Here is a 72,089-nt window from a genome sequence, read left to right as displayed (position 1 = left end):
GCAAATTTTTAATGGAGGCCAGAAATGGCAGTATTTTCTGAAAAAGTATATGTGATCCGTGTGAAGCAGAAACACAGTTTTAAATACCTGGCCTGTAGGTAACTATTTTGAACATCAATCTGGTGTCACTTGCTTCACTGACACACTGAATTACATTTTTAATGAAAGCCAGAAATGGCAGTATTTTCAGCGCATTTATATGTGATCCATGTGACGGACAAACCACAGTTTTAAATAGATGGATTTTTTGTGCTGTAATATGAAAAGGAATTGGCTGTATTCTGCAGTGCCAACAAGCAAATGGCGCAGAACATCGTGTTCTCTGGATTGCTTTTTAAGCAAATAATGAGGATTAAGATCCAAAAAAAGTATTCCTGGCCCCTGAGACCTGAGCCTTTGTATTGAAATATCTAACAGCAGCAGAAGCTGAATTGGAATGGAGCCTCTTGTGCTATATAAACTGCCTGTCTGATATCTCTGCAGATGGATTAGTACTCAGAAGGACTGTTTGTTGGGATGTATATGTTTCTCTAATATACCTACACTAACTAGAAGCAAGCAAATCTCTCCCTAGCTCAGCAGCAGCTCTCCCTACACTGTCTGATTCCGGAGTGACTGTGACGAGCATGGCGGCGCCAGGTTTGATATACACCTGATGACTCTGTGCGGACAGCCAATCACTGTAATGCCACAACCAACAAGGCTACGGCATTTTAGTGAGTGGCAGGCAATCCCTGCATGTTCATTGGCACTCTAAAGAGCTTCAAACATGCAGGGAGGAGACTTGAGCTCCTGCCGAGCATCCTCAGAAATACTCGGTGAGCGCCAAGCAGTAAGATGCTCAGGCAAGCAATGAGCAGTAGCAAACATGCTCACTCATGACTATTTTCATAGCAATTTGAAGAATTGCTTCAGATTCCAGAGCTCCAGAGTCCAGAGTCAGAATATAAGAGATCTCCCCATCAGGGAATCAAACCCCGGTCTCCTGCGTGACAGGCGGGGATACTCAATACTATACTAACTAGGAATGGCTGTGCTGTGAACGCTGACACCACAAGACTAGAAAGTAAACACGAGGCATGTGAGTGATGATGTGAACCACAGTGGGCCCTGCTCAATTTTCATTTTTGCACTTTCATTTGTGCAAAAAGCCATAACCTTTTTTAATTTTTCTATAGATGTAGCAGCATGAGGGTTTGCTTTCTACAGGACAAGTTGCAGTTTTGAATGACACTAGCCATTTTACCATATCATGTACTGAAAAATGGAAAAAATATTACATGTGGCGTGAGATTGTAATGAATTTTGCATTCACTCGGCAGAGTATGAGAGATTGGGCCAGATTAAGTCATTCAACCTTTTTGATATCACCTTTGGTGCTCGGTTTGATGCCCCTCATTGTGCCACTAGTATATTTTTCTGTAGCAGCTTTCCAGTGTGTTCACCTCAGGGGACCTGACAGCATTGTCATTTATATTTGTGAATTTTTTTCTCTCTTTATTAAACTAGTAAAATCAGAAAAGAAAATGTTGCAACAAAGAAACTGCTGAATAAGAAGAAAACAACTTCAGTGTCGACCTACCTGTGACCCAACTAGGGAAGGTGACCGATGTAATGCTGTTCCTGGTGTAATGCAGTGGCTTGCGGCATTACTGTAATGGTCCAGGGTGTGTTTTGGCCGACCATGTACCTCCCCCAGGTGACTGGTCACATGACTGTGACATCGCACAGGTCCTGTGCACACAGAAGGTCTGATCACATGACTGTGATATCAGCACAGGTCCTGTGTGTGCACTACAGGATATATAAACCCTGGTAGTTTTGAGACAGGGTGTGTAAGGCGTGAGGCCTGTTCCCGTGTGGGACACTGTTAGCCTGGAGAGGCTTAGTGAGGCCTATAGAGGCCTGGTGAAGCCTGGTGAAGCCTGAAAGGCAGAGGCTGGATAAGTATGTGTAAGGGATTCCAGTAGCCTTGGAGGGCCAGATGCTTGGAAGGCAAGAGTCCTGGAAGGCAGAGCCTGGATGTGAGGTGAGACAACATACCAGTAGCCTTTGAAGGAACGATGGCTGGAGACCCCCATCTGGGAAGCCGTAAAGCCACAGTGGTGGCAGAACAAAACTGACTGAAGCAGCTAAAACCCGGCAAAGGTAAAACACTGCATTATATGGACGCTGCTATAAGTGACTTTGCTGGAGGCTGCAACTGGAGGCAAGTGGGCCTGTCTGCCACTTAAAAGGCTCCTGGAAATTATATGTAATATGTCGGCGAGCCACTGAGTTGGACTCGGTTATAGTAGTTATGAAGTAAAATAAACTGCTGGATTGTGAAATACTGGAAAACGTGGCTGGCATTCTTTAATTGACCCTGTGCAGCGAGTGTCCCCCAGCATGTTGACAAGCGCTGCCTTACACTGGCCAGTACACGGATCAAATCCATGACCTTGGCGTTATTAGCACCACGCTCTAACCAACTGAGCTAACTGGCCATGCGTGCGGGGTTCACCCCTACAGGAAGAACTGGAAATATGTGCGAGCGCAATCATTCTTTATTTGTGGGATGGATTTATCCCACATGCGGTGATTATTGGTGGCATATGCCCCTGTTGTGATTGACAGTCAAACACTATTTCTTAGGCATTCCTCACATGAATTAAAGCTGTCAAAATAATGCAAATCATGCGCACGGCGTGACTAAAACATAACACCCGAGCACGCTGAAGATACTCGGCGAGCACCCTAGCATGCTCGCCGAAAGGGTAATCAGAACATACTCGCTTATCACTACTAGCTACTAGTGTTGAGCGAGCACTAACATGCTCGGGTGCTCGAAGCTCGGTCTGAGCTCGCCGTGATACTCGGGTGCTCGACCCGAGCAACGAGCCTAATGTTAGTCTATGGGAGACCCGAGCATTTTTGCGGCGGTCTTTTAAAAGCCTAACAAGTGCCCAAAACGATAGTGACAGTGACAGTGCTCAAATGACATGGAGACAGCATGGGGATTGCCCTAGGAAGCATTTCTGACCCCCAGATCACTGCTGTCAACAACATGGTCAGAGGTTCAAAAACAAAACTGAAACTGCTTTCCTGTGAAATATGTTAAGGAAGTTCCTTTCCAGGGTTAAGACTTGTGTATAAGGTAAAATAAATAACCAAAGAAAAAAATACTCCTCCACACCTTGGGCTATGTTCACAAGTAGCCTTTTTTATGCGTTTTTGCACTTTTGTATTGCTTTCAACCGTGACAAATGCATTCACCGAGAAATGTCATTTTAACATTTTACAACCTTATCTGGCCATGTGCTGGGTGACACATGCATACAGTGCAAAAAGACATGGGAACAGCATGGGGAAGACCCCTGGAAGCATCTCTGACACCCAGGTCACTGCCTAAAAGTGTGCCCATAAGAAGTGATCCTTGCCGCATCAGAAGATGCAGACTTGCAACTATCCTCGTGCAAGTCCTTGTCCCAGGGCAGTGTTCAATTGTACCTCCCCCATTCCTTGCAATGCAAGCGCAAATATGCAGCCAACCACCCACCCACCCCCAGGCTGTAATACCATACTGCTTGCTTGCACTTGAAATTGGGCCTTTTAGGCATGTGGAGGCGGAATCTGGCCACCACATCATGGCTGCATTGGCGGCCTGGTATCCATACTCAGTCCCCAACCGCCCAGCGGCCGGGTATCCAAAATTCTTGGAGAACAGGAGAAGTCCCAGAAGACTGGAGAAGAGCAAATGTTGTTCCTATCTTCAAAAAGGGGAAGAAGGTGGACCCAGGGAACTATAGGCCGGTGAGTCTGACTTCTATACCAGGAAAGATCTTTGAAAAAATTTTTAAACAACATGTATGTAAGTACCTGGATAAGAATGAAGTGATTAACCAGAGTCAGCATGGGTTTATAACTAACAAGTCATGTCAGACTAACTTAATTTCCTTCTATGACAGAATCACTGACTGGGTGGATCAGGGAAATGCTGTAGATATAGTATATCTTGACTTCAGCAAAGCATTTGACAAAGTATCTCACACCATCCTTATTGAAAAAATGACCAAGTATGCAATGGACCAGGCAACTGTTAGGTGGATTCATAACTGGCTTAGTGATCGGACTCAAAGGGTGATTGTAAATGGCTTCACATCCAGCTGGATGAATGTCTCAAGTGGGGTACCACAGGGCTCCGTCCTTGGACCTGTATTGTTCAACATCTTTATCAATGATTTAGATGAAGGAATTGAGGGTAAACTGATTAAATTTGCTGATGACACAAAGCTAGGAGGGATAGCTAATACTAGAGAAGAGAGAGAGAGGATTCAAAAAGACCTAAATAAACTGGAGCAGTGGGCAGCAACCAACAGAATGGTTTTTAACAGGGAAAAATGCAAAGTACTACATCTGGGCAATAAAAATGAAAAAAGCATATACAGAATGGGAGGAATAGAGCTAAGCAACAGTACATGTGAAAAAGACTTAGGTATACTAATAGATCATAGACTGAACATGAGTCAACAGTGTGATGCAGCAGCAAAAAAGGCAAATACAATTCTGGGATGTATTAACAGAAGCATACAGTCTAGATCACGTGAAGTCATTATCGGTCTTTACTCCTCTTTGGTCAGACCTCATCTGGAATACTGTGTACAGTTTTGGGCACCACATTTTAAAAAAGACATAGACAAACTGGAGCAAGTTCAGAGAAGAGCGACCAGAATGGTGACTGGTCTGCAAACCATGTCCTATGAGGAACGGTTGCAGGATTTGGGAATGTTTAGCTTGCAAAAAAGAAGACTGAGAGGAGACTTAATAGCTGTCTACAAATATGTCAAGGGCTGTCACATTGTAGAAGGATCATCTTTATTCTCATTTGCACAAGGAAAGACTAGAAGCAATGGAATGAAACTAAATGGGAGGAGACACAGATTAGATATTAGAAAAAACTTTTTGACAGTTAGGGTGATTAATGAGTGGAACAGGCTGCCACGAGAGGTGGTGAGTTCCCCTTCAATGGACGTCTTCAAACAGAGGCTGGACAGACATCTGTCTGAGATGATCTAGTGAATCCTGCTTTCAGCAGGGGGTTGGACCAGATGACCCAGGAGGTCCCTTCCAACTCTACCATTCTATGATTCTATGATTCTATGATTCTATGATCCACACTCAATCCCCAGCCACCACTGGGCGGCTGGGTGTCCATACTCGGTACCCAGCCACCCCGCGGCTGGGTATCCACACACGGTCCCCAGCCACTTGTGGGCAGCCGGATGTCCATAAACGGTCCCCAGCCACCCCTATTTCTCCGTGGAAAATCCCCCCACACACTTTTCTTAGCCCGGCCTTCTTTAAGGCAGCATTGGCTGAGCCCACCAGAGAACCAGACTCCACACTCGGTCCCCAGCCGCCAGGGGGCGGCCGGGTGTCCATACTCGGTCCCCAGCCTCCCCGCGGCCGGGTGTCCACGCATGGTCCCCAGCTGCCTGGGGACAGCCGGGTGTCCATAAATGGTCCCAAGCCACCCCTATTTCTCCTGTCAACTTCCCCCCACACACTTTTCTTAGCCTGGCCTGCTTTAGGGCAGCATTGGACGAGCCCACAAGAGAACCAGACTCCTCCGGTGGGTCCTGGCTTCTCCATCAGGGGAGTTGAGAGTGCCAAGGCGAGGACCATGATGATGATAATACAAGTTAGCATCTGCTTTGTTTTCTAGGAATGCAAGCGTAAGTGTGCAGCCTGCCACCCACCCACCCCCAGGCTGCAATACCATACTGCTTGCTTGCTTGCACTTGAAATTGGGCCTTTTAGGCATGTGGAGATGCAATCTGGCCACCAGGTCATGGCTGCGTTGGTGGCCTGGAATCCATACTCAGTACCCAGCCAACCGACGGCCGGGTGTCCACACTCGGTCCCCAGCCGCCAGGGGGCGGCCGGGTGTCCATACTCGGTCCCCAGCTGTCCCGCGGCCGGGGGATCACACATGGTCCCCAGCTGCCTGGGGGCAGCCGGGTGTCCATAAACGGTCCCCAGCCGCCCCTATTTCACCTGTCAACTTTCCCCCACACACTTTTCTTAGCCTGGCCTGCTTTAGGGCAGCATTGGACGAGCCCACCAGAGAACCAGACTCCTCCGGTGGGCCCTGGCTTCTCCATCAGGGGAGTTGAGAGTGCAAAGGTGAGGACCATGATGATAATGAAACAAGTTAGCATTTGCTTTGTTTTCTTGGAATGCAAGAGTAAGTGTGCAGCCTGCCACCCACTCCCAGGCTGCAATACCATACTGCTTGCTTGCTTGCACTTGAAATTGGGCCTTTTAGGCAAATGGAGGCGGAATCTGGCCACCACGGCATGGCTGCGTTGGCGGCCTGGAATCCATACTCAGTCCCCAGCCGCCCGACGGCCGGGTGTCCACACTCGGTCCCCAGCCACCAGGGGGCGGTCGGGAGTCCATACTCGGTCCCCAGCCGTCCCGCGGCCTGGTGTCCACACACGGTCGCCAGCCACCTGGGGGCAGCCGGGTGTCCATAAAGGGTCCTCAGCCGCCCCTATTTCTCCTGTCAACTTCCCCCCCACACACTTTTCTTAGCCTGGCCTGCTTTAGGCAGCATTGGACGAGCCCACCAGAGAACCAGACTCCTCCGGTGGGCCCTGGCTTCTGCATCAGGGGAGTTGAGAGTGCAAAGGTGAGGAACATGATGATGATGATACAAGTTAGCATCTGCTTTGTTTTCTTGGAATTCAAGCGTAAGTGTGCAGCCTGCCACTCACCCACCCCCAGGCTGCAATGCCATACTGCTAGCTTGCACTTGAAATGGGCCCTTTTAGTTTGGAGGAGGCTGAAGCTGGCCACTACCTCATGGCTGCTTCGGTAGCGAGGTATCCATACTCAGTCCCCAGCTGCCCCTATTTGTCCCGGTGTGCCTTATACATAAGATTAAGCGCGCATACCAAAACATTACCTGTGCATTTAGTGGGAAGGACAGCCTATTCCGCTGTAATGTGTGCACGCCAAACCCCTGTTCATGGTACATGCGAAGATGCCTCCCACCCTGCACCTGTCATTGCAGACATGCAACTATCCCAGTTAAAGTCCTTGTCCCAGTGCAGTGTTCAGTTGTACCCCTCCCATTCCTTGCAATGCAAGAGCAAGTATGCATCAACTAGGTCCTCTGTACAATGTTGGCCTAAGCAGTGAATGAAAGGCTTTCCAAAAATTGTGAGGAACAGCAATGCCCCTTGAAACAGACATGGATTACAGCATACTAAAAACCTTCTACCCATTATTGGGGAGAGGGTCTCTCTTAGTTTTCGCCTTTGCATTGAAAAGCAAAAGCTGACTAAAGTTAGGATTAAATGCAATGACCGTTGGAAGAGTTGTGGAGGATAGAGGTAATTAAAAACAACATTTCAATGCCCCTTTGAAGAGCTGTGGAGTTCAGAGTGGCTTAAGAAGACGCTTGTAATGCCCCTTTGAAGAGATGTGGAGGTCACAGTAGCTTAACAAGATGGTTTGAATGCCCCTTGGAAGAGACGTGGAGGTCACAGTAGCGTAACAAGATGCTTTTAATGCCCCTTCCAAGAGCCATACAGTACAGCATATTACAAACATTATTCTCATTATTGGGTTGTGTGTCTCCCATAGTCTTTGCTTATGCCTTCCAAGGAAAAGCTGCCAAAAATTAGGATGGAGGAACTTGCAATGCCCCATACAAGAGCCATGCGATACAGCATATTACAAACATTATTCCCATTATTGGGGAGTGGGTCTCCCATAGTATTTGCTCATGCCTTCCAAGCAAAAGCTGCCAAAAATTAGGAGGAAATCCAATGCCCGTTCGAAGAGTCATGGATGTTAGAGTTAATTTAAAACAACATTTCAATGCCCCCTGGAAGAGCTGGTGAGGTCAGAGTGGTTTAACAAGACGCTTTTAATGCCCCTTGGAAAAGTGGTAGAGGTCGCAGTAGCTTAACAAGAAGCTTTTAATGCCCCATCCAAGAGCCATACAGTACAGCATCTTAAAAATATTATTCCCATTATTGGGGAGTGGGTCTCACACAGTCCTTGCTTATGCCTTCCAAGCAAAAGATAACAAAAATAAGGACAGAGGAACTTTTAATAATGGCAACAAGGACCACGGTCACCCTGTTGGTATAGTGGTGGTGGAGGCTGAGGATAAGGAGAAGAGCAAAAAACAGCCGAAATGAGGAAGCGTATACCCATGTGTGGGTGTGAAGCGGTGCATGTGAATACACCTCCCGAAATAACACAGTGGATTTGACTTTATGATACTCTGATGTCATTTGGTGGTGATGAGAAGTCTGTCCCAATTGAGCCCTTGTTCATTTTGATAAGGGTCAGCTTATCAGCATTGTCAGTTGACAGGCGAGTGCGCTTATCAGTTATAATTCCCCCAGCGGCACTAAAAACACACTCCGATAACACGCTAGCAGCAGGGCAGGCCAGGATCTCCAAGGCGTACGAAGCGAGTTCATTCCTAGTGTACAGCTTTGATACCCAATAATTAAAAGGCACAGAGGAATCAAGGAGGATGCTGGTACGGTCGGCAAGATACTCCCTAACCATCTTTTGAAACTTTCCACTCCTTGTGAGAGTATCCCGCGCCTCAGGGTCTGTCCGAAGGGAGGGACTGAGAAAACTGTCCCAGAACGTTGACAGTGTTCCCCTGCCTCTGCTGGATTGGAGTTGCCTTTCTTTCGCTTGTACGCCTTGGTTGGTCAACGAACTGTGACCTCTGCTGCTATCGTGTTCAGATTGGAATTTTTTTAACAGTTCTGCAGCAAGGGGATTCTGCTACTGCCCCTTTTTGGTAGACCTCTCCACCTCAGGAATAAGAGAGTGAAAGTTCTCATTGTAGTGGGGGTCTAAAATTGTCACCAACCAGTAACGACTGTTACCCAACATTTTGACAACGCGAGGGTCACGGTTAAGGCAGCGTAACATAAAGTCAGCCATGCGTGCCAAACTGGTAACGGGCAAGACTTCCGTGTCCTCACCAAGAGGACGACTGACCATGCTCTCCTCCTCCTCCTTCTCCTCCTCCCCCCTGTCCTCAGGCCACCCACGCTGAACCGACGGTATGACAGTTGTACAGGTACTACCGTCTACAGCGCATGATACAAGCTCCTGTTCTTCTTCCTCCTCCTCCTCCACCTCTCCCTCTTTGTCCCCCAATGCACATTGGGATGAGATGAGGCTGGGCTGTGTGTAATCGACCGCTATGGCTTCTTGATCCATCTCATCATACTCTGGCTGCAATGCCTCCTCTTTAATTCTCTGCAGAGAGCGTTGAAAAAGACAGACAAGTGTAATGCTGATGCTAATGATGGCGTCATCGCCACTCACCATCTTGGTTGACCCCTCAAAGTTTGTCAAGATGGTACATATGTCAGACATCCAGGTCCACTCCTGAGGTCTTATGTGTGCAGTCTGACCTGAATATCGATGGCCTTGTTGCAGCTGGTACTCCACAACTGCTCTCTTCTGCTCACAAATCCTTTGCAACATGTGGAGGGTAGAGTTCCAACGTGTGGGGACATCACACACCAGTCGGTGTGCCAGAAGCTGCAAACTCTGTTGCAACACAGCAAGGGTGGCGGAAGCAGTAGCCGACTTGCGAAAATGAGCTGACAGGCGGCGTACTTTGATGAGCAGATCAGGCAACATGGGGTACGAGTTAAGAAACTGCTGAACCACGAGGTTAAGCAAATGAGCAAGGCATGGTACGTGTGTGATCTCGCCTCGCCTCAGAGCCGCCACCAGGTTACGGCCATTGTCACACATGACCATGCCTGGATGTAGGTTCAGCAGTCTCAGCCACAGATCTGCCTGCTCTTTCACAGCTGTGCACAACTCACAAGCAGTGTGAGGTTTATCACCTAAGCTTATGAGTTTAAGCACAGCCTGTTGCCGCTTGGCGGAGGCAGTACTGCAGTGTTTCCAGCTTGTAACTGATGTGGTGATATCTGAGATGGAGGCTGAACATGAGGAGGATTAGGAGGATGATGTGCAGGAGCTGTACACTCTGGTGGCAACTCTGACTGACATAGGGCCCTCAATCCTCGGTGTGGGGAGGATGTGTTCCGTCCCAAGGTCCGACTGGGTCCAGGCATCCACTATGTTTACCCAGTGTGCCTTCAGGGAGATGTACCGTCCCTGGCCACAAGCACTTGTCCACATGTCCGTTGTCAGGTGGACTCTCCCAGTTACTGCGTTGTTGAGGGCACGGCAGATGTTTTGGGACACGTGCTTGTGTAGTGCGGGGATATCACACCGGGCAAAATAGTGTCGGCCGGGGACCGAGTACCGAGGGATGGCCACCGCCATAAGGTTGCGGAAGGATTCGGTCTCCACCAGCCTAAAAGGCAACATTTCCAACGCAAGCAGTCGTGAAATGTGCGAATTTAGGACTGTGGCCTGTGGGGCGTTAGCTGCAAATTTCCACTTTCGTTCAAAGGTCTGGGATATGAACAATTGAATGCTGCTGTGGGAAGGGACGTAGACGTTGGTGCTGTTTCTGGAGAAACTGCAATAGCAAGTGAAGACTGAGAGGAGTGGGCATCTTTGCAAGCAGTATGGACAGGGGATTGCCTAGCAAACACAATAGGGGGTTCTATTGCATGCACAACATCGGAAGAAGCAGTGGTGACACCCGCTGACACTGGTCGTGGACCCTGGGGTTCGCCCCACAAAGTCTCGTGCTTTCCTGCCATGTGCCTGATCATGCTGGTGGTGGTCAGGCTGGTAGTTATGTCACCCCTGTTGATGCAGGCATGGCAGGTGGTGCAAATGTTTTTTTGGGGTTATCAGCAGAGTATTTAAAAAAATTCCAGACTCTGGAAGACCAACAGGTTGTACTGGCAACGTCCGTCGTGTTGGTGTTACGGGGAACTGTTGCCCGCCTGCTGTGTGCGGCCACCACACTGCTTCTTCCTGCCTGTTGGGGTACTCTGCCTCCCTCACCCTGTGTGCTACTGGCCTCGCTCTACATATCCTCCGGCCATGTTGAGTCAGTTACTAGATCATCCACCTCCTCCTCCTCTTCCACATGCACACCACGATCCTCCTCCTCACTTCCTGGCAATTGTGACTCGTCATCGTCCACCTCTTGTGACAAATTGCCAGCGTCGACTTCCTGTGGCTGTTCAAATATTTGGGCATCGCTACATGGGATCTCCTCTTCCACCACTTCAAGTGGAGCAGGCGAGGGGCACAAATCTGGAAATGGACCAGTGAACAGCTCTTCAGAGTGTCCAAGTGTGGGATCAGTTGCTGTCTGACGACACTCGGCATGGTGGGAGGAAGGAGCATCAGGGTGAGGAGGAGTATGCGGTCGAGACTCATGGCTACTAAGAGTTGACCGTGTGGAAGACAGACCAGAGGTGGTGGTGCCCAGGTAACTGGAAGTATTATCTGCTATCCAATTAATAACCTGTTCACACTGATCAGTTCGCAATACCGTTGTTGTTCTGTGCTTCCCTAGTAATTCGGTCAAGAAGTGGGAGCGAGAAGATGTGGCTGTTGGTTGTGGCACATTTTCACCTTGGCCACAGCCCCGTCCTCTGCACGCACCATCACCAGAACCTCCAGTTCCACGTCCCTTGCCACGCGCCTTGCCCATTGTAAAGGAAGTAAAATAGCTTACACTTGCACTATCAATGGAAAAAGGGTAATAAAAAGTAGATTAGAACCGTGGAAGAGGAAAACCACAGTTCTATTTCTCTGGCCTACACCCGACTCTTTAAAACAATCTGAACAATCAGGTAAAAACTATTACTGTTTTTCTTTACGGAAAAATAGGAAAAGCTGAATAATAGAGATTTTTTACCGTGGAATGGCAAAACCACAGTTATTGTTTACTGGGGTATACCAGAAAATTTTAAATAGATAAATTTGCGGCTGAACAGTGAGTGACACACTGAAACTGTTTTTTTTTTTTGGATAAAAATGGCCCAAAAGTGGATAATACAGAGATTTGACCCAGTCTAGTGGAACTGTCCCACTAGACTGGCGCCAAGAAAATATGGTACCAATATTCAAAAAGGGGTCTAAAAGTGACCCTGGGAACTATAGACCAGTCAGCTTAACGTCTGTTGTGGATAAATTGTTTAAAGGATTTCTTAGAGATGCTATTGTAGAATATCTTAATGATAACAACTGTCTAACTCCATATCAACATGGATTCATGAGGGATCGCTCCTGCCAAACAAACCTGATGGCCTTCTACGAGGAGGAGAGCTCACAGCTGGACCGGGGAGAGTCAGTGGATGTTGTATACCTTGACTTCTCCAAAGCGTTTGATACCGTGCCACACAAAAGGTTGGTATATAAAATGAGAATGCTTGGTCTGGGGGATAATGTGTGCAAGTGGGTAAATAGCTGGCTGAGTGATAGAAAGCAGAGGGTGGTTATCAATGGAGTAAGCTCAGGGTGTGTCATGGTTACTAGCGGGGTGCCTCAAGGGTCTGTCTTGGGCCCTATATTATTTAATATATATATTAATGATCTAGTGGAAGGGTTGCATAGTAAAATAGCAATATTTGCAGATGATACTAAACTTTGTAAAGTAGTAAATACAGATGAGGATAGGGCACAGCTACAGGAGGATTTAGATAAATTGGGGAGTTGGGCCAAAAAATGGCAAATGGGGTTCAATGCCGATAAATGTAAGGTCATGCACATGGGAAAGAAAAACAGCAGCCACCCATACATATTAAATGGGAAACCGTTGGGGAAATCAGACATGGAGAAGGACCTGGGCGTCTTGGTTAATAGCAAATTAAATTGCAGTGCCCAGTGTCAGGCAGCAGCTGCGAAGGCAAATAGAGTCATGGCATGCATCAGAAGAGGAATAGGGGCATTTGATGAGAACATTGTTCTTCCTCTGTATAAAGCGCTGGTAAGGCCGCACTTAGAATATTGTGCACAGTTCTGGGCTCCGGTGCTCAGGAAAGACATATTGGAGCTAGAGAGGGTACAAAGGAGGGCGACTAAGGTAATAAAAGGAATGGAGGGACTAGAATACCCAGAGAGGTTGTCAAAATTAGGCCTATTTATGTTGGAAAAGAGAAGGCTTAGGGGAGACCTCATAAACATGTATAAATACATCAGGGGGCAGTACAGAGATCTCTCCCATGACCTGTTTATACCAAGGATGGTGACAAAGGCGAGGGGGCACACTATGCATCTGGAGGAAAGGAGGTTCCTGCACCAGCATAGAAGGGGATTCTTTACGGTCAGAGCCGTGAGACTCTGGAACTCTCTGGGAGAGGAAATGGTGATGTCCAACTCACTTAATGAGTTCAAGAGAGGCCTGGACTCCTTTCTTGAGAACAATAAAATTACATCTTATGCTTAGGATAGTTAATTAATCCAGGGATTTAATCTGACTGCCAGATTGGTGTCGGGAAGTGAATTTTTCCTCAATGATGTAAATTGGCCTATACCGCATGTTTTTTTTTTTTTGCCTTCCCCTGGATCAACGCTGCGGAATAGCTGCAGAGTACAAGAAATAGGCTGAACTGGATGGGCGCTTGTCTTTTTTCGGCCTTATAAATAGTGTTGAGCCACCCCCGCAGTGTTCGGGTTCGGTTCGGTTCGTCGAACACCGGGATGTTCGAGGAACTGTTCGTCGAACTGTTCGTCGAACACCTTAGAACACCGTCGAACACCGTTAAATCCAATGGCAGGCAAACAAAAACACATAGAAACACATAGAAAACACCTGCAAAGGTGTCCAAAAGCTGACAAACTGCTCAGAAGACACTCTCTTTAAAAAAGCCGGCCGGCAAATTCAGCAACGGCATACACCGGTACCCGACAATTTAGACAAGAAGGAATAGAGCATCACACATAGATTAGATAGATAGAAACATGTCAGTCACACATATAAGAAGCACAGTGACAGTGTTGGTTACTGCACTTGTCATTTAGTGTAAAGGATTTATTAAAAAAAATATTAGTGTTTTCATGCACCGTCTCTTTAAAAAAGCCGGCCGGCAATTCAGCATCTGTACCCGACAATTTAGAACAGAAAGAATAGAGCTTCACACATAGATTAGATAGATAGAAACATGTCAGTCACATATATAATAAGTACAGTGATAGTGTTGCTTACTGTACTTGTCATTTAGTGTAAAGGATTTATTTAAAAAAATAATAGTGTTTTCATGCACTGTCTCTTTAAAAAAGCCGGCCGGCAATTCCGCAGCGGTACCCGACAATTTAGAACAGAAAGATAGAGCATCACACATAGATTAGATAGATAGAAACATGTCAGTCACATATATATGAAGTACAGTGATAGTGTTGGTTACTGTACTTGTCATTTAGTATTAAAATAAAGGATTTATTATTAAAAAAATTGGCGTGGGGTTCCCCTTAATTTTAGGCTCTAGCGGAGGTTAAGCAGACGGCTGGGGCAGATGTTTGAAGCCTGGGAAGGGGGTAATACCCACGGAGCTTCCCAGGCTACTAATATCAGCCCCCAGCTGAATACATAGCCTTTACTAGCTATTAAAATGGGGGACCCCCCCCAAAAAATGACGTGGGGTCCCCCCTAATTTAATAGCTAGCAAAGGCTAGGCAGACAGATGGGGGCTGATATTAATAGCCCAGGAAGGGAGCCATGAATATTGGCCCCCTCCCAGGCTAGAAACACCAGCCGTCAGCCGCCCCAGAAATGGCGCATTCATAGGATGCGCCAATTCTGGCACTTAGCCTCGCTCTTCCACGCTGCCCTGGTGCGGTGGCAGGGGGTAATAGGGTTGGGGTTGATGTCAGCTTATAATGCCAGCTGACATCAAGCCCAGGTTAGTAATGGAGAGGCGTCTATAAGACACCCCCATTACTAACCCCATAGTCAAAGTTAAAAAAAACACAAACACCCAGAATAAAGTCCTTAAATTGAAATAAAGACACAATCCTTTATTGTTCTAAATTAAACCTTACTTACCATCACGCCCATTCCAGCTGAAGCCAACGATCTCCTGCAATAAAAGAAAAATAATAAAGCAACCTCATCCTTACCTTTACATGGTTCCCACGACAGCTTCAGCTCTGCTACATCGAGATGACAGGCTGGACCGCAGCAGAACGCTGCCATCCAGCCTGTCATCCCGCAGACACTGAGAAGCGCTGGCTTGCTTGCGCTGCTCAGCGTCTCTCTGTGACGACATCCAGATGAGCCGAGTTCATGTCCAATGAACTCGGCTCACCTCATGCACGTCACTGACAGCGTGGGAAAATTCTCACGCTGAAGCGCTGATTGCAGGAGAATTTTCCCACGCTGTCAGTGATGTGCAGGAGGTGAGCTGAGTTCATTGGACATGAGCTCACCTCATGCACATCACTGACAGCGTGGGAGAATTCTCCTGCACTCAGCACTTCAGCGTGAGAATTTTCCCACGCTGTCAGTGACGTGCATGAGGTGAGCCGAGTTCATTGGACATGACCTCGGCTCATCTGGTTGCCGTCACAGCGAGACAGTGAGGAGCGCAAGCATGCCTGCGCTTCTCAGTGTCTGCGGGATGACAGACTGGATGGCAGCGTTCTGCTGCGGTCCAGCCAGTCATCTCGATGTAGCAGAGCTGAAGCTGTCGTGGGAACCATGGAAAGGTAACGATGAGGTTGGTTTATTATTTTTCTTTTATTGCAGGAGATCGTTGGCTTCAGCTGGAATGGGTGTGATGGTAAGTATGGTTTAATTTAGAACAATAAAGAATTGTGTCTTTATTTCAATTAAAGGACTTTATTCTGGGTGTTGTGTTTTTTTTAAATACTTTACTAGAAATTCATGGCGGTCATGTCTAATACTGGCGTGACCCCATGAATTTTGGGCTTGGGGCCAGCTGATAATACCAAGCTGGCCCTAACCCCTTTATTACCCAGTGAGCCACCGCACCCGGGCCCTGGATGAGTTGGGTACAGCGCCAGAAGATGGCGCTTCTATGAACGCGCCATTTTCCGGGGTGGCTGCGGACTGCAATTTGTAGCGGGGGGGGGGGCCCAGAAAGCTTGGGCCTCCCTGCGCTGCAGATTCCAGCCCCCAGCTGCCTAGTTGTACCTCGCTGGACACAAAAATAGGGCGAAGCCCCTTTACTTTTTTTTAAATTATTTCATGAAATTCATGAAATAATTAAGAAAAAAAGGCCTTCCCTATATTGTTGTGTCCGGCCAGGTACAAATAGGCAGCTGGTGGTTGGGGGCAGCCCGTTCCTGCCTGCTGTACCTGGCTGGACACAAATATAGTGCGAAGCCCCACTTCAATTTTTTTTAATTATTTCATGAAATTCATGAAATAATTAAGAAAAAAAGGGCTTCCCTATATTGTTGTGTCCGGCCAGGTACAAATAGGCAGCTGGTGGATGGGGGCAGCCCGTTCCTGCCTGCTGTACCTGGCTGGACACAAATATAGTGCGAAGCCCCAGTTCAATTTTTTTTAATTATTTCATGAAATTCATGAAATAATTAAGAAAAAAAGGGCTTCCCTATATTGTTGTGTCCGGCCAGGTACAAATAGGCAGCTGGTGGATGGGGGCAGCCCGTTCCTGCCTGCTGTACCTGGCTGGACATAAATATAGTGCGAAGCCCCACTTCAATTTTTTTAAATTATTTCAGGAAATTCATGAAATAATTTAAAAAAAATTGACGTGGGGCTTCGCACTATATTTGTGTCCAGCCAGGTACAGCAGGCAGGAACGGGCTGCCCCCAACCACCAGCTGCCTATTTGTACCTGGCCGGACACAACAATATAGGGAAGCCCTTTTTTTCTTAATTATTTCATGAAATAATTTAAAGAAAATTGACGTGGGGCTTCGCCCTGTTTTTGTGTCCAGCCAGGTACAACTAGGCAGCTGGGGGCTGGAATCCGCAGCGCAGGGAGGCCCAAGCTTTCTGGGCCACCCCCGCTGCAAATTGCAGTCCGCAGCCACCCCGGAAAATGGCGCGTTCATAGAAGCGCCATCTTCTGGCGCTGTACCCAACTCATCCAGGGCCCGGATGCGGTGGCTCACTGGGTAATAAAGGGGTTAGGGCCAGCTTGGCATTATCAGCTGGCCCTAAGCCCGAAATTCATGGGGTCACGCCAATATTAGACATGACCACCATGAATTTCTAGTAAAGAATTTAAAAAAAACACAACACCCAGAAAAAAGTCCTTTAATTGAAATAAACACACAATTCTTTATTGTTCTAAATTAAACCATACTTACCATCACGCCCATTCCAGCTGAAGCCAACGAACTCCTGAAATAAAAGAAAAATAATAAAGCAACATCATCCTTACCTTTCCATGGTTCCCATGACAGCTTCAGCTCTGCTACATCGAGATGACAGGCTGGACCGCAGCAGAACGCTGCCATCCAGCCTGTCATCCCGCAGACACTGAGAAGCGCAGGCTTGCTTGCGCTCCACAGTGTCTCTCTGTGAGGGCATCCAGATGAGCCGAGTTAATGTCCAATGAACTCGGCTCACCTCATGCACGTCACTGACAGCGTGGGAAAATTCTCCTGCACTTAGCGCTTCAGCGTGGGAGAATTCTCACACTGAAGCGCTGAGTGCAGGAGAATTCTCCCACGCTGTCAGTGACGTGCAGGAGGTGAGCTGAGTTCATTGGACATGAGCTCACCTTATGCACGTCACTGACAGCGTGGGAAAATTCTCCTGCACTCAGCGCTTCAGCGGGAGAATTCTCACGCTGAAGCGCTGAGTGCAGGAGAATTCTCCCACGCTGTCAGTGACGTGCAGGAGGTGAGCTGAGTTCATTGGACATGAGCTCACCTTATGCACGTCACTGACAGCGTGGGAGAATTCTCCTGCACTCACCGCTTCAGCTTGAGAATTTTCCCACGCTGTCAGTGACGTGCATGAGGTGAGCCGAGTTCATTGGACATGAACTCGGCTCATCTGGATGTCGTCACAGAGAGACGCTGAGCAGCGCAAGCAAGCCTGCGCTTCTCAGTGTCTGCGGGATGAGAGGCTGGATGGCAGCGTTCTGCTGCGGTCCAGCCTGTCATCTCGATGTAGCAGAGCTGAAGCTGTCGTGGGAACCATGGAAAGGTAAGGATGAGGTTGCTTTATTATTTTTCTTTTATTGCAGGAGATCGTTGGCTTCAGCTGGAATGGGCGTGATGGTAAGTATGGTTTAATTTAGAACAATAAAGGATTGTGTCTTTATTTCAATTAAAGGACTTTATTCTGGGTGTTTGTGTTTTTTTTAACTTTGACTATGGGGTTAGTAATGGGGGTGTCTTATAGACGCCTCTCCATTACTAACCTGGGCTTGATGTCAGCTGGCATTATAAGCTGACATCAACCCCAACCCTATTACCCCCTGCCACCGCACCAGGGCAGCGTGGAAGAGCGAGGCTAAGTGCCAGAATTGGCACATCCTATGAATGCGCCATTTCTGGGGCGGCTGACGGCTGGTGTTTCTAGCCTGGGAGGGGGCCAATATTCATGGCTCCCTTCCTGGGCTATTAATATCAGCCCCCAGCTGTCTGCCTAGCCTTTGCTAGCTATTAAATTAGGGGGGGCCCCACGTCATTTTTTTGGGGGGGTCCCACATTTTAATAGCTAGTAAAGGCTATGTATTCAGCTGGGGGCTGATATTAGTAGCCTGGGAAGCTCCGTGGGTATTACCCCCTTCCCAGGCTTCAAACATCTGCCCCAGCCGTCTGCTTAACCTCCGCTAGAGCCTAAAATTACGGGGATCCCCACGCCAATTTTTTTAATAATAAATCCTTTATTTTAATACTAAATGACAAGTACAGTAACCAACACTATCACTGTACTTCATATATATGTGACTGACATGTTTCTATCTATCTAATCTATGTGTGAAGCTCTATTCTGTCTGTTATAAATTGTCGGGTACCGCTGCTGAATTGCCGGCCGGCTTTTTTAAAGAGACGGTGCATGAAAACACTATTATTTTTTTTGATAAATCCTTTACACTAAATGACAAGTACAGTAAGCAGCACTTTCACTGTACTTCGTATATATGTGGCTGACATGTTTATATCTATCTAATCTATGTGTGAAGCTCTATTCTTTCGGTTCTAATTTGTCGGGTACCGGTGTATGCCGCTGCTGAATTGCCGGCTTTTCATGTTTCACTGTTGGCACTGTTCCCATCGATTTGGGCAATCACTGTAATGCCACAACCACCATGGCTGTGGCATTACAGTGAGTGGCAGACAATCCCTGCATGATTGGTGCTCTAAATAGCGCCAGACATGCAGGACACGCTTTTGGTGCACGAACAGTTATCGAACATAACCTCGAACAGCCGAATTTTTTGCAAATCGTTCGGGTTCGTCGAACAACTCGAACACCGCCCAAAACAGCTCGAATTTGAGATTGGCGAACAGTTCAAGTCGAACACCGCTCATCTCTACTTATAAACTATGTAACTATGTAACTATGTTACTATGTACTGTTTTTCTTTACGGCAAAACCGTGGAACTATTTTCAACAGATATATTTGTGTCTGAAAAATCAGGGAGACACTATTATTTTTTTTTTACGGCAAAAAATGCCAAAACCAGGATAATAGAGATTTTTTACCGTGGAACAGCAAAACCACAGTTATAATTTACTTTTGCATACCAGACTATTTTCAACAGATATATTTGTGTCTGAACAATCAGGAGACACTACCACTGTTTTGCTTTACGGCAAAAAATGGCAAAAGCAGGTAATAGAGATTTTTTAACGTGGAACAGCAAAACCACAGTTATAATTTACTGGTGTATACCAGACTATTTTCCACATATATATTTGTCTGAACAATCAGGAGACACTACTGTTTTCCTTTACAGCAAAAAATGCAAAAAAGCAGGATAATACAGAGATTTGCCCCGTGGAACTGCAAAACCAAACTTGTATTTCTCGGGCCTACACCAGACTATTTGCAGCAGATATATTTGTGTTTGAACAATCAGGAGACACTACTGTTTTTCTTTACAGCAAAAAATGCAAAAAAACAGGATAATACAGAGATTTGCCCCGTGGAACTTCAAAATCACACTTGTATTTCTCGGGCCTACACCAGACTAATTTCAACAGATATATTTGTGTTTGAATAATAAGGAGATACTACTGGTTTTCTTTACAGCAAAAAATGCAAAAAAGCAGTATAATACAGAGATTTGACCTGTGGAACTGCAAAACCACACTTGTATTTCTCGGGCCTACACCAGACTAGTTTCAACAGATATATTTGTGTCTGAACAATCAGGAGACACTACTGTTTTTCTTTACAGCAAAAAATGTAAAAAAGCAGGATAATACAGAGATTTGACCCGTGGAACTGCAAAACCACACTTGTATTTCTCCGGCCTACACCAGACTATTTTCAACAGATATATTTGTGTCTGAACAATCAGGAGACACTACTGTTTTTCTTTACGGCAAAAAACGCCAAAGGCAGGATAATTGAAATTTTTTACCGTGGAACAGCAAAACCACAGTTATAATTTACTGGTCTATACCAGACTATTTTCAACAGATATATTTGTGTCTGAACAATCAGGAGACACTATTATTTTTTCTTTGCGGCAAAAAATGCCAAAAGCAGGATAATAGAGATTTTTTACCGTGGAACAGCAAAACCACAGTTAGAATTTACTGGTGTATACCAGACTAATTTCAACAGATATATTTGGGTCTGAACAATCAGGAGACATTGCTGTTTTTCTTTACAGCAAAAAATGCAAAAAAGCAGGATAAAACAGAGATTTGACCCGTGGAACTGCAAAACCACACTTCTATTTCTCGGGCCTACACCACACTATTTTCAGCAGATTTATTTGTGTCTGAAAAATCAGGGAGACACTATTAGGTTTTTTTTTCGGCAAAAAATACCAAAAGCAGGATAATAGAGATTTTTTACCGTGGAACAGCAAATCCACAGTTATAATTTACTGGTGTATAACAGACTTTTTTAAATATATATATTTGCGGCTGAACAGTGAGAGACACACTCAAACTGTTATTTTTAGATACAAATGGCCCAAAACTGGATAATACAGAGGTTTGAACCGTGGAACTGCAAAACCACACTTCTATTTCTCTAGCCTACACCAGACTGTTTTCGACAGATATATTTGTGTCTGAAAAATCAGGGACACACTTTTTTTTTTTGGGGGGGGGGGGTACACCAATGGATTAATAAGACGGGTATTTGTACATTGTGAAGGAGGAAAAAAAAAAGGATTTTTGCTGGCCCCCGGGACCTGGAGCTAAGTCCAGCAATTTCAGCAACAGGAGCACACAGGACTGTAATGCAGCGTTTGCTGGTATAACCACTGCATCTCCTCAGAGCCTGCCTGCCTGCCTGATATCTGGGAAGGATATTAGTCTTGAGAAGGACTGTTTGTTTGATCTGGCAGCCTTTACAGACCCTACACTAACTATTTTGCTGGATATATCTCTCCCTAAATCAGCAGCGCTGTCCCTACACTGTCTGATCCAGAGAGACTGTGTCCAAGATGGCGGCGCCTGGTTTTAAATACACGTGGTGACACTGTGCGGCCAGCCAATTACTGTAATGCCCACAAACAACATGGCTGTGGCATTACAGTGACTGGCTGGCAATCCCTGCATGTTCCTTAGCTCTGTAAAGAATGCCAAACATGCAGGACGGAGACCCGAGCTCCCGCCCGAGTAACCCGGAAATCCTCGGTGCTCGCCGAACATCCCGAGTAGCGTGATGCTCGGGCGAGCACCGAGCAGTGTCGAGCATGCTCGCTCAACACTACTAGCTACCACTCTACTTTAGGTGTAGAATAAGCAGAAATTTTTGAAAACAAAAGTAATCATAGCTATAGGAGGTGCAAAAGTAGCAATCATATTTTGATGCTTGAAGTTTGAGTGAGGTCAATCGCTATTTTCCCCTATAAAAAAACACTTGTGAAGGTGTCTATACTCTCTATTACAGCTAAAATCGACAACTGATGCAGTTTGACTATTCAGTAGCCCTGTTTTAGTCCTCGGCCAGTCCAAAAGCTTTGAGGATATAGGAGTGTTAGTTCCTGCTGTCAGAACTGGAAGGGGCTGCTTGCTATTTAAACCCTGGACAGTCAGTTCCCACTGCCAGTTATAGCCTAACTGGCTCTTGTGTGAATCTCAGTTCCTGTGTAGTGTTGAGCCACCCCCGTAGTGTTCGAGTTCGGTTCGGTTCGTCGAACACTCGTATGTTCGCCGAACTGTTCGTCGAACTGTTCGTCGAACACCGTTGAACACCGTTAAAACCAATGGCAGGCAAACAAAAACACATAGAAACACATAGAAAACACCTTGAAAGGTGTCCAAAAGCTGACAAACTGCTCAGAAGACACAACTAACACATGGAAAAGTGACAAGTACATATAGTCATGCGAAAAGAAAAGAGGTGGAGGAGTAAAAGGAGGGGGAGACACAGATATAGGCATGTCATGCCCTTCTAAAACCAAAAAAGTGCGAAGCCAACACGGCCAGTCCGTTCCTGCCCATGCGACCTCCGTGTCGCCGGGTTTGTGCCAGAGCCTCGGTGGACCCTGACGGCCAGCCCCCCTCTCCCAATACTGGTTCCTGTCCACTGGTGGGTCAAGCGAGCCCCCCTGCGGTGGAGACAGGTCTAATCCATTGAATTTAAATTGTCTCTCTAATTTGAATGAGTACACTTTAAATCCTTTTACAAGGATCTATTGAAGGGCAAGTCTCATGCCAGCAGCCGCGGTAATTCCAGCTCCAGTAGCGTCCACTAAAGCTGCTGCAGTCAAAAAGCTTTTACAAGGATCGAGCTTGGCGGTCCACCGCAAGGCGTCCTACCGCCAGTCCCAGCCCCTGTGCCTTGGGGTGCCTCCCCGATGCTCTTCACTGAGTGTCCCGGGGGCCCGAACCATTTCCTTTGAAAAATTAAGTGTCCAAACTACAGGTGGTGTAGCTTGCTTAACAGCTGGGATAATCCGCTGACTAGCAGACACTGCTACTAGGCACAAAGTATTTCCTGGGCTAGATGCAGTTAAAAATTTGTAATTAGATACTCTCGTTGGATGCTGAGAAAGCATTCCATAGAGTCTCCTGGCACACCATATATTATTCTCTTAAAAAGCTTGGGGTCGGGGACTAGGGGACCCATTTATAGGCAAAATCACAGCCCTATATCGCAATACGTCACCTAGGCTGAAGATAAATGGAACATTTTCATCACCTTTCATAATCACCAATGGGACAAGGCAGGGATTTCCTCTGTCCCCTCTCTTATACATCCTAGTGACGGAGCACCTGCTCTGATCAATTCGCCATAACCCCAATATTAGGTGGATTGAGGTGGGAGGCACCGAGTACAAGTGCTCTGCATTTGCTGATGATGTTCTAGTATATATCACTCGATCACATATATCCAGCCCTGCTGTTATGTCTGAAATAGATCACTTTGTTACATAGTCAAATTTTAAAATCAATGCAGCGAAGTCTTAGGCCCTCGATGTCTCCCTCCCCAAATCCATACAGGATTCAATCCAGTCCAACTTTCCCTTTGCCTGGCCGTCACAGGGTATCAAATACTTAGGAATTCGTATTCATAGAGAACTCTCCCGTCTATGTTATCTTAATTTTGGGCCCTTTATTGAACAACTCCATACAGGCCACCATTGGCAAGTTAGAACTGTTAGATTCAATACGTGAACCACTGGTGTTTTGTGGAAAAGCACATGTACACTGTGTTCCAAATTATTATGCAAAAAGTCTTTAGGAGTGATAAGGTAAGAATTTTTTTGTTCGTCAGTTAAACTCATTGATGGTGATGTGTGTCAGGGCTCTTTATATCACTGTAAGCAATTGCAGACACCTGTGCTAATTAGTTTTGCAGGTGTGTCCAATGAATGGCAAGACTACTTAAGAAGGCTGTCCCACATTATTAAGCAGCCTACATTTTCTGCCAAAACGGGAAAGAAAAAGGATGTGTCGGCTGCTGAGAAGCAACAAATTGTGGAGTGTTTAGGTCAAGGCATGACTACAATCAACATTGCCAAGACACTTCATCCTGATCATCGCACAATCAAGAAGTATGTAGCTGATTCACAGTACACACGTGTGCGTGCTGATAAGGGAAAATTGAGGACTCTTTCCTACAGGCAATTATGTCAGCTTAAAAGAGCAGCAGCAAAAAAGCCTTGCCATAGCCGCAGACAAGTTTTTGAAGCTGCTGGTGCCTCTAACGTCCCCGAACAACAAGATGCAGGGTCCTTCAGAGGTTTGAAGCTGTGTGTAAGCCATCCTGTCAACCTCCTCTATCCACTGTATGCAAGCAGAAACGGCTCCAGTGGGCCAAACAATACATGAAGACTGACTTTTGTTCACCGATGAGTGATGTGCAACGCTCGATGGTCCAGATAGATGGAGTGGAGGATGGCTGGTTGATGGACACCCCATGCAAACACGGCTATGGTGCCAACAAGGAGGAGGTGGAGTAATGTTTTGGGCTGCAATCATGGGGAGAGAAATTGTCGGCCCCTTTAGGATCCCTGAATGGGTAAAGATGAACTCCATATTGTATGTGGAGTTTCTCAAACAGCACTTCCTGCCATGGTTCAAGAAGAAGAACCATGTATTCCGCAGAAAGATCATTTTAATGCATGATAATGCACAGTCTCATGCTGCACATAACACATCTGCATCCCTGGCTAATATGATCTTAAAAGGGGACAAACTTATGGTGTGACCCCCATGCTCCCCTGACCTCAACCCCTTTGAGAACCTCTGGAGCATCATCAAAAGGAGTGTCTATGATGGCAGGAGGCAGTTCACATCTAAGCAACAGCTCTGGGAGGGTATTTTGTCCTCATGCAAAACAATTGAAGCAGAGACCATCCAAAACCTGACAAATTCAATGGACGAGAGAGTTCAGAAGCTCCTTTCGAACAAGGGGTCCTATTTGCAAATGTAACATCACCTAGAATAAAGTTTTGAGTTGAAAACTGTTTGATTTCAGTTTCTAACAACCTGCTAATGCTTATAATTTCAAAAATGACCAATTTTTTTGCTCTTTATTAAAATGAAAAGGATGATCGAAGAGTATGGGGGATCTAAGAGTGTGTTAACTCAGTAGTCAGGATTATTTCGAATTCTAACAATCTGAGGGTCATGTTGCAGGTAGTGCAGCAAGAAGGCACTCATGTGTCTTGCGCATTTAGAAGCCCCAAAATTATTTTCCGGGCTAGATGCAGCTAAAAATGATTATTAATTTGAAATCTGGTGGAGCTTAGTATAGATGGCCTAATAGAATCAGTACTGCAAACTGCTACAAGGCCCAAATTATTTTCCAGCCAAGATACAGATAAACATGATTAGTATTTTTAAATCTGGTGGAGTTTAGTATAGATGGCCTAATAGAATCAGTACTGCACTCTGCTACAAGGCCCAAACTATTTTCCAGCCAAGATACAGATAAACATGATTAATAATTTGAAGCTTAAAATGGTTGGTGAGGTGATTTTAACAAATCATCAAGCTTTTACTCTCCCCAGGATGACACAGGGGTAGAAAAGTCGTTTCGGATCCATGATTTGTTCATCTTTATGAACGTGAGTCTGTCTACATTATCATTGGAGAGCCATGTGTTCTTATGTGTCAGCACACCACCAGCAGCGCTGAACACACTTTCAGACTGAACTCTGGCTGTGGGGTATGACAAGATCTCCAAGGCGTAAGTGGCGAGCTCCGGCCATTTATCCTGATTGGAAGCCCAAAAAGAGCAAGGGTCCAGTGACACAGTCATGGCTTCAATGTTTACTTGGAGATACTCCGGTACCATCGCCTCTGGGCGTTGACTATGTGTCAGACTTCTTGTCTCCTGTGGCATTGCAAAGGATGGGCTTAAAAAGTGGTGAAATGATTCCACAAAATTGATGTTACCAGCAGATACTGTGTTTCTGTTATATTTGAGTGCTGAACACTTGACGGTCCCACTGTTGGCAAGTTGGAACTGTGAGATTCACTACGTGCACCACTAGTGTTTTGTGGAAAAGCACATGTAAGATTCTGCAACAGTCTCTGCTGATATTCCTGCATGCGTGCATCTCTTTCTATGGCAGGAATAATTTCTGTAAATTTACTTTAGTTCCCGGGATCTAACAATGTGGCAACCCAGTAGTCAGGATTATTTCTAATTCTCACAATTCGAGGGTCATGTTGCAAGTAGTGCAGCAAGAAGGCACTCATGTGTCTTGCGCATCCAGGAGCACCAAGTCCCTGTTGTGTTGGTGGCGTGGTAAGAATCCTGCTTCCTTATTCTGCCCTCTCCGCCAAACCTCGCACAAGAGAAATGTGATCAAGGTCTCCCTCATCTGATGAGTTTTCCATCAGTTCATCCTCCACTTCTTCCTGGGCTCCTGCACGTTCCTCACTAGTTTGACTGCTACCATGCGGCCTGGTAAAACCATCTCCCCACCCTCACATGCCTGCCGCCTTGGTGCTGCCGACCGTTTGGACCTTGCAGATGTTAGCCCTTCCGCATACATCTCCTCCTCCTCTACTTCCTCCACCTCCTCTTGTGCCACCACCGGACTCCGAATTCTGTTTAACATGTGCTCCGGCATGTAAATCACTGGAATAGTCATGCTGATAATGGCATCGTCAGTACTAAACCTCTTCGTCACCATTTCAAAACTGTGCCGAAGGGTTTAAAGGTCCCTGATCTGAGACCACTCCTCCAGCGTGATTTGCCCCACCTCTGGATCTCGTTGGCCCAGGTTATACGTCAGAACATATTGCACCAGGGCTTGTCGGTGCTGCCACAGTCGCTGCAACATGTGCAGAGTTGTATTCCACCGGGTAAGCAAATCGCATTTTAGCCGGTGAAGTGGCAGGCCTAACGACTTCTGTAGAGATGTAAGTCGCTGAGCTGCTGGATGCGAACGGCAGAAGTGAGCACACAACGACCGTGCCCTCTGCAGAAGGCCATCTAGTCTTGGATAGTGGGCTTAAAATTAGATGGACATCCAGGTTCAACACGTGAGCCATACAAGGCACGTGTGTGACATTGCCCCGGCGAAGCGCCGCACCCAGGTTTGCAGCACTGTCGCACACGGCCTTCCCTGGTTTCAGGTCCAGTGGAGACAACCTTTCATGAAACTGGTTCTCCAGAGCTGACCACAACTCCTCAGCTGTGTGACTCACATTTCCCCGACATTTCAAAGTAATAACTGCCTGATGACGTTGAGCCCTGCCGACAGCATAGCAAGGAGGAGTACTGGATCACTTCTGCACAGTTAGAAAGCTTGTGGAATGACCAGACAGGCTTTGGGTGCAGGTGGAGAACCGAGAGGGGGTTGAGGAGGCAGAAGCAGTGGAGGAACTTCGAGATAAAGAGGATTGACGCACAACTCGTGGGGACGGCAAGACTTGGACAGCAGCCCCTTGTCCTGCTGTCACCATAGTTACCCAGTGCCCAGTCAGCGACATGTAACGCCCCTGTCCATGCCTACTTGTCCAAGTGTCTGTGTTGAAATGCACCCTGTCACACACAGAGTTTCTCAAAGAAGCGGTGATGTTGTGTGCGACATGCTGGTGGAGCGCAGGAACACCTTTCTTTGAGAAGTAGTGCCGACTGGGCATCTGGTACTGCGGCACTGCGATGGACATAAGGTCTCGAAAATCCTCTGTGTCCACCAGGTGGAAAGGCAGCATTTCTGTAGCCAAGAGCTTGCAGATGGTGAAATTCAACCTCTTAGCTTTCTCATGGCTAGGAAGAAATGTTTTTTTACTTGTCCACATCTGAGGGACCGAGGGCTGGCTGTTGTGCTTAGACTGGGTTGAGAAGGGTGTCCACGGCAAACTGCCGGTCTGTGAGGAAGATGCAGGCGGACATGTTAGGTTGCCTTAATCCAAAGGTGGTGCTATCGATGTCGGACAGCGCTGAACACCAGCTGATATTTCCACCTCCAAAGAAAATGATGACCTGCCAATCACGCTGGCTGTTGCGGGTAAAGAGGTGGAAGGTCTGAGTCCCAAAACAGGTGTGATTTCTGTCCCCCCGGTCACAGAGGATGAAGAGGCCGCGGATGCACAAAATGTGGCAGACGGTGGTTGGCCCGGCCGACTAGGCCGCATTGTAGCACAGTGAGCTTCCCACTGCAACTTATGCTTCATATCCATGTGCCGGTTAATGCATGAAGTACTCAAACTATGTATTTTTTGGCCTCTTCTTAGCTTTTCCTGACAAATGTTACAGATAACACTAGTTGGGTCATCTTTATCGATCTGAAAAAATGCCCAGGCTATGCAAGGCTTATCACCCATGCAACCTGAAGAGCCACCACAACTTGTGGTCAGAGGCAGAGTTGTCTTTGAGGATGCAGTTGTTGACGTGGTTCCAGTACTACGTCTCTGTCCAGGAAGGCGCAACCTGACCTCGTCGTCACTAGCATTCTCCTCCACCTCCTCTGCTGACCTCATCGACTGGCTGACTTTGGGTTGACAGTAAGTGGGTTCTCCAACCTCGTCATCATCACCCTGTGTGTTATCACACCCGTCATCCTCAGAGCCAACCTCTTCCTGCCCTGACAAAAAACTAAAGTTGTCATTCCAATCAGGTATTTGAGTCTCATCATCGTCTTCCTCATTGTCTCCACCAACAGGAGTTCCAGCTTGGGAACTTGGGTCGACATTATGGTCAGAACCTTCTGCGTCTGGTCCTGGATCCGACTCATAAAGATTCTGGGCATCAGTGCAGATCATTTCCTCGTCTGGATTCACAGAAGCTCTGGAGCTGACCACTGATTCCCAGGCGATAGTATGAGTAAACAGCTCTGCAGACTCAACCATATTTTCTACCCCATACTCAGACAGGCAGCTGGAGACTTGGGAGCAGTGAGGAAGCAAATGTGATTGGGGTGACACCTCTGAGGACTGGAGTATTTGTGATGTTGAAGTTGAGGTGGAGGAGAGCCCACTTAAAGGAACACTTGATATCCGTTGAAGCACCTTGCTGATTTTGTGCTTCATTGGGAATTTGTAGCGATTGGCATCGCCATAAGAAAGGGTTCTTATCACAATGTCCGCTAAAAGAAGTAGACATCTTGGTTTGGCTGGAAGATGGTCACTCTTCTGCAGATGTTACTGTTGCTTTACCATCTACCCCACGGACACAACCTTCTTTTCCATTCCCAACATGCCTATTCCCCTTTCCACCAGCAGCCAGCCTTTTTCCACTCATTTTGGTGGTTAACTAATTCACAACTCTGGAGTTGTTTGCACAAAAAACAATGGATGGGAACCGAGCAGAGCTGAGTGGCCAAACTGTGGTATTTGCCCAAAAGTATTGGCTGGGTTAGATGCAGATAAAAATTATTTTGAATTTGCAACCTGGTGGAGGTTAGTATAGATGGACAAATAGAAAAAGTCCCACACACTGCTACAAGCCGAAATAGTTTTTCAGAGCTAGATGCAGAAAAAAAATATATTGAATTTGCAACCTGGTGGAGGTTAGTATTGATGGATTAGTAGAACAAGTCCCACACACTGCTACAAGCCGAAATATTTTTTCAGAGCTAGATACAGATAAAAATTATTTTGAATTTGCAACATGGTGGAGGTTAGTATAGATGGGCTAATAGAACAAGTCCCACACACTGCTACAAGCCAAAGCCGAAATATTTTTCAGAGCTAGATGCGGATAAAAATTATATTGAATTTGCAACCTGGTGGAGGTTAGTATAGATGGACTAATAGAACAAGTCCCACACATTGCTGCAAGCCAAAAAAAATTTTCAGAGCTAGATGCAGAAAAAAATTATATTAAATTTGCAACCTGCTGGAGGTTAGTAAAGATGGACTAATAGAACAAGTCCCACACAATGCTACAAGCCGAAATATTTTTTCAGAGCTAGATTCAGATAAAAATTATTTTGAATTTGCAACCTGGTACAGGTTAGTATGGATGGGCTAATAGAACAAGTCCGACACACTGCTACAAGCCGAAGCCGATATATTTTTTCAGAGCTCAATGCAGAAAAAAATTATATTGAGTTTGCAACCTGGTGGAGGTTAGTATAGATGGACTAATAGAACAAGTCCCACACTCTGCTACTAGCCGAAATATTTTTTCAGAACTTGATGCGGAAAAATATTATAATGAATTTGCAACCTGGTGGAGGTTAGTATAGATGGACTAATAGACCAAGTCCCACACAGTGCTACAAGCCGAAATATTTTTTCAGCGCTTAATGCAGAAAAAAATTATATTGAATTTGCAACCTGGTGGAGGTTAGTACAGATGGACTAATAGAACAAGTCCCACACACTGCTATAATCCAAAATATTTTTTCAGAGCTAGATGCACAAAAAAATTATTTTGAATTTGCAACCTGGTGGAGATTAGTATAGATTGACTAATAGAACAAGTCCCACACACTGCTCCAAGCCGAAGCACAAATATTTTTTCAGAACTAGATGCAGATAAAAATTATATTGAATTTGCAACCTGGTGGAGGTTATTATAGATGTACTAATAGAGCAAGTCCCACAAACTGCTACAAGCCGAAATATTTTTTCAGAGCTAGATGCAGAAAAAAATTATATTGAATTTGCAACCTGGTGGAGGTTAGTATAGATGGACTAATAGAACTAGTCCCACACACTGCTACAAGCCCAAATATTTTTTCAGAGCTGGATGCAGATAAAAATTATTTTGAATTTGCAACCTGGTGGAGGTTAGTATAGATGGACTAATAGAACAAGTCCCACACACTGCTACAAGCCCAAATATTTTTTCAGAGCTAGATGCAGATAAAAATTATTTTGAATTTGCAACCTGGTGGAGGTTAATATAGATGGACTAATAGAACAAGTCCCTACTAACCTCCACCAGTTTGCAAACTGAAAATAATTTTTATCTGCATCTAGCTCTGAAAAAAAATTTGGGCTTGTAGCAGTGTGTGGAACTTGCTCTATTAGTACATCTATACTAACCTCCACCAGGTTGCAAATTCAAAATAAGTTTTATCTGCATCTTGCTCTGAAAAAATATTTGGCCTTGTAGCAGTGTGTGGTACTCTTTGTATTAGGCCATCTATACCAATATACACCAGCTTTGAAATTAATAATAATTTTTAGCTGCATCTAGCCCGGAAAATAATTTTTCTTCCCAATAGTGGTAGCAATAGAAATATGGGGCCCGCGCCTGGGTTTCAAAAATATACGCTTCATAACAAAATACACCAGCCTAGTGCACTGCATTAATAAGATGGCATCATCTTCTCTCCCAGTGCTAGGCCTACTACTCCGGCTAGCATTCCTGTGCCTAAAACACAATGTATGGGTCCGCGCTAACCACGATGCTGAGGGGTCTAACGCTGCTGCTAATGCTTTATCACAATTCAATTGGCAGATTTTCACAGAGCTCCTCCCCAACGCCCACCCATCGTGCAACAGTTGCCCACCCTCCCTATGGGATCTAGTGGCGAATAGTTGATGCCATTAATCAGAACGTCAGTTGCCCCGTCGACGTGGCAAGCATACGGTAAGGCATGGGAAGAGTGGACACGACTATTAGCAGGCAGACGGGTTGACCAAGCCAGATTACAAGTCACCATTGAGTTTCTCCTCCAGCTAATGATGAGGGGCATATCAGGGACATCAGCACAGCGGTGTCTGACCGGAGTAGCATTTCACTTCCATCTACTGAATTGGGGAGATGTGACAAAGAGATTCATCATCAGACAATCCATAAAAGGGTGGAAAAGGGGTCAGCCAAGTCAGGAGTGTAGACGTCCCGTCCTGTGTCACTAAAACTGATTTCTCACATCATATCCCTAACACCATTAATAAGACACTCACAATTTGAAGCAACACTACTGTCTACTGCATATGCGATCGCCTTCTTCGGGGCGCAATGCATAAGCGAATAAGTCCTTCAATCCAAAATTACCACCAGTGGAGGCTTAATATACCAGGACGTAGTTATAGCCAACAATGCAATACGTCTACGCATAAGCCAATCGAAAACGGTTCCAGCGGGCAGGGGCACTTGGGTACTTCTACAACCCACAAACGGTACACTGAGTCGGGTAACAATAGTAAAAACATATATAACCATCAGATCACAAAGTAATTTCTTCCTATCACACATTGATGGAACGCCATTATCAAGATACCAGTACCAAGCTATATTTAATAAATGCCTAACATCAGCAGGGAACCACCCCAAAGAATTCGGGACACATTCATTCCGCATTGGTGCGGCCACGGAAGCAGCAAGAGCAGAACTGTCAGAAACGGAAGTTCAGATGATAGGGAGATGGCGATCCACGTGTTTGGCGAGATACATAAGACCGGACTTGTTATCCTAACATGGTTTGTTTCTTTTACAGGTGACATTAAGCCAACAGTGTGGGTGATAGGCCACTCGTATATATATTGGGCAGAAAAAAGGGCGAAAGTCTGCTCAGGCGGGAGGAAATTGTAGTTTCATAACACATATTTCAACTGGAGGGGTATTAGCTGCCTGCTATGGCCACAGGTACTAATGGACGTAAACAGAGTAGGGAGAGAGGCAAGAGGTCCGGTCTTCTTAGTTATACAGGCCGTGGGAAACGACCTAGGTCATCATAAGAGCGCTTAACTAATGGCAATAATGAAACTAGACACTTAGCGCTTCAGAGAATTTTTCACAAAACTAACTATAATATGGTCAGAGATTGTGCCGATAGCGTTATGGCAAGGTGCGCGAGACATCACGGCCATCGAACGGACAAGCCATGTAATAAATATTCGGATGGCAAAATTTAGAAGAGACAGAGGCGGTGTAGTGATACAACACCGACAAATGGAAGGAGATAAATCAGGCCTCATACGACCCGACGGTGTTCACTTAATGGATATTGGACTGGACATATTACTGTCAGGACTCGAGGATGGAGTGGAAGAAGCGTTAAGAGTGATGGATGTGGGTCAGAGTCCTGCATACGAGTACGCAGGATCCTCCGTGGCCTGGAAATAGAAAGGACATGTTGGAGAGTTACACTTGTTGGCCAACTTGCCGGTGTGGAGACTTAGGGCATGCTGCAACAAGCTGAATTATTTTAGAAATAAAATGCCTTTCTAATGGAATGAGTGTAAAGAGTTAATAAAGCTGTGACCGATCCTCACCCATCCAGTTGTAAGAGTTACATTATTGTATTGTCAAGGAAAGGTAGGCGGTAGTGGGGCTGAGCGTCTGGGTTTGGTTTGGGGTCCCCACAGTCTGCCTAGGCTAGATGCATTTAAAAATTCTTATTAGATACACAGGCGGTGCAGCTTGCTTCGCAGCAAGGCTACTAAGCCCAAAATTTAGTCTAAGCTAGATGCAGTTAAATATTCTACGCTGACTAGCAGACACTGAAGCTTTGGATCAGACCTCTGAGTAAACAGCTCTTCAGACTCAACCATCTGTGTTACCCCAAGCCATAGTGTATGTAGTTTCTTACAGTTAAAAGGGCGGGGGCCACAAAACCCAACTTGAGTTGACGATGCCAATGTCACGTAAAACACAGCAAGGGGACTCCAAAATGAGTCTCCATTTTTTTGAAAAATTGTGGCACAGACACCACTTAAGTGGCATCAATTGCCCCAGAGTTGCTTAAAACGGTTGGTGAGGTGATTTTACCAAATCCTCAAGCTTTTAGTCTCCCCAGGATGACACAGGGGTAGAAAAGTCCTTGCGGATCCATGATTTGTTCATCTTTATGAACGTGAGTCTGTCTACATTGTCAGTGGACAGCCGCGTGCGCTTATCTGACAGCAAACCACCAGCAGCGCTGAACACACATTCAGAGAGAATGCTGGCTGCAGGGCATGACAAGATCTGCAAGGCGTGAGTGGCGAGCTCCGTACATTTTTCGTGATTAGAATCCCAAAATGAGCAAGGGTGCAGTGACACAGTCATGGCTTCGATGTTCACTTGGAGATACTCCTGTACCATCCTCTCTAGGCATTGAACTATGTGTCAGACTTCTTGTCTCCTGTGGCCTTACAAAGGATGGTCTAAAAAAGTGGTGAAACGATTCCACAAAATTGCTGTTACCAGCAGATACTGTGTTTCTGTTATGGTTTGAGTGATGAAGACTCGACAGTCCCACGGTTTGCAAGTTAGAACTGTGAGATTCACTACGTGCACCACTGGTGTTTTGTGGAAAAGCACATGTAAGAATCTGCAACAGCCTCTGCTGATACTCCTGCATGCGTGAATCCCTTTCTATGGCAGGAATTATTTCAGCAAATTTACTTTTAAACCGGGGATCTAAGAGTGTGGCAACCCAGTAGGCGGGATTGCTTCGATTTCTGACAATCCAAGTGTCATGTTGCAGGTAGTGCAGCAAGAAGGCACTCATGTGTTTTGCGCATCCAGGAGGACCAAGTCCTTGTTGTGTTGGTAGCGAGGTAAGAATCATGCTTCCTTCCTCTGCCCTCTCCCCCCATCCTCACACAGCAGAAATGTGATCAAGGTCTCCCTCATCTGATGAGTCTTACATGCCCATCGCCAGTTCGTCCTCCACTTTTTCCTCGGCTCCTGCACCTTCCTCAACAGTTTGGCTGCTACCATGCGCCCTGGTTAATCCCTCTCCCCCACCCTCCCATGCCTGCTGCCTTGGTGCTGCCGACTGTCTGGACCTTGGAGATGATATCCCTTCCGCATACGACTCCTCCTCTTCTTCCTCCACCTCCTCTTGTCCTACCACCTGACTCTGAATTCTGTTTAACGTGTGCTCCAGCATGTACATCACCAGAATAGTCATGCTGATAATGGCATCGGCGTCAGCACTAAACATCTTTGTCGCCATTTCACAACTGTGCAGAAGGGTGTGTGGCGCCCCTGAGGGTTCAGTCACCACAGAGGTGCTGCATCTCACTCAGAGGTGTGGTATCTCACCCTCATGTAAGGAAGGAGTATGGCTCGTGACTCTAACACCTGCATCCAACACATACCTGCAGTGGGGGTAGAGCGAAATTGCTCCTAAGGGAGAGCACAGTCCCAGGTCCATAGATGGCAGGAGGGTCCTATGTAGTGGGTGTGGGTGGAGAAAGCAGCTTAGGGGAGCACATGACAGGGAGAGTATAAATAGGAAGTCATCTTAGAAATAGCAAGCCAGTCAGAGGAGGAGAAGTAACAGGAGCAGAGGCTCTGCATGAGCTCTGCTCCAGAGGCGGGCCTAGCCTGGGAGGCCGAGGACTGAAGGAGAGAAGAGAGGAGTGGGAGCAGGAAGGCTCAAGGAACCGAAGGAACCCTAGGGGTACGGGCCGTGCAGAATGCCACCCGTATGCCCCCTCCTACCAGGAGGTAGTGGGGTCAGCCCAGATAATGGGAACCGGTCCCTCAACTAGCGGAGAAACAGCAAGGCTCAACTAGAAACCAGAGGCTGCAGCATTTCATGTACTGCAGGCCAAAGTCCACACCAGTCTCACTAAAAAGGTAGCCACATGGGACCCAGGGAACGGAACACACTTTGCCCGCCAAGGCCCGAGGATACCGGATAGAAGTGTCACTGGGTGTGAGGTGCAGGGAGAAGGTCAGAGAAAGGAGAGACAGAAGGGGTTCCTGCTAAGAACTCAAGAGCTATCTGGTGGTGGACTGAGCCCCTCACTGAGTATGCACAGCACGACGGGGGAGACTGCTCTGGTACCTGTAGTCTGGACTGCAACAACTGTGAGTAAAGATCTTGGGACTGCATAACACGGACTCTGTGTTCATTACTGACTCCCTGCACTACAACCACCATCATCCACCCACACTGCCCTGAAGCTACACTCTTCCTCTGGGGAGTAATAATACCATTGCTGCAAAACCACCAGCATCAGAGGACTGTTCCGCAGCAGCGGCCCTTTTAGCCGCACTCCACAGGTGGCGTAGTCGGACATTATAAAACCCATATATACAAATTACCCTTGGATTGACCACCCAGGGTCACGGACCGGGTCACCGCCACAGTGACTACAACCCCCAGCGTCTACCGGCCCGGCTCTGGGTACCCCTCGGCCCAGGCGGCGCGTCAACTTCATAGGTCACTGATCTGAGATTACTCCTGCAGCGTGATTTGCCCCACCTCTGGATCACATTGGCCCAGGCTATAAGTCAGAACGTATTGCACCAGGGCTTGTCGGTGCTGCCACAGTCACTGCAACATGTGCAGAGTTGAATTCCACCATGTCGGCACATCGCATTTCAGCCGGTGAACTGGCAGGCCCAACAACTACTGTAGAGATGTAAGTCGTTGAGCTGCGGGATGCGAACGGCGGAGGTGAGCACACAACTGCACACCTCTGCAGAAGGCCATCTAGTCCGGGATAGTGGGCTAAAAGTTGCTGGACAACCAGGTTCAACACGTGAGCCATAAAAGGCACATGTGTGACATTGCCCCGGCTAAGGGCCGCTCCCAGGTTTGCAGCATTGTCTCACACGGCCTTCCCTGGTTGCAGGTCCAGTGGAACCAGCCATTCATGAAACTGGGTCTCCAGAGCTGACCACAACTTCTCAGCTGTGTGACTCACATTTCCCAGACATTTCAAAGTAAACACCGCCTGAGGCCATTGAGCCCTGTTGCCAGCATAGTAAGGAGGTGTGCAGGATTCCTTCTGCGCAGTTAGAAAGCGGGTTGCATTACCAGACAGGCTTTGGGTGCAGGTGGAGAACCAAGAGGAGGTTGAGGAGGCAGAAGCAGTGGAGGAACTTCTAGATAAAGAGGATTGACGTACAACTTGTGGGGACGGCAAGACTTGGACAGCAGCCCCTTCTCCTGCTGTCACCATAGTCAGCCAGTGCCCAGTCAGTGACATGTAACGCCCCTGTCCATGCCTACTCGCCCAAGTGTCTGTGGTGAAATGCACCCTGTCACACACAGAGTTTCTCAAAGAAGCGGTGATGTTGTGTGCGACATGCTGGTGGAGCGCAGGCACACCTTTCTTTGAGAAGTAGTGCCGACTGGGCATCTGGTACTGGGGCACTGCGACGGACATAAGGTCTCGAAAATCCTCTGTGTCCACCAGGCGGAAAGGCAGCATTTCTGTAGCCAACAGCTTGCAGATGGTGAAATTCAACCTCTTAGCTTTGTCATGGCTAGGAGGAAATGGGACCGAGGGCTGGCTGTTGTGCTTAGACGGGGTTGAGTAGGGTGTCCCCGGCAAATTTGCCGGTCTGTGAGGAAGATGCAGGCAGAAAAGTTAGTTTGCCTTGATCCAAAGGTTGTGCTCTCAATGTCGGAGAGCGCTTAACACCAGCTGTTGTTTCCACTTGAAAATGAAATGATGACCTGCCAATCACACTGGCTGTTGCGGGTAAAGAGGTGGCAGGTCTGCGTCCAAAAACATGTGTGACTGCTGTCCCCCCAGTCACAGAGGATGAAGAGGCCGTGGATGCACAAGATGGGGCAGACGGTGGTTGGCCCGGCCCGCTAGGCTGCATTGTAGCACACTGAGCTTCCCACTGCAACTTATGCTTCATTTCCATGTGATGGTTCATGCATGAAGTACTCAAACTATGGATTTTTTGGCCTCTACTTAGCTTTTGGTGACAAATATTACAGATAACACGAGTTGGGTCATCCTTATTGATCTGAAAAAATGCCCAGGCTATGCAAGTCTAAGAGCCCATGCAACCTGAAGAGCCACTACGACTTGTGGTCAGAGGCAGAGTTGTGTTTGAGGATGCAGTTGTTGACATGCTTCTAGTACTCCGTCTCTGTCCAGGAAGGCGCAACCTAACCTCGTCGTCAATAGCATCTGTGACGCCCAGCTGCGCTTGGCATCACAGATCCTACAAGAGTGCATTGATGAAATCCTCCACAAGAGGCCCCCATAAACAATCACACATCTCCACCTTTCACCTCCGACCAGCAGATGGAGCCCGTTAGGGATATAAAACGGGAAGGTGGAGCTAGGCAGTTCAGTTCCTCTGAAGAGTTCCTGCAGTAGAGAAGCCAAAGAAAGGTCAGTCTGCAGTGGAGCTCAGTCTAGTCTAGGGAACTCAGTTAATAGTTCAGCAGTGGAGCACAAGGCTCCTGTTAGCTAGATTCAGTGAGCCCAATTAGAGCTTAAGGTGTGCCGGCACCATAAGATCGGTGAAGCGTGGCAAGCTGCCGTTAGTGTGTATAGCCTAGTGATGGCCCGAGTAACCCGAAGGCGAGTAGAGAGTTAGGACATAGGGGGCAGAGGAGCTTAACCAGCTCACCCCGAAGCAATTACCGGACACCGGATCCGAGCTTACCGGGATCTCTATGACGCAGTAAGGCATAACCGGAATTCCTGGAGAACTACAAGTCCCAGGATCGCTAAGGTGCTGATATGTAACAGAGCCAGGAGACGCTTAGGCCCCGCATACTGGAAACGTGAACTCCAAGATAAGGCCCTACAACAAGGTCAGCCAGTGCAGGACAGAGACAAAGTTAGGCCTAGCTCCAGGCAGGTCAGAAACTTACTACGCAGAGGCAAGAAACAGGAGGTCCTACACCCGCTCATTGGGGAGGATCCTGATATGCACCCTTCACCCTACAGTGCTCCGGGATGTGCCTGAATTTCCACCAGTAAAAAGTACTGAAGTGACTACTGTGCCCGTTCCCATTCTTTCTCTGACCCAGCTGGGTCTCGCCGGTCCTGCATTCCCCCTGCATACGCTTTTCTGAGGCCTAGCTCCACCTGTGGGGAGCTATACCATCGAGCTAACGTATCACTGGCCTCAGTGGACTGCTGCAGCACTGATGCTTCTCACCATATACCACAGGTGGCGTCAAGAACTCTTATAAAATTAACAATTATCCCCCCTTTCAAAGAGTGACCTCAGGGTACGGACCCAGGGAGCCGACCACCGCGACATCCCGAAGGCCAGGCAAAGGCCCGGGTACCGAGTCATCCCCATCCCCTGGGCTAGTCACATCCTCCTCCACCTCCTCTGCTGACCTCATCGACTGGCTGACTGTGGGTTGACAGTAAGTGGGATCTCCAACCTCGTCATCATCACCCTGTGTGTTCTCACACCCGACGTCCTCAGAGCCAACGTCTTCCTGCCCTGACCAAAAAGTCAAGTTGTCGCTCCAATCAGGTATTTGAGTCTCATCATCATCATCATCATTGTCTCAACCAACAGGAGTTACAGTTTGGGAACGAGGGTCTACATTATGCTCAGAACCTTCTTCATCTGGTCCTGGATCCGACTCATAAAGATTCTGGGCATCAGTGCAGATCATTTCCTCGTCTGGATTAACAGAAGCTCTGGAGCAGACCTCCGCTTCCCAGGCTATAGTATGAGTAAACAGCTGTGCAGACTCAAACATCTGTGTTACCCTATTCTCAGATGGGCAGCTGGAGACTTGGGAGATTTGAGGAAGCAAGTGCGATTGGGGTGACACCTCTGAGGACTGGAGTATTTGTGATGTTGAAGTAGAGGTGGAGGAGAGCCCACTTGAAGGAGCACTTGATATCCGTTGAAGCACCTGCTGTTTTTGTGCCTCATCTGGTATTTGTAGCGATGGGCGTGTCCGTTAGAAAGGGATCGTATCACATTGTCCACGAAAAGAAGTAGACATCTTAGTTTGGCTGGAAGATGGTCTTCTTCTGCAGATTTTACCCCCCCCACCGCAGGGGGGCTCGACCCACCAGCGGACAGGCACCAGTATTGGGAGAGGGGGGCTGGCCATCAGGGTCCACTGTGGCTCTGGCACAAACTCGGTGACACGGAGGTCGCACGGGCAGGAACGGACTGGACGTGTAGGCTTGGCACTCCAGCGAAGTCCCTCTGCCCGCTCACGCCCGTAACCTCAAAGGGATGCGCAAGCGGCTTTTCTTCCCAGGGCTGTTCCCCGCCCAGCAGGAACATGGGGGAGCTCAGGTCGGCCTTCCACTGTACTCCCTTACCTCCCTCGCCCTCTTTCCTTCATCCATTCTCCATCTAACCCCTCAGCTCTCTCCTTCTCACAGGTGGACTACCGCGTGTATTCACACTGTGGCAAATCTTTCGGGCCCAGGCATAAGAAGTTGTCGAGGTAATGGATAATATGTGCCCACTTAGAAACGTCCATTACAACCCATTCGAGGAAGAAACTTAACGCCTCAAATAGTGAGCAGAATCTGGAGCACCCAATGGGCAAACAGCAATCAATACAGTATGATCCTTCCCAGAAGCAGCCCAATAGGTGGACACTATTCGGAGGCACAGGTAGTAAGTAACCGAAACACCGCATCAATGTCTGTTTTGGCCATTAGTGTGACCCTTCCCAACTTCTTGATGCGCCTGATTGCTTTGTCAAAGGATGTACAGTATATACTACTGTACTTGGTTCCGCGTCGATGTTGTCGTTTACGGACCTACCCCTTGGATATGACAAATCGTGGATTAGTTCGAATGTATTGGGTTCCGTGTTTGGCACAACTCACAACGGGGATACCACTACGTCTTGTAAGGAAAGTGTTCTGAATGGAACCGCCATTCTACCTAAAGATATATATATATATTTTTTTTCTTTTCACGACGTCTGAGTGTTGGTAGGCTGATTTTAGATTTTTACTCCAGCCTTTCTTGATTTTAGAAGGGCATGACATGCCTATATCTGTGTCTCCCCCTCCTTTTACTCCTCCACTTCTTTTCTTTTCGCATGACTATATGTACTTGTCACTTTTCCATGTGTTAGTTGTGTCTTCTGAGCAATTTGTCAGCTTTTGGACACCTTTGAAGTGTTTTCTATGTGTTTTCTATGTGTTCCTATGTGTTTTTGTTTGCCTGCCATTGGTTTTAATGGTGTTCGAAGGTGTTCGACGAACAGTTTGACGAACAGTTCGGCAAACATACGGGTGTTCGACGAACTGAACCGAACTCGAACACTACGGGGGTGTCTCAACACTAATGTTTAGTCCCCCTTTAAGATAAAAGACTGTGGGGGAAACTTATTATATTTAGTATTTAATATGCCAGTCTTAAACATACAGTGGTGAAAATAAGTATTTGATTCACTGCCAATTTTGTAAGTGTTCCTACCTACAAAGAATGGAGAGGTCTGTAATTTCTATCATAAACTTCAATTGTGAGAGACAAAATATAAAAATAAAAACGAGAAAATCACATTATATGTTTCTTACATAATTAAATTGCATGTTATTGCATTAATTAAGTATTTGATCACCTTCCAACCAGCAAGAATTCTGGCTCTCACAGACCTGTTAGTTTATCTTTAAGAAGCTCTCCTACTCTGAACTCATTACTTGTATTAATTACTAGAGATGAGCGTTGTTCTACTCGAACTGTTCGCCAATCTCAAATTCGAGCTGTTTTGGGCGGTGTTCGAGCCTTTCGGCGAACACGAACAATTTGAGAAAAATTCGGCTGTTCGAGGTTATGTTCGATAACTGTTCATGCACCAAAATCATAACTGGATTTTTTCTCAGTAATGATGAAAATTAATGTTAATACGCAGTTTGAGTGTACAGCGGGGTGGGGGGAGGGGCAGGGGATGGATCTCTGCGGGAACAATGAAGATCTCCATTTTTTTTTCTCTTTCCCGCATTTGCAGTGGGGAGGTGCAATCTGTCAGCCTATCAGCAGCGCACACACGGAGCGAAGTGCTTTTTTTCACACAAGCAAGGGCATGTGTCATTGGCAGTGTATGTCACATGTCCTTGCCCTATAAGACCAAGCCATTTTCCCCGTCGCCACCATTTTCTCACTGCTGCAGCTGCGTGTTAGACGGCACCGCAGTTGCTGTGTGCGCTATACCTTGTTAATTTCAAGCCAATTTTCGCACAAATCTACAGATAGCTTGGGAGTAGGGAATAGTTGTGATTGCAGTCCTTTTAAGGACTAGGTTACAGCATTTCCTACGACTTTTATCAGGCAGGTCTGTGCTCTTAAATAGATAGATTGTGGGAGTAAAGGCTAATTGTAATTGGAGTCCTTTTCAGGACTAGGTTACATCAGTTCCTATCAGTTTTTGCCAGGCAGGTCTGTGCCAGTGCTGTGCAAGTTTTTTTCACAGCATTTGGCTGAATCTAGCAAAGCTAATCCTTTTTGGCCTATTGCAGAGTGTATTAGTCAGTGGAGTAGCCTATCTGTGTTGCAAGATATACCACCTGTGTATAGAATACCAATTTTATTACTGCACCTAGTGAAGTAAAATCTTTTGGGCATAGCATCATTCTATTAGTCCATCTATACTGACCTCCATCAGGTTGCAAATTGAATATAATTTTTTTCTGCATCTAGCTCTGAAAAAATATTGGGCTTCTAGCTGTGTGTGGGACTTTTTGTATTAGTCCATCTATACTGACCTCCATCAGGTTGCAAACTGAATATATTTTTTTCTGCATCTACCTCTGAAAAAATATTGGGCTTCTAGCTGTGTGTGGGACTTGTTCTATTAATCCATCTATACAGACCTCCATCAGGTTGCAAACTGAATATATTTTTTTCTGCATCTACCTCTGAAAAAATATTGGGCTTCTAGCTGTGTGTGGGACTTGTTGTATTAATCCATCTATACAGACCTCCATCAGGTTGCAAACTGAATATATTTTTTTCTGCATCTACCTCTGAAAAAATATTTTGCCTTCTAGCAGTGTGTGGGACTTTCTCTATTAGTCCATCTATACTGACCTCCATCAGGTTGCAAATTAAAAATAATTTTTATCTGCATCTAGCTCTGAAAAAATATTTGGCCTTCTAGCAGTGTGTGGGACTTTCTCTATTAGTCCATCTATACTGACCTCCATCAGGTTGCAAATTAAAAATAATTTTTATCTGCATCTAGCTCTGAAAAAATATTTGGCCTTCTAGCAGTGTGTGGGACTTTCTCTATTAGTCCATCTATACTGACCTCCATCAGGTTGCAAATTAAAAATAATTTTTATCTGCATCTAGCTCTGAAAAAATATTTGGCCTTCTAGCAGTGTGTGGGACTTTCTCTATTAGTCCATCTATACTGACCTCCATCAGGTTGCAAATTAAAAATAATTTTTATCTGCATCTAGCTCTGAAAAAATATTTGGCCTTCTAGCAGTGTGTGGGACTTTCTCTATTAGTCCATCTATACTGACCTCCATCAGGTTGCAAATTGAATATAATATTTTTCTGCATCTAACCCAGGTAATAGTTTTGGCCTAATACCACAGTTTGGCCACTCAGCTCTGCTCGGTTCCCATCCATTGTTTTTTTGTGCAAACAACTTCAGAGTTGTGAATTAGTTAACCACCAAAATGAGTGGAAAAAGGCCTGCTGCTGGTGGAAAGGGGAATAGGCGTGTTGGGAAGGGGAAAAAAGGATGTGTCCGTGGGGTAGGTGTTAAAGCAACAGTAACATCTGCAGAAGAAAGACCATCTTCCAGCCAAACTAAAATGTCTACTTCTTTTAGCGGACAATGTGATAAGATTCCTTTCTTACGGCCACGCCAATCGCTACAAATTCCAGATGAGGCACAAAAACAGCAGGTGCTTCAACGGATATCAAGTGCTCCTTTAAGTGGGCTCTCCTCCACATCAACTTCAACATCACAAATACTCCAGTCCTCAAAGGTGTCACCCCAATCGCACTTGCTTCCTCACAGCTCCCAAATCTCCAGCTGCCCGTCTGAGTATGAGGTAGAACAGATGGTTGAGTCTGCAGAGCTGTTTACTCATACTATAGCCTGGGAATCAGAGGTCGACTCCAGCGCTTCTGTGAATCCAGACGAGGAAATGATCTGCACTGATGCCCAGAATCTTTATGAGTCGGATCCAGGACCAGACGCAGTAGGTTCTGACCATAATGTAGACCCGCATTCCCAAACTGTAACTCCTGTTGGTGGAGACAATGAGGAAGACGACGATAAGACTCAAATACCTGATTGGAGCGACAACTTTAGTTTTTTGTCAGGGCAGGAACAGGTTGGCTCTGAGGACGACGGGTGTGATAACGCACAGGGTGATGATGATGAGGTTGGAGATCCCACTTACTGTCAACACACAGTCAGCCAAGAGATGAGGTCAGCAGAGGAGGTGGAGGAAGATGCTAGTGACGACGAGGTCAGGTTGCGCCTTCCTGGACAGAGACGTAGTACTGGAAGCACGTCAACAACTGCATCCTCAAACAAATCTCTGCCTCTCACCACAAGTCGTGGTGGCTCTTCAGGTCGCATGGGTGCTAAGCCTTGCATAGTCTGGGCATTTTTTCAGATCGATAAAGATGACCCAACTCGTGTTATCTGTAACATTTGTCAGCAAAAGCTAAGTAGAGGCCAAAAAATACATAGTTTGAGTACTTCATGCATGAACCGGCACATGGACATGAAGCATAAGTTGCAGTGGGAAGCTCAGTGTGCTACAATGCGGCCTAGCCGGCCGGGCCAACCACCATCTGCCATATCTTGTGCATCCGCGGCCTCTTCATCCTCTGTGACTGGGGGGACAGCAGTCACACCTGTTTTGGGGCGCAGACCTGCCACCTCTTTACCCGCAACAGCCAGCGTGATTGGCAGGTCATCATTGTCTTTGGAAGTGGTAACACCAGCTGGTGTTGAGCGCTGTCCGACATCGATAGCACCACCTTTGGATCAAGGCAACCTAACATGTCCGCCTGCATCTTCCTCACAGACCGGCAGTTTGCCGGGGACACCCTTATGAACCCCGTCTAAGCACAATAGCCAGCCCTCGGTCCCTCAGATGTGGACAAGTAAAAGACCATTTCCTCCTAGCCATGAGAAAGCTAAGAGGTTGAATTTCACCATCTGCAAGCTCTTGGCTACAGAAATGCTGCCTTTCCGCCTGGTGGACACAGAGGATTTTCGAGACCTTATGTCCGTCGCAGTGCCCCAGTACCAGATGCCCAGTCGGCACTACTTCTCAAAGAAAGGTGTGCCTGCGCTCCACCAGCATGTCGCACACAACATCACCGCTTCTTTGAGAAACTCTGTGTGTGACAGGGTGCATTTCACCACAGACACTTGGACGAGTAGGCATGGACAGGGGCGTTACATGTCGCTGACTGGGCACCGGGTAACTATGGTGACAGCAGGACAAGGGGCTGCTGTCCAAGTCTTGCCGTCCCCACGAGTTGTGCGTCAATCCTCTTTATGTCAAAGTTCCTCCACTGCTTCTGCCTCCTCAACCTCCTCTCGGTCTTCCACCTGCACCCAAAGCCTGTCTGGCCATGCCACAAGCTTTCTAACTGCGCAGAAGGGATCCTGCACACCTCCTTACTATGCTGGCAGTAGGGCTCAACGTCATCAGGCGGTTTTAACATTGAAATGTCTGGGAAATGTGAGTCACACAGCTGAGGAGTTGTGGTCAGCTCTCGAGAACCAATTTCATGAATGGTTGTCTACACTGGACCTGAAACCAGGGAAGGCCGTGTGCGACAATGCTGCAAACCTGGGTGGGCCCTTCGCCGGGGCAATGTCACACACGTGCCTTGTATGGCTCACGTGTTGAACCTGGTTGTCCAGCAATTTTTAGCCCACTATCCCAGACTAGATGGCCTTCTGCAGAGGGCACGGTCGCTGTGTGCTCACTTTCGCCGTTCGCATCCCGCAGCTCAGCGACTTACATCTCTACAGAAGTCGTTGGGCCTGCCACTTCACCGGCTAAAATGCGATGTGCCTACCCGGTGGAATTCAACTCTGCACATGTTGCAGCGACTGTGGCAGCACCGACAAGCCCTGGTGCAATACGTTCTGACGTATAGCCTGGGCCAACGAGATCCAGAGGTGGGGCAAATCACGCCGGAGGAGTGGTCTCAGATCAGAGACCTATGCACCCTTCTGCACAGTTTTGAAATGGCGACGAAGATGTTTAGTGCTGACGATGCCATTATCAGCATGACTATTCCGGTGATTTACATGCTGGAGCACATGTTAAACAGAATTCGGAGTCAGGTGGTGGCACAAGAGGAGGTGGAGGAAGTAGAGGAGGAGGAGTTGTATGCGGAAGGGCTAACATCTGCAAGGTCCAGACGGTCGGCAGCACCAAGGCGGCAGGCATGTGAGGGTGGGGGAGATGGTTTTACCAGGGCGCATGGTAGCAGCCAAACTAGTGAGGAAGGTGCAGGAGCCCAGGAAGAAGTGGAGGACGAACTGATGGAAGACTCATCAGATGAGGGAGACCTTGATCACATTTCTGTTGTGCGAGTTTGGGGGGAGAGGACAGAGGAAGGAAGCATGATTGTTACCTCGCCACCAACACAACAGGGACTTGGTGCTCCTGGATGCGCAACACACATGAGTGCCTTCTTGCTGCACTACCTGCAACATGACCCTCGAATTGTGAGAATTAGAAATAATCCTGACTACTGGGTTGCCACACTGTTAGATCCCCGGTACAAAAGTAAATTTGCAGAAATTATTCCTGCCATAGAAAGGGATGCACGCATGCAGGAGTATCAGCAGAGACTGTTGCAGAATCTTACATGTGCTTTTCCACAAAATACCAGTGGTGCACGTAGTGAATCTCACAGTTCCAACTTGCCAACCGTTGGACCGTCAAGTGTTCAGCACTCAAACTGTAACAGAACCACAGTATCTGCTGGTAACATCAATTTTGCGGAATCATTATACCACTTTTTTAGCCCATCCTTTGCAAGGCCACAGGAGACAAGAAGTCTGACACAGTGTCAACGCCTAGAGACGATGGTACAGGAGTATCTCCAAGTAAACATTGAAGCCACGACTGTGTCACTGGCCCCTCGCTCTTTTTGGGCTTCCAATCTGGATAAATGGCCGGAGCTAGCCACTTACGCCTTGGAGATCTTGTCATGCCCCGCAGCCAGCGTTCTGTCTGAACGTGTGTTCAGCGCTGCTGGTGGTGTGCTGACAGATAAGCGCACGCGGCTCTCCACTGATAATGTAGACAGACTCACGTTGATAAAGATGAACAAATCATCGATCCGAAACGACTTTTCTACCCCTGTGTCATCCTGGGGAGAGTAAAAGCTTGATGATTGGTTAAAATCACCCTACCAACCGTTTTAAGCTTTCAAATTACTAATCATGTTTATCTGTATCTTGGCTGGAAAATAATTTGGGCTTTGTAGCAGTGTGCAGCACTGATTCTATTAGGCCATCTATAATAAGCTCCACCAGATTTAAAATTACTAATCATGTTTATCTGTATCTTGACTGGAAAATAATTTGGGCTTTGTAGCAGTGTGTAGCACTGATCCTATTAGGCCATCTATACTAAAGCTTCACCAGATTTAAAATTACTAATAATTTTTTGCTGCATCTAGCCCGGAAAATAATTTTGGGGCTCCGAGATGCGCAAGTCACATAAGTGCCTTCTTGCTGCACTACCTGCAGCATGACCCTCATATTGTCAGAATTCGAAGTAATCATGACTACTGGGTTGCCACACTCTTAGATCCCCCAAACTTTTCGATCAACCTTTTCATTTTAATAAAGACCAAAAAAATGGTCATTTTTGAACTTATAAGCATTAGCAGGTTGTTAGAAACTGAAATCAAACAGTTTTCAACTCAAAACTTTATTCTAGGTGATGTTACATTTTCACATAGGACCCCTTATTCGAAAGGAGCTTCTGAACTCTCTCGTCCATTGAATTTGTCAGGTTTTGGATGGTTTCTGCTTCAATTGTTTTGCATGAGGACAGAATACCCTCCCAGAGCTGTTGCTTAGATGTGAACTGCCTCCCGCCATCATAGACACTCCTTTTAATGATGCTCCAAAGGTTCTGAATGGGGTAGAGGTCAGGGGAGCATGGGGGTCACACCATAAGTTTGTCCCCTTTTATGCCCATATCAGCCAGAGTTGCAGATGTTTTATGTGCAGCATGAGATGGTGCATTATCATGCAGAAAAATGATCTTGCTGTGAAATACACGGTTCTTCTTCTTGAACCATGGCAGGAAGTGCTGTTTGAGAAAATCCACATACATTATGGAGTTCATCTTTAGCGCCTTCAGGGATCCTAAAGGGGCCGACAATCTCTCTCCCCATGATTCCAGCCCAAAACATTACTCCACCTCCTCCTTGTTGGCGCTGTAGCCGTGTTTGCGTGGGGTGTCCATCAACCAGCCATCCTCCACTCCATCCATCTGGACCATCGAGCGCTGCACGGCACTCATCCGTGAACAAAACAGTTTTGAAATCAGTCTTCATGTAATGTTTGGCCCACTGGAGCCGTTTCTGCTTGTGTGAAGTGGATAGAGGAGGTCGACAGGATGGCGTATGCACAGCTGCAAACCTCTGAAGGACCCTGCATCTTGTTGTTCGGGGGACGTTGGAGGCACAAGCAGCTTCAAAAACTTGTCTGCTGCTATGACAAGGCTTTTTTGCCGCTGCTCTTTCAACCTGACGTAATTGCCTGTAGGAAAGAGTCCTCAATTTGCCCTTATCAGCACGCACACGTGTGTACTGTGAATCAGCTACATACTTCTTGATTGCCAAGACACTTCATCCTGATCATCGCACAATGTTGATTGTAGTCATGCCTTGACCTAAACACTCCACAATTTGTTGCTTCTCAGCAGCCGACACATCCTTTTTCTTTCCCATTTTGGCAGAAAATGTAGGCTGCTTAATAATGTGAGAGAGCCTTCTTAAGTAGTCTTGCCTTTCATTGGACACACCTGACAAACTAATTAGCACAGGTGTCTGCAATTGCTTACAGTGATATAAAGAGCCCTGACACTAGAGATGAGCGTTGTTCTACTCGAACTGTTCGCCAATCTCAAATTCGAGCTGTTTTGGGCGGTGTTCGAGCCGGTCGGCGAACACGAACAATTTGAGAAAAATTCGGCTGTTCGAGGTTATGTTCGATAACTGTTCGTGCACCAAAATCATAACTGGATTTTTTCTCAGTAATGATGAAAATTAATGTTAATACGCAGTTTGAGTGTACAGCGGGGCGGGGGGAGGGGCAGGGGATGGATCTCTGCAGGAACAATGAAGATCTCCATTTTTTTTTCTCTTTCCCGCATTTGCAGTGGGGAGGTGCAATCTGTCAGCCTATCAGCAGCGCACACACGGAGCGAAGTGCTTTTTTTCACACAAGCAAGGGCATGTGTGATTGGCAGTGTATGTCACATGTCCTTGCCCTATAAGACCAAGCCATTTTCCCCGTCGCCACCATTTTCTCACTGCTGCAGCTGCGTGTTAGACGGCACCGCTGTTGCTGTGTGCGCTATACCTTGTTAATTTCAAGCCAATTTTCGCACAAATATACAGATAGCTTGGGAGTAGGGAATAGTTGTGATTGCAGTCCTTTTAAGGACTAGGTTACAGCATTTCCTACGACTTTTATCAGGCAGGTCTGTGCTCTTAAATAGATAGATTGTGGGAGTAAAGACTAATTGTAATTGGAGTCCTTTTCAGGACTAGGTTACATCAGTTCCTATCAGTTTTTGCCAGGCAGGTCTATGCCAGTGCTGTGCAAGTTTTTTTCACAGCATTTGGCTGAATCTAGCAAAGCTAATCCTTTTTGGCCTATTGCAGAGTGTGTTAGTCAGTGGAGTAGCCTATCTGTGTTGCAAGATATACCACCTGTGTATAGAATACCAATTTTTTTACTGCACCTAGTGAAGTAAAATCTTTTGGGCATAGCATCATTCTATTAGTCCATCTATACTGACCTCCATCAGGTTGCAAACTGAATATAATTTTTTTCTGCATCTAGCTCTGAAAAAATATTTGGGCTTCTAGCGGTGTGTGGGACTTGGTCTATTAGTCCATCTATACTGACCTCCATCAGGTTGCAAATTAAAAATAATTTTTTTCTTCATTTATCTCTGAAAAAATATTTGGGCTTCTAGCAGCGTGTGGGACTTGTTCTATTAGTCCATCTCTACTGACCTCCATCAGGTTGCAAATTAAAAATAATTTTTTTCTTCATTTATCTCTGAAAAAATATTTGGGCTTCTAGCAGCGTGTGGGACTTGTTCTATTAGTCCATCTATACTGACCTCCATCAGGTTGCAAATTAAAAATAATTTTTTTCTGCATCTAGCTCTGAAAAAATATTTGGGCTTCTAGCAGTGTGTGGGACTTGGTCTATTAGTCCATCTATACTGACCTCCATCAGGTTGCAAATTAAAAATAATTTTTTTCTGCATCTAGCTCTGAAAAAATATTTGGGCTTCTAGCAGTGTGTGGGACTTGGTCTATTAGTCCATCTATACTGACCTCCATCAGGTTGCAAATTAAAAATAATTTTTTTCTTCATTTATCTCTGAAAAAATATTTGGGCTTCTAGCAGCGTGTGGGACTTGTTCTATTAGTCCATCTATACTGACCTCCATCAGGTTGCAAATTAAAAATAATTTTTTTCTGCATGTAGCTCTGAAAAAATATTTGGGCTTCTAGCAGTGTGTGGGACTTGGTCTATTAGTCCATCTATACTGACCTCCATCAGGTTGCAAATTAAAAATAATTTTTTTCTTCATTTATCTCTGAAAAAATATTTGGGCTTCTAGCAGCGTGTGGGACTTGTTCTATTAGTCCATCTATACTGACCTCCATCAGGTTGCAAATTAAAAATAATTTTTTTCTGCATGTAGCTCTGAAAAAATATTTGGGCTTCTAGCAGTGTGTGGGACTTGGTCTATTAGTCCATCTATACTGACCTCCATCAGGTTGCAAATTAAAAATAATTTTTTTCTGCATCTAGCTCTGAAAAAATATTTGGGCTCCTAGCAGTGTGTGGGACTTGGTCTATTAGTCCATCTATACTGACCTCCATCAGGTTGCAAATTGAATAAAAAAAATTTCTGCATCTAGCTCTGAAAAAATATTTCGGCTTCTAGCGGTGTGTGGGACTTGGTCTATTAGTCCATCTATACTGACCTCCATCAGGTTGCAAATTAAAAATAATTTTTTTCTGCATCTAGCTCTGAAAAAATATTTGGGCTTCTAGCAGTGTGTGGGACTTGGTCTATTAGTCCATCTATACTGACCTCCATCAGGTTGCAAATTAAAAATAATTTTTTTCTGCAACTAGCTCTGAAAAAATATTTGGGCTTCTAGCAGTGTGTGGGACTTGGTCTATTAGTCCATCTATACTGACCTCCATCAGGTTGCAAATTAAAAATAATTTTTTTCTTCATTTATCTCTGAAAAAATATTTGGGCTTCTAGCAGCGTGTGGGACTTGTTCTATTAGTCCATCTATACTGACCTCCATCAGGTTGCAAATTAAAAATAATTTTTTTCTGCATCTAGCTCTGAAAAAATATTTGGTCTTCTAGCAGTGTGTGGGACTTGGTCTATTAGTCCATCTATACTGACCTCCATCAGGTTGCAAATTAAAAATAATTTTTTTCTGCATCTAGCTCTGAAAAAATATTTGGGCTTCTAGCAGTGTGTGGGACTTGGTCTATTAGTCCATCTATACTGACCTCCATCAGGTTGCAAATTAAAAATAATTTTTTTCTTCATTTATCTCTGAAAAAATATTTGGGCTTCTAGCAGCGTGTGGGACTTGTTCTATTAGTCCATCTATACTGACCTCCATCAGGTTGCAAATTAAAAATAATTTTTTTCTGCATCTAGCCCAGCCAATAGTTTTGGCCTAATACCACAGTTTGGCCACTCAGCTCTGCTCGGTTACCATCCATTGTTTTTTTGTGCAAACAACTCCAGAGTTGTGAATTAGTTAACCACCAAAATGAGTGGAAAAAGGCCTGCTGCTGGTGGAAAGGGGAATAGGCGTGTTGGGAAGGGGAAAAAAGGTTGTGTCCGTGGGGTAGATGCAGAAGAAAGACCATCTTCCAGCCAAACTAAAATGTCTACTTCTTTTAGCGGACAATGTGATAAGATCCCTTTCTTATGGCCACGCCAATCGCTACAAATTCCAGATGAGGCACAAAAACAGCAGGTGCTTCAACGGATATCAAGTGCTCCTTTAAGTGGGCTCTCCTCCACATCAACTTCAACATCACAAATACTCCAGTCCTCAAAGTTGTCACCCAAATCGCACTTGCTTCCTCACAGCTCCCAAATCTCCAGCTGCCCGTCTGAGTATGAGGTAGAACAGATGGTTGAGTCTGCAGAGCTGTTTACTCATACTATAGCCTGGGAATCAGAGGTCGACTCCAGCGCTTCTGTGAATCCAGACGAGGAAATGATCTGCACTGATGCCCAGAATCTTTATGAGTCGGATCCAGGACCAGACGCAGAAGGTTCTGACCATAATGTAGACCCTCATTCCCAAACTGTAACTCCTGTTGGTGGAGACAATGAGGAAGACGATGATAAGACTCAAATACCTGATTGGAGCGACAACTTTAGTTTTTTGTCAGGGCAGGAACAGGTTGGCTCTGAGGACGACGGGTGTGATAACTCACAGGGTGATGATGATGAGGTCGGAGATCCCACTTACTGTCAACCCACAGTCAGCCAAGAGATGAGGTCAGCAGAGGAGGTGGAGGAAGATGCTAGTGATGACGAGGTCAGGTTGCGCCTTCCTGGACAGAGACGTAGTACTGGAAGCACGTCAACAACTGCATCCTCAAACACAACTCTGCCTCTCACCACAAGTCGTGGTGGCTCTTCAGGTCGCATGGGTGCTAAGCCTTGCATAGCCTGGGCATTTTTTCAGATCTATAAAGATGACCCAACTCGTGTTATCTGTAACATTTTTCAGCAAAAGCTAAGTAGAGGCCAAAAAATACATAGTTTGAGTACTTCATGCATGAACCGGCACATGGACATGAAGCATAAGTTGCAGTGGGAAGCTCAGTGTGCTACAATGCGGCCTAGCCGGCCGGGCCAATCACCGTCTGCCATATCTTGTGCATCCGCGGCCTCTTCATCCTCTGTGACTGGGGGGACAGCAGTCACACCTGTTTTGGGGCGCAGACCTGCCACCTCTTTACCCGCAACAGCCAGCGTGATTGGCAGGTCATCATTTTCTTTGGAGGTGGTAACACCAGCTGGTGTTGAGCGCTGTCCGACATCGATAGCACCACCTTTGGATCAAGGCAACCTAACATGTCCGCCTGCATCTTCCTCACAGACCGGCAGTTTGCCGGGGACACCCTTATCAATCCCGTCTAAGCACAATAGCCAGCCCTCGGTCCCTCAGATGTGGACAAGTAAAAGACCATTTCCTCCTAGCCATGAGAAAGCTAAGAGGTTGAATTTCACCATCTGCAAGCTCTTGGCTACAGAAATGCTGCCTTTCCGCCTGGTGGACACAGAGGATTTTCGAGACCTTATGTCCGTCGCAGTGCCCCAGTACCAGATGCCCAGTCGGCACTACTTCTCAAAGAAAGGTGTGCCTGCGCTCCACCAGCATGTCGCACACAACATCACCGCTTCTTTGAGAAACTCTGTGTGTGACAGGGTGCATTTCACCACAGACACTTGGACGAGTAGGCATGGACAGGGGCGTTACATGTCGCTGACTGGGCACGGGGTAACTATGGTGACAGCAGGACAAGGGGCTGCTGTCCAAGTCTTGCCGTCCCCACGAGTTGTGCGTCAATCCTCTTTATGTCAAAGTTCCTCCACTGCTTCTGCCTCCTCAACCTCCTCTCGGTCTTCCACCTGCACCCAAAGCCTGTCTGGTCATGCCACAAGCTTTCTAACTGCGCAGAAGGGATCCTGCACACCTCCTTACTATGCTGGCAGTAGGGCTCAACGTCATCAGGCGGTTTTTACATTGAAATGTCTGGGAAATGTGAGTCACACAGCTGAGGAGTTGTGGTCAGCTCTGGAGAACCAATTTCATGAATGGTTGTCTCCACTGGACCTGAAACCAGGGAAGGCCGTGTGCGACAATGCTGCAAACCTGGGTGCGGCCCTTCGCCGGGGCAATGTCACACACGTGCTGTAACATACCTGGCGGCGTCCTTGCATGGTGGTCCATCTCCCACTGTGCAAGAGCGCGCACTTGATCTCCTGTCCAGAATGTCTCTCTGGCTTCCCTCCATGCTGTCTGTTTGTGTCTGTTTCTGCTGCTTAAGGGCGGCGCCCGATCACTTCCTGCTTTTTGTACCTGCTGTGGGTCACACCCCTTGTGCGTCCTCAGCCTATTGCTGTCTGTCACCTGGTATATAGCTCAGCTGCTCCCATCTATTCCTGCCTGAGCATAGTGTTTCTTTCAGTGTGTGCTTGCACTCTGAAGGTGCCAGGTCCCGTTCTGTGTTCTCTTGTCTGCCTATCCTGGAGGCTGTATTTCCAGGCCTGTCTGAACACGCTCCTAGCCTGTTCCTCTCGCCTTCTAGTGGCCGATTTCCTAGACCCATTCCTGTGTCTGGTCTGTCCTGTCTGAACACGCTCCTTGCCTGTTCGTTCCGCCTTTTAGTGGCCGATTTCCTAGACCCGCTCCTGTGTCTTGTCTGTCCTGTCTGAACACGCTCCTAGCCTGTTCCTCTCGCCTTCTAGTGGCCGATTTCCTAGACCCGCTCCTGTGTCTGGTCTGTCCTGTCTGAACACGCTCCTTGCCTGTTCGTTCCGCCTCTCTGGGGGCCGTATTCCCAGACCCGCTCCTGTATCCCTCTGCAGTGTCGGTCTCCTCCGTACACTCAGTTCCAGTCTGAACTCTCTCCTGTCCTTTACCTGTTTTGCCTCTGTGTCCGTTCCCTTCCTTTTTCTGCAGAGTCTGAACTCGTACCTAACTCCTGCTTGTTGTCTCTGCAAGTACTGTGTGAGTATCTGGCTCTGTCTTTCCCTTCCTGTCTGTTCCGTGTGAACAGAGCCCTGTCCTCCCTGCTCAGCCTTGTCTGCACTCTAGCTGTGCTTGCCTGTAACCCTCTGCCTGTATTGTTCCTTAGTCCCGGTGTGTACTGGGTCCTATCCCGCCGGTGTTCCTACCTGTTAGTGCCTCCCTGTCTGCACTCTAGCTGTGCTTGCCTTTACCCCCCTGCCTGCATACCCGCCTGCCTGCATTCCAGTCGTGCCTGCCTATACCCTCCAGTCTGTGTACCAGCCTGTTCCTGTATTTCCCTGTGTGGGTCAACAGCCGTGTCCGGGGTCTGTCCTGGAGTAGCACCTGGTCCCTCTGCTCGGTTCCTCCTTGGTGCACTGGCGTCGTATGCCGTCGTGCGACCCTGGTCGGATCGGGTGAATACTTAGTTACGCCCCTCCAGGCATTCACTCTCCGGCACGGTCCAGTGGAATCACTATCAATCACACGCACACGCCGCTTAGCCCGGGCGTGTGCATAACACGTGCCTTGTATGGCTCACGTGTTGAACCTGGTTGTCCAGCAATTTTTAGCCCACTATCCCAGACTAGATGGCCTTCTGCAGAGGGCACGGTCGCTGTGTGCTCACTTCCGCCGTTCGCATCCCGCAGCTCAGCGACTTACATCTCTACAGAAGTCGTTGGGCCTGCCACTTCACCGGCTAAAATGCGATGTGCCTACCCGGTGGAATTCAACTCTGCACATGTTGCAGCGACTGTGGCAGCACCGACAAGCCCTGGTGCAATACGTTCTGACGTATAGCCTGGGCCAACGAGATTCAGAGGTGGGGCAAATCACGCTGGAGGAGTGGTCTCAGATCAGGAACCAATGCACCCTTCTGCACAGTTTTGAAATGGCGACGAAGATGTTTAGTGCTGACGATGCCATTATCAGCATGACTATTCCGGTGATTTACATGCTGGAGCACATGTTAAACAGAATTCGGAGTCAGGTGGTGGCACAAGAGGAGGTGGAGGAAGTAGAGGAGGAGGAGTTGTATGCGGAAGGGCTAACATCTGCAAGGTCCAGACGGTCGGCAGCACCAAGGCGGCAGGCATGTGAGGGTGGGGGAGATGGTTTTACCAGGGCGCATGGTAGCAGCCAAACTAGTGAGGAAGGTGCAGGAGCCCAGGAAGAAGTGGAGGACGAACTGATGGAAGACTCATCAGATGAGGGAGACCTTGATCACATTTCTGTTGTGCGAGGTTGGGGGGAGAGGACAGAGGAAGGAAGCATGATTGTTACCTCGCCACCAACACAACAGGGACTTGGTGCTCCTGGATGCGCAACACACATGAGTGCCTTCTTGCTGCACTACCTGCAACATGACCCTCGAATTGTGAGAATTAGAAATAATCCTGACTACTGGGTTGCCACACTGTTAGATCCCCGGTACAAAAGTAAATTTGCAGAAATTATTCCTGCCATAGAAAGGGATGCACGCATGCAGGAGTATCAGCAGAGACTGTTGCAGAATCTTACATGTGCTTTTCCACAAAATACCAGTGGTGCACGTAGTGAATCTCACAGTTCCAACTTGCCAACCGTGGGACCGTCAAGTGTTCAGCACTCAAACCGTAACAGAACCACAGTATCTGCTGGTAACATCAATTTTGCGGAATCATTTCACCACTTTTTTAGCCCATCCTTTGCAAGGCCACAGGAGACAAGAAGTCTGACACATAGTCAACGCCTAGAGACGATGGTACAGGAGTATCTCCAAGTAAACATTGAAGCCACGACTGTGTCACTGGACCCTTGCTCTTTTTGGGCTTCCAATCTGGATAAATGGCCGGAGCTAGCCACTTACGCCTTGGAGATCTTGTCATGCCCCGCAGCCAGCGTTCTGTCTGAACGTGTGTTCAGCGCTGCTGGTGGTGTGCTGACAGATAAGCGCACGCGGCTCTCCACTGATAATGTAGACAGACTCACGTTCATAAAGATGAACAAATCATGGATCCGAAACGACTTTTCTACCCCTGTGTCATCCTGGGGAGAGTAAAAGCTTGATGATTGGTTAAAATCACCCTACCAACCGTTTTAAGCTTTCAAATTACTAATCATGTTTATCTGTATCTTGACTGGAAAATAATTTGGGCTTTGTAGCAGTGTGCAGCACTGATCCTATTAGGCCATCTATAATAAGCTTCACCAGATTTAAAATTAAAAATAATTTTTAGCTGCATCTAGCCCGGAAAATAATTTTGGGGCTCCGAGATGCGCAAGACACATAAGTGCCTTCTTGCTGCACTACCTGCAGCATGACCCTCATATTGTCAGAATTCGAAGTAATCATGACTACTGGGTTGCCACACTCTTAGATCCCCCAAACTTTTCGATCAACCTTTTCATTTTAATAAAGACCAAAAAAATGGTCATTTTTGAAATTATAAGCATTAGCAGGTTGTTAGAAACTGAAATCAAACAGTTTTCAACTCAAAACTTTATTCTAGGTGATGTTACATTTTCACATAGGACCCCTTGTTCGAAAGGAGCTTCTGAACTCTCTCGTCCATTGAATTTGTCAGGTTTTGGATGGTTTCTGCTTCAATTGTTTTGCATGAGGACAGAATACCCTCCCAGAGCTGTTGCTTAGATGTGAACTGCCTCCCGCCATCATAGACACTCTTTTTAATGATGCTCCAAAGGTTCTGAATGGGGTAGAGGTCAGGGGAGCATGGGGGTCACACCATAAGTTTGTCCCCTTTTATGCCCATATCAGCCAGAGATGCAGATGTTTTATGTGCAGCATGAGATGGTGCATTATCATGCAGAAAAATGATCTTGCTGTGAAATACACGGTTCTTCTTCTTGAACCATGGCAGGAAGTGCTGTTTGAGAAAATCCACATACATTATGGAGTTCATCTTTAGCGCCTTCAGGGATCCTAAAGGGGCCGACAATCTCTCTCCCCATGATTCCAGCCCAAAACATTACTCCACCTCCTCCTTGTTGGCGCTGTAGCCGTGTTTGCGTGGGGTGTCCATCAACCAGCCATCCTCCACTCCATTCATCTGGACCATCGAGCGCTGCACGGCACTCATCCGTGAACAAAACAGTTTTGAAATCAGTCTTCATGTAATGTTTGGCCCACTGGAGCCGTTTCTGCTTGTGTGAAGTGGATAGAGGAGGTCAACAGGATGGCATATGCACAGCTGCAAACCTCTGAAGGACCCTGCATCTTGTTGTTCGGGGGACGTTGGAGGCACAAGCAGCTTCAAAAACTTGTCTGCTGCTATGACAAGGCTTTTTTGCCGCTGCTGTTTCAACCTGACGTAATTGCCTGTAGGAAAGAGTCCTCAATTTGCCCTTATCAGCACGCACACGTGTGTACTGTGAATCAGCTACATACTTCTTGATTGCCAAGACACTTCCTCCTGATCATCGCACAATGTTGATTGTAGTCATGCCTTGACCTAAACACTCCACAATTTGTTGCTTCTCAGCAGCCGACACATCCTTTTTCTTTCCCATTTTGGCAGAAAATGTAGGCTGCTTAATAATGTGAGAGAGCCTTCTTAAGTAGTCTTGCCTTTCATTGGACACACCTGCCAAACTAATTAGCACAGGTGTCTGCAATTGCTTACAGTGATATAAAGAGCCCTGACACACATCACCATCAATGAGTTTAACTGACAAACAAACAAATTCTTCCCTTATCACTCCTAAACACTTTTTGCATAATAATTTGGAACGCGGTGTACATGTGCTTTTCCACAAAACACCAGTGGTTCACGTAGTGAATCTTACAGTTCTAACTTGCCAACCGTGGTCTGTATGGAATTGTTCAATAAAGGGCCCAAAATTAAGATAACATAGATGGGAGAGGTCTCTATGAATAGGAATTCCTAAGTATTTGATACCCTGTGAGGGCCAGGCAAAGGGAAAGTTGGACTGGATGGAATCCTATATGGATTTAGGGAGGGAGACATCGAGGGCCTCAGACTTCGCTGCATTGATTTTAAAATTTTACCATGTAACAAAGTGATCTATTTCAGCCATAACAGCAGGGATGGATATATGTAATTGAGTGATATATACTAGGACATCATCAGCAAATAGAGAGCACTTGTACTCGGTGCCTCCCACCTCAATCCACCTAATATTGGGGTTATGGCGAATTGATGAGAGCAGGTGCTCCGTCACTGTAACGGGTCTGGGAGGCGGAACCTCTGAGCTACTATACAAGGGGGCAGCCCTTGTAAGGGAGCGGGTGGCAGTCTCTGGATGAACGGACAGGGAGATACGGCAAGTCATCAGGGCAGTCTCTGGGTAAAGGGTAGGTACGACCTGTGATGGCAGAGCCTCCGGGTAGGCTAGCAGGCAGATGGTAGATGAGTGCTCCCAGGTGAGCAAGCGAGAGTCTCTGGAATAACAGGTGGTCACGGCACGTGACGGCGGAACCTCCGGGCTGGCAAGCAGGCAGGTAACGGAGAAGCGCTCCCAGGTGAGCGGGCAAGAGTCTCAGAAGTAGCTGATGGTCACAGCACGTGACAACGGAGCCTCCGGGATGGCAAGCAGGCAGGTAACGGAGAAGCGCTCCCAGGTGAGCGGACAAGAGTCTGAAGTAGCTGATGGTCACAGCACGTGACAACGGAGCCTCCGGGCTGGCAAGCAGGCAGGTAACGGAGAAGCGCTCCCAGGTGAGCGGGCAAGCTGGTCCATAGACAGACTGACCGGAGTTGTAAGGCAGACCGTCGGACCTCAGGAAAGTAGGCAGGTAGCTGATGTGCGCTCCCAGGTGAGCGGGCAGGCTGGTCCTTTAGACAGACTGACAGGAGTAGTAAGGCAGACCGTCGGACCTCAGACTGGCAGACAGGTAACAAGTATTCAGGCAGGAATCAGGCAGGTAACTGGCAGGAAACTGGCAGGTAACTGGCAGGTAACTGGCAACGGGACCTGAGGGCTGAAGCACAGGTGAGACACAGGTGCAAACAACATTGCTCGGGCACCTCCATTTTGGAGGAGGTGCCTTATATATGATGAAGTCCTCCGGCCATTGGCCGGGGACTCCTTAGGGCGGCGCGCGCGGCCCCTTTAAGAGGAGGGGAGCGCGCGCGCGCGCGCCCTAAGCACAGGGGCCGGGAAGGAGCGCGCGCTGAGAGCAGAGCGGGAGGAGGACGCCGGGAAGGAGCGCGCGCTGACAGCAGAGCGGGGAGAGGACGCCGGGCACGGAGCAGAGCGGTGAGGGGAGCAGCGTCCCTGCCTAGCAGAGGGCAGGGACGCCAGCGCTACAGTACCCCCCCCTTTAGGCCCCCCTTTTTTAGGCCAGACAGAAATTTAGCTAGGATGAGAGGGGCATGGATGTTCTCCCGGGGCTCCCACGTTCTCTCCTCAGGACCAAACCCCTTCCAATCTACCAGAAAAAAGGTCTTTCCTCTTACCCTTTTGGTGGCAAGAATGTTCTCTACCTCAAACTCGTCCTCAGCAGAAACCGGAGCAGGAGGCGTACCTGTAGACTTGGAAAAAGAGTTAAGTACCACAGGTTTGAGGAGAGATACATGGAAGGAGTTAGGGATCCGTAAGTTGGCCGGGAGTTTCAATTTATAGGCCACCGGGTTGATCTGACTGATGACCTCCAGTGGGCCGATGAACCGAGGCCCTAACTTATAGGAAGGGATCTTGAGCCAGACATATTTGGACGAGAGCCAGACTTTATCCCCAGGACGGAATTGAGGAGGGTCCAGACGTTTTTTGTCAGCGTGTCTTTTCATACGCTCGGAAGACTGAAGGAGTGCGGATCGGGTACTCTCCCAAATGGAGGAAAATTTGCTAACGAGAGATTCCGCAGCCGGGTTGTCCACCGAGGTGGAGACAGGAAAAGGAATCCGAGGATGCTGACCAAAGACTACAAAAAACGGGGATTTGGAGGAGGATTCGCTCTCGTGATTATTGTAAGAGAACTCGGCCCATGGTAGGAGATCCACCCAGTCAGAATGGTGGGCATTAACGAAGTGCCGGAGGTAACTGGTCAGGTTCTGATTGATCCGCTCCACTTGACCATTGGACTGTGGGTGGTAAGCGGAAGAGAAGTCCAGGGAGACGTCTAGTAGTTTACAAGTGGCTCTCCAGAAGCGTGAGGTGAACTGTACCCCACGATCCGACACGATGTGGAGGGGCAGGCCATGAAAACGGAAGATGTGACGAATAAAGTCTCTAGCTAGCTCGGGTGCAGACGGGAGGCCTGGCAGGGGAACGAAATGAGCCATCTTGGAGAAGCGGTCAGCGACCACCCAAATGACCGTACAACCGGCAGAGAGTGGGAGGTCAGTTATGAAGTCCATTGCAATATGCTGCCAGGGGGCAGCAGGTACTGGGAGCGGAAGGAGGCGACCGGCTGGCAGATGTCTCGGAACCTTGTTGCGGGCGCAGGACACACAGGCAGAAACAAAGTCTATTACATCCTTGTGCAGGGTAGGCCACCAGTAGTGCCGGGAAATAAGCTGGAGGGTCTTCTTCTGACCAGCGTGGCCAGCCAGTTTAGACGAGTGACCCCAGTGAAGGATCTTCTCCCGATCAGGTACTGATACGAACGTCTTTCCGGGAGGAAGACGATTTAGACTCACGGGAGCCACCTGCATTACTCTGGCGGGATCGGTGATGTGTTTCGGATCTTCCTCGAGATCAGATACCAGAAAGGATCGAGACAAGGCGTCCGCCTTGACGTTTTTGTCAGCCGGGCGAAAATGAAGGACAAAATCAAAACGAGCAAAAAACAAGGACCACTGGGCTTGGCGCGGGTTAAGTCTCTGGGCATGCTGGAGATAAGCCAAGTTCTTGTGGTCAGTGTAAATTATTACCGGGTGAAGAGCCCCCTCAAGCAGGTAACGCCACTCCTCCAATGCCAGTTTGATGGCCAATAACTCTCGATCTCCTATGGAATAATTGCGCTCTGAGGAGGAGAAGAGTTTAGAGAAGAAGCCGCAAGTTACCATCCTCCCGGAAGAAGATTTTTGAGTAAGTACCGCTCCAGCTCCAGAGGAGGAGGCGTCCACTTCCAGGAAGAACTGCTTGTTGCCGTCCGGGCGATGCAGCACCGGGGCGGAAGAGAAGGCCTGTTTTAAGGAAAGAAAGGCTTCTTCTGCTTCGGGCGGCCACTCTTTGGGATTAGTACCCTTACGGGTGAGCGCGGAAATTGGGGCAGTCCGGGAAGAGAAGTGTGGTATGAAGAGGCGGTAGTAGTTGGCGAAGCCCAGGAACCGCTGAATGGCCTTCAGCCCCTCCGGTCGAGGCCATTTCTCGATGGCAGACAGTTTCTCTGGATCCATTCGTAGGCCGGTCTGAGAAATAATGTAGCCCAAAAACGGAAGCGAGGTCTGCTCAAAGAGGCACTTCTCGTATTTAGCGAAGAGGTGATTCTGCCTGAGCCTGAGCAGGACCTGACGAACGTCCCTCCGGTGAGTCTGGAGATCCGGAGAGAAGACCAAGATGTCGTCCAGGTACACCACTACGCAGGAGTAGAGAAGGTCCCGGAAGATGTCATTGACCAACTCTTGAAAAACGGCAGGAGCGTTACAGAGACCAAAGGGCATTACCAGGTATTCATAGTGGCCATCCCGGGTGTTGAATGCCGTCTTCCATTCATCCCCTTGACGGATACGAACCAGGTTGTACGCCCCACGGAGGTCTAGTTTGGTGAAGATTCTAGCCCCCCTCAGACGATCAAATAATTCTGGAATGAGCGGAAGGGGGTACTTATTCTTCACCGTGATCTGGTTTAGGCCTCTATAGTCTATACAGGGACGGAGAGAGCCGTCCTTCTTTTTAACGAAAAAGAAGCCTGCTCCCGCCGGGGAGGTAGATTTCCGGATGAATCCCCTGGCCAGATTCTCCTTAATATATTCGGACATCGACCGGGTCTCAGCAGCGGATAAAGGATAAATACGCCCACGGGGAGGAGTAGTACCGGGTAACAGGTCGATGGGACAGTCATATGGTCTATGAGGGGGTAATGTCTCTGCCTCCTTTTTATTAAAGACATCAGCATAAGACCAATAAGGAATTGGAAGTCCAGGTAGATTAGCTGGGGTAGGAGAGGGACGGACGGGATGGACGGGAACCAGGCAGGTCTTATGACAGTCTTGTCCCCAGCGAAGGACTTCTCCGGTTTGCCAGTCAAGCACGGGTGCATGTCTCTGGAGCCAAGGCAGACCTAGCAAGAGGGCGTGAGAGAGTCCAGGCAGAACATGAAAGGAGATACTCTCAGAATGCAGCATTCCCACCTGCAGAGTAATGGATTCGGTGATGAGTTGGATGGGGCGTGGTAAGAGCCCCCCATCCACGGCAGCCACAGACATGGGTACAGCCAGAGGTTTGGTGGGGATGCGGTATTTCTCTACCAGGGACTGTGAAATAAGATTCCCGGCTGCTCCAGAGTCCAGTTGGGCTAGTTCGAAATAACGGTTCTCCCCGTAGACGATTGAAACTGACAACAGCAGGGATGGAGAGGATTTATTCTTGTCTAGGTGGACCTCTCTGAGCGAACCTAGACACAGGCGTTTCCCGACCTTTCCGGGCAGGCACGGATCTGGTGCTCCTTACTGCCACAGTAGAAGCAGGTCCCCTCGGCACGGCGTAAGTCCTGACGGGTCTTGACCATCTTGGTCTGGTCGACCTGCATAGGCTCAGGAGGGTGTACCTGGTTAGAGACAGAAGGAGTGACGGGTTTCTGAAAAGTAGGTGTAGCACCCTTAGGATTCGGCTGCTACAGGGGTATTACACCTCAAGCCAGAGGTGTGGTATTCCACTCCCGGGTAAGGATGGAGTGTGGAACTGAGCTCAGAAAGCTGCATGCACTACACACATCCCATTTCCGAGGAACAGACCAACGGTACTCCCACTTAGAAATGTGCAGGTACGACAGAGTCTGTTCCTGGCTGGAGTGGGAGGGGGGTGGTACATCCCAGTAGTGTAGGGGCAGATAGGGGGAGCAGCCTGGGTAAAGATAGGAGCTCATTGGGTGCTGGTCACCTGAGCTCACACATAGAGGGAGTATATAAGGTGGGCACCATCTAAGATCAGGGTCAGTCAGCCAGTCTTTGCAGAGGAAGAGAGCAGAAGAGCAGAGCAGCCCCAGAGAGAGAGAGAGGAGAAAGAAAGACCCAGAGGGGGAGAAAGAAGGAACTCTGAGACCCCAAATACAACCACAGGGTGAAGAGTTGGCAACAGGTTACCGGATCCCAAACTGGTGGGGGCTACAGCATACCTCAGCCAGAGACCGGAGGCCGTGGGCAGCATCTGCCACGGCCACCCACCATATCCACCCAGAAGGCAGACCACGCATAGGGTCAGGGAACCCAGAGGCAGGGGTTCGCCAACAAGAGGCCCGAGGGAGCCGGACATAGGTGGATCCCTGGTGGGGAAGGCCAGAGACGAGGACAAGACAGAACGGGAGCTCAGAACCACGCTCCAGAACTACTTGGGGGTTGGCCGAGTCCAGGACCTGGTGGACGCAGCACGGCTCGGGTGGTCACTCAAGGCCGGAGTGACCGGAACATCTGCAGTAAGTAAAGAACCCTGAACTGCACAACCCGACTCTGACTCTCATTACCATCATCCCTGCACTTCCACAACCACCATCCTCTGCACCTGACCCCCTGAGGCTATACCCCTCCCGTTGGGGGTTATACTACCTAAGCTGCACAAACACCATCAGCCTCAGCGGACCCTGCTGCAGCGGCGGCCGTAATGACCGCAAATCAACGGGTGGCGTAGTCGACATAAAGAACTTTAGTAACATCAGTAAGGACTGCCACACACTGAGCTTGACACCCTGGGCACGGACCGGGTCACAGCCACTCGGAGACTACAACCCCCATCTGATCCGGCTCCGGGTATTCCCTTAAAGAATATGGCCCAGGGGGCGCGTCATAGGAGCTAGACGTGGTAACCTCCTCTCACGGGTGACCTCTCTGGCACGCTCCTGGAACCGTAGGTCAATCCGGGTGGCAAGAGTTATTAAGTCATCGAGAGTGGTAGGAGTGTCCCGACAGGCAAGTTCATCTTTAATACGGCCGGACAGACCCTCCCAGAAGACGGAAACCAGAGCGTCGTTATCCCAGGTCAGCTCCGAGGCAAGGGTACGGAACCGTATGGCATATTGGCCCACGGTGAGACTCCCCTGACGGAGGCGTAGCAACGATGATGCAGATGAGGTCTTCCGTCCGGGTTCGTCGAAGACTTTCCGGAAAGCCGTGAGAAAAGCAGGCAAGTTGGACACCAGGGGGTCTCCTCTCTCCCATAGAGGATTTAGCCAGGCCAGGGCCTCCCCGGTGAGATGGGACATGATGAAGGCAATTTTGGCCCGGTCGGAGTTAAACTGGTAGGACAAAAGTTCAAAATGCAGGGTGCACTGATTTAAGAAGCCCCGAGCCTGGACGGAGTCGCCTCCGAAGCGAGGAGGTGCAGAAAGCCGGGGTCCGGGGTAGGATACCATGGTATTAGTGGGCAGCGGAGCTGCCGGATTGCAAGATATGGCACTGGCGGAGGTTGTTGGTGGATCAGACAGAGTGTTCAGGCGAGTATTAACATTCCGCAGGTGACCCAGGATGGACTCCTGTTGGGACCTCTGACGGGACAGTTCAAGACAGAGGTCCGAGAGCGAGGGAGCTTGGGTGCCACCGGGTTCCGTGGCCCGAGCAAACTGTAACGGGTCTGGGAGGCGGAACCTCTGAGCTACTATACAAGGGGGCAGCCCTTGTAAGGGAGTGGGTGGCAGTCTCTGGATGAACGGACAGGGAGATACGGCAAGTGATCAGGGCAGTCTCTGGGTAAAGGGTAGGTACGACCTGTGATGGCAGAGCCTCCGGGTAGGCTAGCAGGCAGATGGTAGATGAGTGCTCCCAGGTGAGCAAGCGAGAGTCTCTGGAATAACAGGTGGTCACGGCACGTGACGGCGGAACCTCCGGGCTGGCAAGCAGGCAGGTAACGGAGAAGCGCTCCCAGGTGAGCGGGCAAGAGTCTCAGAAGTAGCTGATGGTCACAGCACGTGACAACGGAGCCTCCGGGCTGGCAAGCAGGCAGGTAACGGAGAAGCGCTCCCAGGTGAGCGGACAAGAGTCTGAAGTAGCTGATGGTCACAGCACGTGACAACGGAGCCTCCGGGCTGGCAAGCAGGCAGGTAACGGAGAAGCGCTCCCAGGTGAGCGGGCAAGCTGGTCCATAGACAGACTGACCGGAGTTGTAAGGCAGACCGTCGGACCTCAGGAAAGTAGGCAGGTAGCTGATGTGCGCTCCCAGGTGAGCGGGCAGGCTGGTCCTTTAGACAGACTGACAGGAGTAGTAAGGCAGACCGTCGGACCTCAGACTGGCAGACAGGTAACAAGTATTCAGGCAGGAATCAGGGAGGTAACTGGCAGGAAACTGGCAGGTAACTGGCAGGTAACTGGCAACGGGACCTGAGGGCTGAAGCACAGGTGAGACACAGGTGCAAACAACATTGCTCGGGCACCTCCATTTTGGAGGAGGTGCCTTACATATGATGAAGTCCTCCGGCCATTGGCCGGGGACTCCTTAGGGCGGCGCGCGCGGCCCCTTTAAGAGGAGGGGAGCGCGCGAGCGCGCGCCCTAAGTGCAGGGGCCGGGAAGGAGCGCGCGCTGAGAGCAGAGCGGGAGGAGGACGCCGGGAAGGAGCGCGCGCTGACAGCAGAGCGGGGAGAGGACGCCGGGCACGGAGCAGAGCGGTGAGGGGAGCAGCGTCCCTGCCTAGCAGAGGGCAGGGACGCCAGCGCTACAGTCACTAGGATGTATAAGAGAGGGGACAGAGGACATCCCTGCCTTGTCCCATTGGTGATTGTGAAAGGTGATGAAAATGTTCTGACGCACCCCCTGGGCCTTGGGACACCCGGAGCCGGACCCTTTTTGGTGGATGCTGGTGGTTGTAGTCTTCGTGGCGGCAATCCGGTTCCGTGGCTCAGGGCGGTCAAACCAGCGGCGGAACTATTTATGTGGTTTTGATGTTTAAATATCCGACTACGCCACCCGTGGATTGCGGTCAGAGTGAACCGCCGCTACAGGGCAGACCGCTAAGGCTGGTGTTGTGGGTGCAGCAGAGCGTAGCATAACTCCCCACGGGAGGAGTATAGCCTCAGGGCAGTGTATGCGGAGGATGGGGGTGATGGTGCAGGGCAGCAGCAGTAACGACACGGAGTCAGTGATGCAGTTCAGGGCCTTTACTCACAGTTCTTATTATCCAGACCACGTCTGCAGGTAACGGCTGCCCACGTCGTACTGTGCTCACCAGGTGAGGGGCTCAGACAACTCCCAGATAACTTTGGAGCGCTTCACAGGACCCCCTTTTGTGTCCTTTGTCTGGCCTTTCTTACCAACACTTCTGTCCGGCTGCCTCGGGCCTCCTCTTGGTAAACTTGGCGCCAGTTTAACTGACCCTATGTGGTGCCTTCCTAGCGGGTGGAGCAAGGGGCTGCGCCACATAAAATGTCAGAGCCTCCGGTTTCTAGCTGAGGGTCGTTTCCTGCCTCCACTAGTTCGGGGACCGGTCTCCCCCTTTGGCCTGACCCCTCCACGCAGGTGGATTCGGGCGTGCGGTGGCGACTCGCCCGTCCGCACCCCTGGGATCCCTTCATTCCTCGTTCCTGGAGCCTTCTCCGCTCCTCTTCCTTCCTTCTCCCTCTTGCAGGCCTGGGCCTCTGTTACTAGGCCCGCCTCCGGAGCAGAGCTCATGCAGAGCCCCTGCTCCCTGCCACTTCTGCTCAGACTTCTCTGCACTGAACTAAGATGGTGCCCACCTTTTATACTCCCTTCTCAATGCACCCAGGAACTGCTTCCTCCCTGCTCCTGCACTGCAGGGTTCCCCTTCCTCAGTGTTCCCTCCCCCCACTCCAGCCAGGGACAGGGACTGTCGTGCCCATCTCAGGGGCATATTGGTCGCCCTGCCCCACGGCAATGTGGTGTAATGCATGCAGGTGTCGGGTCCTGATCCACACTCCATTCTTACCTGAGAGTGAGATATCACACCTCTGTGTGAGGTGCAATACGTCTGTAGCAACCGAGCCCTCGGTGCTACAGTTCCATTTATCTTCAGCCTAGGTGACGTATTGTGATACAGGGCTGTGATTTTGGCTATAAAAGGGTCCCCTAGACCCCTACCCCAAGCTTTTTAAGAGAATCATATATGGCGTGCCAGGAGACTCTATGGAATGCTTTCTCAGCATCCAACGAGAGTATCTACTTACAAATTTTTAACTGCATCTAGCCCAGGAAATACTTTGTGCCTAGTAGCAGTGTCTGCTAGTCAGCGGATTATCCCGGCTGTTAAGCAAGCTACACCACCTGTAGTTTGGACACTTAATTTTTTCAAAGGAAATGCTTCGGGACCACGGGATACTTAGTGAAGAGCATCAGGAGGCACCCCAAGGCATAGGGGCTGGGACTGGCACTAGGATGCCTTGCGGTGGACAGCCGAGCTCGATCCTTATAAAAGCTTTTTAACTGCAGCAGCTTTAGTGGACGCTACTGAAGCTGGAATTACGCGGCTGCTGGCATGAGACTTGCCCTCCAATAGATCCTTGTAAATGGATTTAAAGTGTATTCATTCAAATTAGAGGGACAATTTAAATTAAAAAGCTTAGAGCTGCCTCCACCACAGGGGGGCTCTCTCGACCCACCAGCGGACAGGCACCAGTATTGGGAGAGGGGGGCTGGCCGTCAGGGTTCACCGTGGCTCTGGCACAAACCCGGCGACACGGAGGTGGCACGGGCAGGAGCGGACTGGCCGTCTCGGCTTCTCACTTTTTGGATTTTAGAAGGGCATGACATGCCTATATCTGTGTCTCCCCCTCCTTTTACTCCTCCACCTCTTTTCTTTTCGCATGACTATATGTACTTGTCACTTTTCCATGTGTTAGTTGTGTCTTCTGAGCAGTTTGTCAGCTTTTGGACACCTTTGAAGGTGTTTTCTATGTGTTTCTATGTGTTTTTGTTTGCCTGCCATTGGTTTTAACGGTGTTCGAAGGTGTTCGACGAACAGTTCGACGAACAGTTCGGCGAACACACGGGTGGTCGACGAACCGAACCGAACTCGAACACTACGGGGGTGGCTCAACACTACCTGACACACATCACCATCAATGAGTTTAACTGACAAACAAACAAATTCTTCCCTTATCACTCCTAAACACTTTTTGCATAATAATTTGGAACACAGTGTACATGTGCTTTTCCACAAAACACCAGTGGTTCACGTAGTGAATCTTACAGTTCTAACTTGCCAACCGTGGTCTGTATGGAGTTGTTCAATAAAGGGCCCAAAATTAAGATAACATAGATGGGAGAGGTCTCTATGAATAGGAATTCCTAAGTATTTGATACCCTGTGAGGGCCAGGCAAAGGGAAAGTTGGACTGGATGGAATCCTATATGGATTTGGGGAGGGAGACATCGAGGGCCTCAGACTTCGCTGCATTGATTTTAAAATTTGACCATGTAACAAAGTGATCTATTTCAGCCATAACAGCATGGATGGATATATGTGATTGAGTGATATATACTAGGACATCATCAGCAATTAGAGAGCACTTGTACTCGGTGCCTCCCACCTCAATCCACCTAATATTGGGGTTATGGCGAATTGATGAGAGCAGTTGCTCCGTCACTAGGATGTATAAGAGAGGGGACAGAGGACATCCCTGCCTTGTCCCATTGGTGATTGTGAAAGGTGATGAAAATGTTCTGATGCACCCCCTGGGCCTTGGGACACCCGGAGCCGGACCCTTTTTGGTGGATGCTGATGGTTGTAGTCATCGTGGCGGCGACCCGGTTCCGTGGCTCAGGGCGGTCAAACCAGTGGCGGAACTATTTATGTGGTTTTGATGTTTAAATGTCCGACTACGCCACCCGTGGATTGCGGTCAGAGTGAACCGCCGCTACAGGGCAGGCCGCTGAGGTTGGTGTTGTGGGTGCAGCAGAGCGTAGCATAACTCCCCACGGGAGGAGTATAGCCTCAGGGCAGTGAATGCGGAGGATGGGGGTGATGGTGCAGGGCAGCAGCAGTAACGACATGGAGTCAGTGATGCAGTCCAGGGCCTTTACTCACAGTTCTTAATATCCAGACCACGTCTGCAGGTAACGGCTGCCCACGTCGTACTGTGCTCACCAGGTGAGGGGCTCAGACAACTCCCAGATAACTTTGGAGCGCTTCACAGGACCCCCTTTGTGTGTCCTTTGTCTGGCCTTTCTTACCAACACTTCTGTCCGGCTGCCTTGGGCCTCCTCTTGGTAAACTTGGCGCCAGTTTCCCTGACCCTATGTGGTGCCTTCCTAGCGGGTGTAGCGAGGGGCTGCGCCACATAAAATGTCAGAACCTCCGGTTTCTAGCTGAGGGTCGTTTCCTGCCTCCACTAGTTCGGGGACCGGTCTCCCCCTTTGGCCTGACCCCTCCACGCAGGTGGATTCGGGCGTGCGGTGGCGACTCGCCCGTCCGCACCCCTGGGATCCCTTCATTCCTCGTTCCTGGAGCCTTCTCCGCTCCTCTTCCTTCCTTCTCCCTCTTCCAGGCCTGGGCCTCTGTTACTAGGCCCGCCTCCGGAGCAGAGCTCATGCAGAGCCCCTGCTCCCTGCCACTTCTGCTCAGACTTCTCTGCACTGAACTAAGATGGTGCCCACCTTTTATACTCCCTTCTCAATGCACCCAGGAACTGCTTCCTCCCTGCTCCTGCACTACAGGGTTCCCCTTCCTCAGCGTTCCCTCCCCCCACTCCAGCCAGGGACAGGGACTGTCGTGCCCATCTCAGGGGCATATTGGTCGCCCTGCCCCATGGCAATGTGGTGTAATGCATGCAGGTGTTGGGTCCTGATCCACACTCCACCCTTACCTGAGAGTGAGATATCACACCTCTGGGTGAGGTGCAATACATCTGTAGCAACCGAGCCCTCAGGGTGCTACAGTTCCATTTATCTTCAGCCTAGGTGACGTATTGTGATACAGGGCCATGATTTTGGCTATAAAAGGTTCCCCTAGACCCCTACCCCAAGCTTTTTAAGAGAATCATATATGGCGTGCCAGGAGACTCTATGGAATGCTTTCTCAGCATCTAACGAGAGTATCTAATTACAAATTTTTAACTGCATCTAGCCCAGGAAATACTTTGTGCCTAGTAGCAGTGTCTGCTAGTCAGCGGATTATCCCGGCTGTTAAGCAAGCTACACCACCTGTAGTTTGGACACTTAATTTTTTCAAAGGAAATGCTTCGGGACCACGGGATACTCAGTGAAGAGCATCAGGAGGCACCCCAAGGCATAGGGACTGGGACTGGCAGTAGGATGCCTTGCGGTGGACAGCCGAGCTCGATCCTTATAAAAGCTTTTTAACTGCAGCAGCTTTAGTGGACGCTACTGAAGCTGGAATTACGCGGCTGCTGGCATGAGACTTGCCCTCCAATAGATCCTTGTAAATGGATTTAAAGTGTATTCATTCAAATTAGAGAGACAATTTAAATTAAAAAGCTTAGAGCTGCCTCCACCACAGGGGGGCTCGCTCGACCCACCAGCGGACAGGCACCAGTATTGGGAGAGGGGGGCTGGCCGTCAGGGTTCACCGCGGCTCTGGCACAAACCCGGCGACGCGGAGGTGGCACGGGCAGGAGCGGACTGAACGTTTCGGCTTCTCACTTTTTGGATTTTAGAAGGGCATGACATGCCTATATCTGTGTCTCCCCCTCCTTTTACTCCTCCACCTCTTTTCTTTTCGCATGACTATATGTACTTGTCACTTTTCCATGTGTTAGTTGTGTCTTCTGAGCAGTTTGTCAGCTTTTGGACACCTTTGAAGGTGTTTTCTATGTGTTTCTATGTGTTTTTGTTTGCCTGCCATTGGTTTTAACGGTGTTCGAAGGTGTTCGACGAACAGTTCGACGAACAGTTCGGCGAACACACGGGTGTTCGACGAACCGAACCGAACTCGAACACTACGGGGGTGGCTCAACACTATTAATTACACCTGTTTGAACTCATTACCTGTGTGAAAGACACCTATTCACACACTCAATCAATCACACTCCAACCTCTCCACCATTAATGCTGGTTTTTCTAAGGCGTATCGTATTAAAAGTCATCCAAGCAAACGCAGAATTTTTTTTTTCAATTTGTCATCTATACGCAATTTGTGTGCAATCCATTTTTATGCAGCAGCAGTCACAAAAAATGTATAAGACTAAATACAGTTTCCTATGTTAAAGAATTGTAATGTACAGTGCCTTGAATAAGTATTCATACCTCATGAATGTTTCCACATTTTTTCACATTACACCCACAAACTTAAATGTATTTTATTGGGATTTATGTGATCTACCAACAATAAGTAGCAAGTATTTGTGAATAGTAACGGAAATGATACATGGTTTTTAGACTTATTTTAAAACTTAAAATCTGAAAATTGTGACATGCCATTGCATTCAGCCACCCTTAGTTAATACTTTGTTGGATCAACTTGCAGTACAATTACTGCTGCAAGTCTTTTGGGGTC

This window comes from Phyllobates terribilis, unplaced genomic scaffold (genome assembly GCF_046119375.1).
Source record: "Phyllobates terribilis strain yellow unplaced genomic scaffold, ASM4611937v1 Scaffold_11__3_contigs__length_659146591, whole genome shotgun sequence".
In the NCBI taxonomy this organism is placed as follows: Eukaryota; Metazoa; Chordata; class Amphibia; order Anura; family Dendrobatidae; genus Phyllobates; species Phyllobates terribilis.
Note: the sequence above shows the minus strand (reverse complement) of the source record.